A 72,089-nucleotide genomic window follows, 5' to 3' on the forward strand; every position below is an offset into this window, starting at 1 on the left:
TATTTGTGTAAATGTGGCAAAGGCATGTCCTTTGTCTCAGCAAGTTTTGCCAATCACTTGCAAAAAAAACCAAAGCCAGAACAATGTAACATTTTCATGTGTATGAGACTGTTAGACTTGGCATCTTTTGGCATGTTTCCCCTGAGTTTTTGCTTTCTGACCTCCCGGTTTTGACTCTGTTTTTGCTGGCGTAGTGTTTCTGCGCACTTTTCTCATTGCTGGTCAGTGGTAAAGTGCAAGTGCTCCTGTGGTAAATTGTCTTATGGATTGGTGTTTTCTGATTGGATATTTGATTTACTTGTTAGTCCCTAGTAAAGTGTACTGAGTGTGCCAGGGCCTGTGATTCAAATGCCACTAGTGGGCCTGCAACACTGATTGTGCCACCCACGTGAGTAGCCCTGAAAAGTAACTCAGACCCGCCATTGTGGAGTCTGCGCGCAGTTTGTAACTGCCACGTCGACAGCCCCTCACCTTCCCTTCTCTTACATGTCAGCCACCCCTAAGGTAGGCCCATGGTACCCCTGTGGGCCAGGTGCAGCGTCTGTGAAAGGTAGGACATGCCCTGGTGTGCATGGCATGTCCTGATAGCGAATTACGGCTAATTTCGTTTTTCACTATTGCAAGGCTACCTGTTCCCCATCGGACAGAATGGGGAGTATGTTTATAACATCTTACAAACATAAGTGGCCCGAGGAATTAAGAAAATAAAGTTTAGTATGCCTGAACTCAGAATCTAAAGATGCATCTTTAAGTGAAGGTGATTGAAAATACCACTTTTAGAAAGTAGGTATTTTCTTGCTCAGTCATCCTGTGTGCCTCTGTTGAAATGTGGATTGCCTGTCTGGGTTTTTGATGACAGGAGGCTTGGGTTTTGGATGACAGGAGTGGCTTCAGATAGTCTAGTTGGGTCAGGAAAGGGCTGCAATTGGGGAAGGGGGAGGAGATTTCCTTGTAGCTAAAAGGGCCTGGTCTGCCTCTGACCATGCCGTCTCCACCTCCTGTCAGGAATTCACACTAGAGAAGGCAGAACTGCCTAAGAGATCAGAGGATTTTGGGCTATAAAAATTGGGGCCCAGACCCCTGAACTTTAGAACTCTTTTGGACCAAGAAGACTGCCAAGAAGAAGAGCTGGAGAAGCTGTGAGTGGGAACTACCACTTTCCTCTGTGCTTTGCTGTGTTGACCTGCAGTGGCTGCTTTTGTCTTGGGCAGTGAAAGGACTGGACTGAACTTTCTGCAATCTACTTATGTGAGTTTCTCCAAGGGCTTGAGGCAGAGGTTGCCCCCTGTTCAAGAAGTCTCAGGAACAGCAAAGACTTCAAGCTCTTCTGCCCTCAGCACTGGGGACTGTGTGTTTTGTGCTGCAACATAAGAAAAAGCAACTTGACGCCGTCTACAGCGCCGCTGCCGACTCGGTGTTCTGAAGGCACCGCAACGCTGCACCGTGACCCTGGTCTCACCGACGATGCCTGCTGATGCCGCCACTGAGCCGCTGCTCGCACTGCGGCCTGTGGGCACCGCACTCCGCACCGATTCACGATGACGCCTTGGCCTCCCCGACGACACCGCTCCACGGCGAAATCGATGATGCGGCTTGCACCGTGGTTCATGGGCACCGCTCGAAAAGTTACACGACGCACCGCCCTCATCCTGTACCGCAGCCTTGGCCTACCGACGCCGGTGCCATCGACTCCAGTACGTCAGCCGACAACAGCGCTTCAGCAACGACGATGCCACTGCTTGCACTGCGACCTGCCAGCACCGCGACGAGCACCAGATTCACTTCGCACCACGACCCTGGTCTCACCGACAATGCCATCTGACCCCGCCACTGAGCCGCTGCTTGCACGCGACCTGAGGGCACCGCACGACGCACCACTGCACTTCGCACCGCAGCACCCGACACCTGCCGACGCCAGCGCTCCTGACTTCAACAGAGAGGAGTTTGATCTGCAATGCACGTGACTTCGAGGGCCCAGACCACTCCTGCACCAACCTCCGGAACCGACGCCTGCGGACGCCGTGCTTTCGGAAGCTCAATGAGAGGTCACCGACGCCCTGCATTTCTAAAAGGTACTGTTTGCAGGTCTTCCTGACACCGTAGCTGGCCCGCGACACCTCGGTCAGCCAGAACTGTTTGGATTTGTTTGTTCATGAGGCTGTGATAGCCCGGGACGGAGCTATCGACTTCAAGAAACTGTATTTCAAGGTTATTTTGATAACTGAAGATTTCTAAGTACTGTATTGTGGATGTTTATCATTTTTGGTCTTGTCTTAAGTATATAAAAATATTGGATATTTTTCTAAACTGGTGTGGTGTCCATTTGTTGTCCATTTGTAGTGCTTACACTGTATTACTGTTGGTTATGTGCAAATGCTTTACACACTGCCTCTAAGATAAACCTGACTACTTGTGCCAAGCTACCAAGGGGGTGAGCAGGGGCTATTGTAGGAGTGTAACTCCCTTATCCTGAGTGGGGGATTCTGCCTGGATTTGGCACATGCCCTAGCCTAATAAAAATCAAATTTCTAACAGAGACGAAGAGAGAGATGGCTGTACATTGCAAGATGTGTTTTCACAGGAGTGAAGTACGTAGGAAATTAGTTATTTTGTAGGGACAAATCCAACTCACAGTGGGTCTCACTTTTTGACAGGCAGTGTACTTTCCCCGGCGTGGATTTATGCCTGATGTAAATACTGCCAAATGTGAAAGAATGCGAACAGTGGCTTCCGTTGTGACACAACCTTTAGTTTGCTTAGAGCACATAATGTTTGGTTTTCATTCCAATTTTTTTTGTAAATTGTAAAAGTCAAATTATGCAACGCACATATTTGTTTATCCTGCTAATGAATGACTCAAACTAAAGAAATACCAGGCATTACTGAAGAAGAAATATTAGTAATGTATTTTCTGCCTCGGCAATAATAGCATTAACATTTACCAATGGAAATTCCAATTGATGAATTACAAATAGATTCTGCTTGATCGAGTTATGGCCTATGTGGTTTGTACTGTGGCTTAAATATGTTAATGATGTTACTGATTACTGCTTGCACAGCAGACCGCTAGCATTAGCTGTGTCCGTGGGAGAACGGGGCAGCTTTGCCGGCGCACTCCGGGAGCACTGCTCTCTCCAGGAAAGCCAGAAAAGTGTTCAACAAGGTTAACCTGTCTCCCATCGAACACCGGCCTCCCATACTGCTCTGATTCCTGGCTCCAGATGAAAACGGCAAGAAGCAGGGGCCTTTTGAAACAACACCTTTAAGGACAGGTAACTTCATTTCTTTAATAATCTCTCTCCTAATCACATCAACACAAAAGGATGTATACCCACTTCTGTGAAATGGTGCAAGGCACAACGTTTCCTGAAATAGACATACATATACAAATGACTAGAGCCTGTGATTTGCATTTTGGTGGTTCCTGTCTGAGATGGCATGTTGTGAAAATGAACGATGGACTGGTATGCACTCCAGAATAATTACCATAATCTGAGATTAAGTCAGCCGTTTTACCAATCGCTTTTTTATATTCCTTAGTGCAATAAATAGCCCCAACCAAAATGATACCAGTCTATGGTTGCTTGTTTTCCTGTCCAAAAGGGAGTGGGATTAGCAGTTTGGGTTGGACTGTTCCTAATGGAGAATAGCCTAAACTGATTTCCTACGGCTAGTTCCTGTCTGAGGTGGCATGGTGGTAAATACACGAGTGCTCAGTGTACTTACCAGTGGCTGAGATCCATTCTAGAATTCCATACATCAGTGTTTGTCTTCCTAGGTTCGATATGGATTCGGCGCTCACTGTACCACTGGATGCAAGTTGCACCCTACTGTGTACTATTTATTTATTTGTAAAGTTTTATATAGCGCAAATTTGATCCTGGAGGATATCAGAGTGCTTTACAATTTGAGGCAAAGGTAAGATAGAGTGAGAGCGATAGATAGACAAACCGCGATTGGGTCAGATGCAGACCCTTCTCCCTTCCCCAACTAAATCTCACAGTAGTGACAGATGCGTCACTTCTGGAGTGGGGTGGTCATCTGGGAAGAGGTGGCGATCAGAGGACTCTGGTCTCTGGTGAAAATTGGGCACCACATGAACTTTGAGTTTTGTGCAATCTGATTGACACTGAAAGCCTTCTTACCGTCTCTCAAGGGGAGGCTAGTTCAGGTGTTCAAAGACTGCGATAGTGTAATGTGGTGCTGCAACAAACAAGGCTGGAGAGGGATCGTGGATCCTTTGTCAGGGACTGTCCGGGACTATGTGGGGAACACAGTCAGGGACTTGGGCAAGGACTGGGCAGTGGGTAGGAAACTTAAACAGAAAGAGGAGCACAGCGCTGCCCAGGATCATACAGGGAGTCAGAGGAGAAAGAGGGATCCGAAGGGCAAGCCTGTACAAGTGAACAAGATGGGTAAGACTTAGAAAGGAAGGGCACTCACAAAGCAATTTAGCATTCAGAATAACTACACCCAGGACGAATGTGCAAGACATATATATGAAACAACAATAAAAATAAAGGGGGTGTGGGGTAAAGCACTCAGGAGCTCCACATGGTAAGACTGAAGCTCAGTAAGTTTCTTACCCACAATTGCTGTTACAGATACTGACTGCAAATACCCACATGTAGGATATGGATGCAAAGGCAGGGTATGTGGAGCTTATACCTATGGTGATGTTATAAATGTAACTCAAAGACACAGTGAACAAGAAACACCACCTAGGTAGTCAGCTGTGCTCATAGATCCTGGTGATCAAACAGGAACGCGCAAGGCAGTAACAGCAAAGGAGTAGAACTAAACACAAGCACAATAGACAAGGAGCTGGCAAGGAGGAGTGCTTAACAGGAAAGGAAGGAAATGACAGGGCACACTTGGCAGAAAGCGGGTAACACACATACAAGGCAACAGAAGCAAGACAGCAGAATAGAAAGACTGCAAACTAGGAACTGGAACCGAGGAATTGGGAAGAAAGGCAAAGACTGGAAAGGGATATACAGAAGGGGAGGCTACAAGGGTATACTAGAATAGTGCAGGTTAAGGAATCAAGAAAACAAAATAGCATAGAAGGCAGTGCTGGGGCAGGAACAAGAATTAAGCTAAGGCTCGAGTCAAGGTAGCACTGCAGACCGTGCTGGTTCAGGAACAGGGAATTACTAAATCTTCAGGAGTCAAGGTAGCATTGCAGGCAGTGCTGGTTCAGGAACAGGGAATTACCACACTTCAGGAGTCAAGGTAGCACTGCAGGCAGTGCTAGTTCAGGTACAGGGAAAATTACTTTAGCTCAGGAGTCAAGGTAGCACTACAGGAGTGCTAGTTCAAGAAACAGGACATAGCTACAGCTCAGGAGTCAAGAGAGCACTGCAAGCAGTGCAAATCAGGAACAAGAAATAGCTGAAGCCCAGGAACAGGAACAGAGAATAGCTCAGGAACTCAGGAAACAAGAGCACTGCATGCAGTGCTCATTCAGGTACAAGGAATAGCTATAGCTCAGGAACTCAGGAAACAAGGTGGCACTGCAAGCAGTGCTAATTCAGGAACAAGGAAAACAGCAGCAGGTCAGGAACAAGGCATAACTAAAGCTTAGGAAACAAGAATAGCAAAAGCTCAGGAAACACTGGAACAAGGATTGGTCTCACCGGTATACAGCTACAATGACCAAGCTTTGTCTGAAGGGAGCTGGGGCTTAAACGAGCTCACAGTAATCATGTGCATCAGGTGTGAGCAGGCTAGTAGCAGCCAGCCATAGGTGAGCTGAATTCCTCCACCCATCCTTGGCCTGCAGGGGCGGAGACAAAGCAGTGAGCAGGGAATTCTGGGTAATGGAGTGTCAGGCATGAGTAGGCTAGCTTCAAGTATAAGCAGGCTGGCTTTCACAAAACCCGGCATGGATTGGGAATGAATGTCAATTCCTAAATGATGTCCAAATGCATGGAAGTCAGGATATGCATACAGGGGAGTATCTGGAGGCATATTAGAACACTGGAATGCCCCACAATTCGGCCCCCTGGTGGTGGGCACGAGAGCACAGGGAGCGAATTGTGACAGTCAGGAGGCCATGCATCTCTAGACTTGGCTGGAACAACAATGTATATCCCTGGTTGTTCAGCACCTGGCCAGTTCTCTGAATGTCTGTTTGGACAAACTCAGCTGTTGGTACCTAGTGGATCACGAATGGTGTCTCCATCCAGAGGTGGTGCAAGAACTCTTTCAACGGTGGGGAGAGCCTTGGTTAGATCTGTTTGCCTCCGAAGAGAACATTCAATGTCAGCACTTTTGTGCTCTATCTATCTATCTATCTATCTATCTATCTATCTATCTATCTATCTATCTATCTATCTATCGCCCTCACTCTATCTATCTATCTCCCTCACTCTATTTATCTATCTCCCTCACTCTATTTATCTATCGCCCTCACTCTATCACCCTCACTCTATCTATCGCCCTCATTCTATCTATCGCCCTCATTCTATCTGTCTTACCTTTGCCTCAAATTGTAAAGCGCTTTGATATCCTCCGGGATCAAGTTCGCGCTATATAAAACTTTATAAATAAAATAAATAAATGAAATTATCCGGTCCCAAAGGCGAGACCTATTGGCTATGCCAATGCTTGTTTTTTCTGGTTCCAGTACCCCCCCTGGGCCCCCACTCTGCCTATTCCTTACATTGTATTTTACATTTACTGCCGTAGTGTGAGAATGCATTTCATGAAAATGAATATAAAGTAAGGTTGCCAGAAGAAAAATGCCAGCCATGTGTTGTTTAAAGAGCCTGCAAAAACCTCGTCTTGACACTAAATAGGGTTATAAATAAAAAAGTATGTATTCATTTGTAATTTGACTTCTCTTTCTTTGTTACCTTTAATTATTAGTCATGGATCATTCAGGCAGCCCTAGAACACAGTTAAAAGTGCTTTCTAGGGGTGTGGCTCGGTGCTGGCTGCGATGGCGGCGTAGCTCTTGGGCTCTGTCAGGGCCTGCGGCATAACCCACAAAATCCGACACTAATCCGGATCCCCGAGGGAAGGAAAAGTACGGATAAAGTACTCGAACTTGGGGAGCAGAAGAGGGATCGTCTTTCAAGCTCTCACTGCGCACGACAGCCATTATCCCAAACTGGTGCCAGCCTTGACAGCAACGCATTGGCCTCGATGGGGGAAGGCGGAGTCACGTAACACGGCGGCCCATAGCGCGGCCCAAAGGCTGGGGCTCTGCGCTATGTGAGGGCCGCGGCTTACGGCCTACCACCTCAGCTTCCAATCAGGTGAACAACGGCCTCACGAGGACACTACCCGGCCACAGCTACCACAGCGACCAGTGCGGTAGGACCCGGGGGAATCTCCAGAGCCCCCCTCCCCCCGCACGGTACGTGCAAGATCCTGCGTCCCGCAACTCGGAGTAAGGCAGAGGAGCCTGACTGGATGGGCACCCCTGAGTCCACCATAACATGTATATAGCACCAGCAGGAGCTGTGGCCTGCAAATAGACACTTGAAATACAGGCATCGGAATTAAACCGCCGATTCGCTGAATGCGGCGGGTGGGAGCGTGCAGGACTGAAGCTCGACCATTAAGGCCGGAGGAGGTGCGGCCCAGTGTGCTCTTCAGGAGGTATTGTCCCCCCCCAGGAGCTCCCGTATGCTGCACTATCGCCACAATAATGAAACCGTAATGCTTTAATAAGGAGGCAATAGAAACAAACAAACGCACCAAGGAATCCGGCCTGCAACCAGCCATCACAGCTTGGGTTCGACAGCTTCAGACCATTGAATCCGACAACATAATCAGAGGATATAGCGCAAACATATTCTACAGGCTTGAGAGGACGCTGAGGGGAGGAGGTGACACTCGTGAGACCCAGCTGGACTCAGGTGGGAGTGCAGACAGGTTTGGATTTGGGCCCCTCCCCCGTATTCTCCCGTGAGTGGCTGATCACATTGCCAGACCAACGTTTCCGGCAGACTGTGGTATTCCCGCCCTAAGGTAGAATGGAACCCTCTGTACAGACGAACTTCCTAGACGACAATAACCAATGGCCTGAGATACCGAGGCACTCCTTGTTAATAACGCAACGCCGGGCCTAGATATCACACAGCACTATGATGAAACCAAGGGGAAATACGACATCTGTCCAAGTCAACAAAATGGACAATTATGTGGTACCGTGGCAGCTCCAGACTGAAGATGGAGCGCATGATGACGTCGCACCTACAGAAGAGCCATCCCTCAGTTCAATAATGGCAGCGATACAAACAGTCGGAACTAACCTGGAAACGAAAATTGATAAGGTCACGATTGAAATGAACCTTATGCGAGCAGATATGCAGAAAACGTATGAAAGGGTCACAGCCACAGAAGAAAATATAGGAGAGGTGCAGACCGCAACACGTACATTGGAGGAAAGGGTCCAAAAATTAGTCCACAAACATAAAGCAATGGCACTGCACCTGGATGGCCAGGAAGGACGTCGTAACAACATACGGGTGGTAGGGGGGCCTGAAGGGGCGGAGGGGCCCAGCATGGATCTCTTCCTTGAAGACCTTATCCTGCATCACCTCAAGCCCAAGAGACTCTCCCCACTATTCTCTATTGAAAGGGCCCACAGAGCCCCGATCCCGAAGCCAAGGTCTGGTGCGCCGCCTCGTACTATTATAGCACGCATCTTGAATTTTTGCAATCGGGATGCAATCCTCCAAGCAGCTAGAGTCAATGGTGACCTTCCCTATGACATCGCGACAATCCGATTCTTCCCAGACTTCACTCTGAAAGTACAGCGAGAAAGATGCTCCTTTGAAGGAATCAAACGGGCTCTGAGAGACAAAGGGCTTAAGTATATGATGTTCTTTCCAGCCAAATTGAAAGTAATTGACGGAGACAAATCTTGGTTCTTCATGACACCAGAGGAAGCGCAACGTTGGCTCGAGGAAGGCCCACCCAAGTCACAACGCCGTAGGGAAGAGACAAACCGCGAAAACACCGGCCAACGTCCTAAAGACTCTCTGCACTGGCGTGGAGACAGACTGCGCTCACCATCGAGATCCAGAAGCTCCCGCTCTGGCAGCCCGGGCAGCGATACAGCACGCGCTGGAAAATGAAAGACTGCTTGGACTACAATGGTCTGTAACTATTTCTCTCATTGCCCCTTTGTGTAGTGGGGATGGGGATCCCCAGTCCTGTAGCCACAACAGATCCCTCTCTGCCAACTCAAAGTTGCAATGGCTTAATACCTAATGAACAATAGAACTTTATCGAATACTATTATCCTCGATGCAGTTGGGACATTGCTGCGGGCCCGGGAGGGAGAGACAATTGGGCGCTAACACCGCACGACCCCACGTTCAATGTTTTCTGTTTTGGGGATCCTAGGCACTCTGCTATTGGGGTGGTGGGTAGTTCTGAACCTACTAGGCAGGGATGCAGGGAGGGGGAACGTGTTCTTCAGGGGTAGAGGAGGGAGGGTATTGTTAATTCCAAATATTGTCATAGTGATGGATTTCGCACTTGCCCCCCGTACGAACGAGAAATGTGATATTATGTTCATGATATTGCTCTGACTGAGCGGAGGTGGCGGAGTGCCGAATCCAGTTGTGAATAACATTTATCTGCAATATGGAAATGTTTTAAATGTTAATGATCTAATGGTTACCGAACTGCAACTATTGACACACAGTCACTATGAAAATAGGTTCACAATGACCTTCGCTATGCGACATGTCACAACCACTTACATCTCCAATGACCTTGACTGATCCAATGACACAACGCACCACAAGGCCAACGCTGTCATTCCTCTCCTGGAATGTCAATGGGCTGAGGGACAAAATAAAACGTGGGCTGGTGCTACAATATCTGAAATGCAAATCCCCGGCAGTTATACTGCTTCAGGAGACACACTTGATGGGTTCCATTTGTAAGACCCTTGACCGGTGGGAGTTTCAATTGGCAGTATATACAGAGTTCACCACAGGATCCCGGGGGGGTGGGGATTTTGGTACAAAAATGATTCCCCCTCATTATCCACCGCACTTTTAAAGATGACCAAGGCCGCTTCGCTGCACTCTCGCAATGGGAGGGTCGTAGGCTCAACTTAGTGTCTGTCTATGTGCCGCCAGCTCTGCACTTCCCTGCCTTTCAAGATGTGGGCAAATTCCTCCTAAGATTACCAGACGGGGACTTAATACTAGGGGGCGACTTCAACATGACCATAAATGATACACTGGACCGTACTCCTATCTGCCCACAACATAGTTTCAGTTCACCTCGGGACGATTTTTTGGAAGCACACGGCCTATTGGACATATGGAGGTTCCAAAACCACTTGAGAGACAATATGCCTTCCACTATGGAGCTCATAATATCTTCTCCCGCATAGACTACATATTCACGGCCTTTGAAAATCTAGGAAGGATAGGGGTAGCCACACACTTACCCAGAGGAATCTCTGATCACTCTCCGGTAAGAGCAGAGTTCCGGGTGCACTGCACTATACAAAGTCGTATGTACCCCATATATCCAGGATTCCTCCTTAATTCGAAGATCAGGAAAAGTTTAGCCACTGCGACCACACAATATTTATGAGAAAACAAAGCATCAGTCTCCTCCCCAATAACGCTACGGGAAGCATATAAACCAGTGCTACAAGGACAGGCTATACCTCTTATTGAAGGGCATAAAAAGGAAAAGAAAAATGCAATAGAGACCTTAGAGCAGGAAGTACAGTAATTAGAATTCCAACATGCCGCTGGACCCACGGATGAGACGGCACATACATTGCACCTGAAAAGGCAGGAATTCCTTTGGACTGACGCCAAGTCTCGTCTACAAGCAGTCCAATACCGGATCGATGAATCTGGAGGCAATGCAGGCAAACTTCTTGCCTGGTTAGACAAGAGGGAACAGGCGCATAGATGGATAGCACAGATTAGGAAAGACGATGGAGAAGTCACATCAGACCCACAACACATAGTGACTGCACTAGCACAACACTACGAACGAGTTCATACAGCCACAAATAATACCACTGTACAGGAAGCACTTGCATTCCTTAAAGATATCCGTATGCCACGGCTCATGCCTCAAGAAACCAAGAGTCTAGAAGCAAATATCACGGTAGACGAACTCAAGACAGCCATCTCAAAAATACAATCGGGCAAGGCCACTGGTCTAAATGGCACCCCAACAGAACTATATAAACACACAGCGGACAAGATAGCCCCGTATTTGTTAAAAATGTTTGAAGCGAGTCATGACATAGGGACACTCCCTACAGACCAACGTCTGGCAACTATTGTGGCCATCCATAAGCCGGGCAAACTGGTAGAGGAATGCACATCATATTGTATGATCTCCTTAATTAATGCGGAAGGAAAAATCTTAGCCAAAACGTTGGCGCTTAAGCTAACACCCCATCTCGGCAAACTGGTCCACCCGGATCAATCGGGCTTTATGCCTGGCAGAAACACAGCCCTGAATCTCAGGCGCCTCCATGGTGTACTGGGCCGAAAACACACAATACAAGAAGATGCCACTGTCCTCTCCCTGGATGCGAAAATGGCCTTTGACTCAGTGGAATGGGCCTTCTTATTTGCTGTCCTTCAACATTTAGGGTTTGGACCGAAGTTCTGTTCCTGGATACATTTACTCTACACTGACCCTGTAGCACATGTGGTTTCCAATGGACACATATTGTGGGAGATCACCCTGGGTAGGGGGACAAGACAGGGCTGCCCATTGTCATCCTTATTGTTCGCACTGGTCCTGGAACCACTGGTGGCGTGGATAAGATGGGATCCCATGGTCCAAGGTCTAAAATGGACAGAGGAATTGGAAGATCGTATCTCACTCTACGCTGACGATTTTCTACTGTATATCACCTCACCCACGCGATCCCTCCTTGCATTACTTAATATCTGCACAGTCTTTGGTTCAGTATACGGGTATGCCATTAACTGGGATAAGTCCATGCTATACATATTACACGGACCGCCCCCGTGTCTTCCAAAAGACTACAAGGTACAGATAGTCACAGATAGCTTTAAGTACCTTGGCATACATGTACCATCAGACCAGGACACATTTATAGCACTTAACCTACAAGCCCCTCTGCAAAAGCTGAAGCGTGACATTAAGCATTGGAAAGCACTACCACTCACCCTACTGGGTATAGCGGCTCTTTTCAAAATGATGGCCCTGCCCAGATTTCTATATGCCCTACACAATATGCCATATCCAGTCCCTGATTCATACTTTAGAGCAGTGAATTCGGAGGTCGCTGCTCTCCTATGGGATAGCAAACCAACAAGAGTGGCAGCAAATAAACTGGTATGGCGGGATAGCCCTGCCTGATATCAAAGCGTACTACTGGGCTTCACAATTCACAGTCATCAATCAATGGCTTCACGTACCAGACACAGACCCTGCTTACCAACTGGACAAAATGACCCTCTGGAAAGGGGGTGTTAATAGGGTGCTCTATAACAATCGGAAAGCCTGTGACCTCAAAGGCCCAGCGGCACATACAATCCGCATATGGCACACGGTACATAGACACTTGGGCTGTTCAGACAGACTGATACAACACACTCCACTGTGGGACACAGGCAAATTAGGAACACTGGGTAAAAGCAAGGGATTTAAAAAATGGGATCTGATTGGCATCTCCTGGCTAGGGGACCTCTGGCACAATGGAGAGGTCGTCAGTTTCGCCTATCTGCAAGAGCATTACACAATGGCTTAGAGCAAACAGTTCTGATATATTCAAATCAAACATGCGATAGATGCTGCCCTTCCAATGGCAGAGACGCTCCCGGAATCGTCCCCTTTAGAGGACCGACTGCTTACCGACTACCTGCACAAAAAAGCGACCTCACTAACATATAAGAAAATCATTAACAACCAGACAGATCCACTTGACCGGCTCAGGGAGTTCTGGCAGTCAGTGGTGGTAGGCATGGATGACCCCGACTGGCGAGAGGCGATAGCATCGCCTAATGAGGTGGCAATTTCCTCTAGACTGCGAACTGTGACTGGTGCAGTTTAAAATACTGCGCAGGACCTACTATACACGGGTAGTACTACACAAGATTGGAAGAACTTCTGACCCATGCTGCTTGCGCCTCTGTGGCGACATAGGTACCCTTTATCACACCTTATGGGACTGCACAAAACTTGCACCGTACTGGGAGGCAGCGAGAAACATGTCCCGCTTGAGCCTAAATGCTGCCTTCTCAACATCTGGGGACTGCCAATGGGCGACGACAGTCATGATAATAGTAAACCGGAACATAGCGCAAAAGTGGGGAGTATGGAACATACCGACATTACTGTATTGGTTTAAAGAAATGGATATGGACATGGTAGCGGAGAAAGACACATTTATTAACAGAAATGCCCCAAAAAATAGGGAAGAGTGTGGGTAAAATGGAACATATATAGGGGAAACATATGTACACCTCCGGAGGAGGATAGCGACTCGGACGAGGACATGCAATATTATTGAAGTCATATGTGTGCCAATGTAGAAATGTATATCGATTGACTGTAAGGGAGTAACATCATGAATGTAAAATGATATATGCAGAGTATTGTTGTTGCAATAAAAATATTTTTTTTAAAGTGCTTCCTATTTATATTTGCTGTTCGAAGTATGCACAGAGAAATGCTGAAAATACGGCTTTAGGTGTAACGTCTGGGACATCAAAATATTAAGCTGGCAACCCTAATCATAAGACTGGAAGTTTGTTGCAGGATCAGCACATTATTTATTTCCTCACCCTCAATCCCTGATTAATGCCATATTAGCAGGACTTTAAGTGGATCAGGTCCTGCCAGTGCTCAGCACTGGTCCCTATCGACTCTCCATTTTCACCCTCCCACTCAGACTGGAAAAACAAATCTCAACTCTGAAGCAGTACACTGTTTTGATGTAACTTTTATTTTTTTCAGTTCTGTTTTGCTAAACTTGAAGTGCTTTAAATGAGCACCAACAAGGACATCTTCATTTATTTTTTGGCAGGCACGGACGATTAAGTGATTTGCCCAGAAACACAGGATGTTGAGCCAACGCTGAGACTCAAACCTGCTTCCTCAGCTCCAAAGTTGGCAGCTCTAGCCATTACGCCACAACCTCTTGCACAAGAACTAAAGTATTTTCAATATTCTATACAACATAGCCATAGTTGTGTGTATGCATGTAGTATATTTATCTTATGCAACTAACATCCTGTGACAAAGCCAATAATCCTGGCTTGTTGTAGGTGTAATGTTGCTTATGTGGAGGCAATAACAGAAGCAGCAAAATACCAGTCGAGCGGCACATTAGGCTGAGCTCAGATGTTTAGTATAAATGTTTTAAACCACTCCCTTAATTATATCGCTCCTTTGAGAGACCCCCTGTAGGAAGCTGGCTCTGTATATACCAAAATGAGGTATAGTGTGGAACGTAACCAGTGGACCCCCAAAGGTAGATAGAGGTAAAAGTAGATAGCACCTTCCTCTCTATTTGTGGTAGTGTGGGCGAGCATTAAGCCTTTATCAGAGGATAGAGTTAAGCATTCATTGTACACAATCACCCAAGAAATGATGTCACACACTCAAAGACTGAACTCAGGCCGATTTGTTTGTATAAAAATATTGTTTAGTTATTTTATTTCTAAAACCAAGCCAAACCTGTTGAAGGTAAGTGAAATAATACTTTACAAAAACTTATGCAGGGATTTACAGGTAAATGCATGTTCAAATGCAGTTGGTTGAGTTACAGGTAGGTAAGCAGTTAAAAATTACTTTTCAGTTACTTTACAGATTAATGTGCACGTTACTTTTTAGATTATTTTTTGTTACTTTTGCTAATCAGTGTGATATGCCTAGATATCACACTGAGACATTTCCTAGACAAAAGGTAAGTAATTCCGTTTTTACACATATGCAGTTTTTAAATGTTTCATACAAACCAACTCCACAATTAGAAGAATTTTCAAGGAAAAGCAGTCAATGCAATCCTATGGGAGGAAATGAAGTTATCGGTTTGCAGGTAAGTACTGGTTTGGGGGAGTTGGTATTCTGGGGTTAGAACCAGGGTTACCCCAGGGTTGTGGATGCACTCTCAGAACACCCTCAGCGGCACTGGGGCGGTCGTGTGTAGAGTGCTGAAGCCCAATGTTATCCAATGGGGGATAGGGGTCCTCCGGTTGGTGACTGCTCACAAGCAGGCCACAAGTTTGTGGGAGCAAAGCTCCTGGTGTTAGACTCAGGGCAAAGGGGGGTCCAAGTTAGCATACAAGGTGCACCCACATCGGGACTGGGGCGGTCGGGTGCAGGGTGCTGTTTTGGCATCCGGTGCCCTGTTGGTTTCAATGGGGATTGCTGTTTTTTTTTTCTGCAGGCTCGCTTCAGGAAGACTTCCGGGAGGAACCAACAGCTGGGCAGTTAAGTTGGAGGGCTCGGGGACGTAGGTGCACCTTGGGTTCTCTTCTCCAGGGCGCAGGGCGGCTGGATGCATGGGTGTCTTTTGAGGTCAGATTTCACCATAACGGGCCACTCGTGGTTGGGGGGGGTCTCCGTGCAGAGGCTGCAAGCGACATCGTGGAGTCCTGGATGGGTCAATCCACAATGGACTCTTACTCTGGTGCGCTGGGGGACCTCACTGCAATCGGTGGGCATCGGGTGCAGTGGTGGTTCCAGGGGTCGGGTTTCTTAGTCCTCAGCAGGCTCAGCTGCTGTTCATAGGCAGTCCGGTCTTTGTTGAAGGCAGTCAGTCCTCCCAAGGGTTCTGGAGGTCACTGGCTGCAGGACAAGGCGACTTTTGCTGCAGGCTCTCTGGACACTGAAGATGGGCCGGTAGGGCTGGGACCAAGTCAGTTGTTCTCTGTTGTCTCCGCTGCTGGGAGTCTTCTTTTGTCCTTCTTCTTTTTAGGTTGTGGGAATCTGTCTACTTGGTTCAGGGCTGCCCCCTAAATACTGAATTTAGAGGACATTTTAGGGGTCTCGAGGTCAGTAGCCAATATGTTCACCCCACGTGGGGGAGTGGGCACAATCCCTATTCCTTATTGGAGAGTGCCTGCCATCTGCAAGATGGTGAGCACTGAAGAGTGGGCTTCACCTTGCCTCCCCCACCTGAGGGGTGGGATTGGCAGAGGTGGGCACACCTTCTAGGCTATGCTAATTTCTTCTGCCTGTCTTCCCGCCGAAAAGGAGAGGAGACAGAAACGGGGCCTGCTCCTGGTAGCAGGAGAGTCTGGAGGTCGCATTACAAAGGTAGTAAGGTCTTTGAAGCTCCCCTGCCACAGATGGCTCTTCCTGGCCTGGGGGAGGTGTGATCACCTCCGCCCAGGAAAAGCTTTGTTTCTGGGCTCAGGGAGCGAAGGCTCCCACCCCAGGCGTCTAGAAACATGTCTTGTGGTGGCCGACTGGTGTGTACCAGTCAGGGAACCCACCAGAGGCTGGGCGTTTTTTAGGGGCCATCTCTAAGTTGCCCTCTGGGTGCATTGTATAATAAATCCCACACTGGTATCAGTGTGGGTTTATTATGCTGAGAGGTTTGCTACCAAACTTCACAGAATTCAGTAATGACATTACTGTGCTGTGGAGCTCGTAATGACAAACTTCCAGAACATATACTCTTATGGCTTTACTGCATTTACAATGTCTAAAAATGGTCGTAGACACGGTAGGGGTACAGTGCTCATGCAACTGTACCTTCACCAGTGGTATTGTGCACTCAACTAGAGGGGTGTCTTACCTATACCATAGTTAATGGATGCACTCCTTTGACACGGTGCGTGATGGGTTAAATGAATAGGATGCCACCGGTGCACAATTGTCATGTCTTTCCAATGAATTAACTGTTTGTGACTTGTATTATATGTTGACTAAATGATCCCTCACGTTGTAATCCCATAGATCGGCCCTATTAACACTCTTACTTTGTCATACGGTCATTAACCTTTTATATCAAGGCTCCACCTAAGCCCATCACTACATTTCTTCAATCAGTCTTTTTGGTCTTTTGCTCACTCTTCTTGGACAAGTCCCTTCCTTTTCTTTCTGTGATCCCTCTTCTTGTTCTTCAATCTTGTCCGTTCTTCTTCCTTTATTATCCATTGCTCCATTTCTCTGCTGTGAACCGATTTTCTCTGCTGCAGTGTCCTCTCCATCTTCATCCATGGTCTTCAGTCCTTTGAAGTGAGAACTGTTTCTTGTTATTCGGTAGGGACCCGACTCCGCCTTCATCATTAGCCCCTTGACATTTGTTATTGTTAGTGGGTCCTTTGAGAACGGACTGTCAGACTTTCTCCGTTGTTGCTAACGCACCACTACTGAGTCCCCTTGCTTGAGGTGCGACGGAGTGACATGTCACCTGGCGTCTGCATACGCCTTTATCTTCTCCTTTGCCTTCTGGTCCGTGACAGCAAGGCTGCTGTGCTCTGGTGTAAAGTAAAAATTCCCTTGGAACCAATTTCACTGGCAATCACCCTTAATATCATCCATTCAATGTTTCATCCACACCAGTGCCAGAATAAGAGACCCCCACAGTTACCAGTATAAACACACTGCAATTGAAACTTACAATTTTTAAGAAAATATAAAAAAATTATTTTAATCAAACAGTGTTAAAAACATGACAATGAAAATCACATTCATAATGCCACAATATTTGCAAATTCATAAAAACATATTACAGAAAAAGAGACATAATTAGGTGAATCATTTTGAAAACATCCCAAATTATTACTTCGTTAGGATCTATTGACAGTCAGGCTAGTATCAGAAATACTTACGTGTTTCGGTGTGCTCCCTGATATGCACCACCTTTTTTCAAGACAAGGATAGTTGGTTGTCTCTTTTTTTCCTCACAGCATTAAAAAATTCAGAATTATCTAAATAAAAAACATAAAAATACAAATACATAGCAGTGCATTGTCCTCACAAAACATCATTAGAACCTTATAGTAGAGTTAACAGCAAATTCAACTGGAATCATCTATTGCTATTCTTATTAGCCATATTTTTCCTAATACAAAAGAAATATGCCTAATAAGAATAGCAATAGACAGATTCTATCTAGCAATAGATTATACCAGTTGAATTCGCTGTTAATTCACAGGTCTAGGCAAAACACTCTTTTGTGCGATAGGTCCGTTAAAATTGCGAGTGGGTTAGCAAGATGCTGATAAAAGAAACCAATTGGCACTATTTTAACAGGACTAGTTTTAACCATTCCTACACTTGCTTTACGCAGTATTTCCTGGACAACCATAGGATTACGGAGGTTAGCCACAATAACATTGCCATTGTACCCTTTTCCTCCCCCTCCAATACCCCCACACGTCTTGCCAACAATATTTATTTATTTATTTATTTAAAGGCTTGTATAGCGCTAGACTCGACTCCCGAAGAAGTATCTCTGCGCTTGGTTCACCCAACAGGTTTGGAAGGAGTAGTGCTTCTCATGAGTGCGCTGGAGAAGGAGAGGGATATTTAGAACAGGAATGTCTTCAGCTGTTACCTAAAAATTAAATAATTGGTGCAACATCTCAGGTCAAATGGTAGTTTGTTCCAGAGACTGGGGCCAAGATACGAAAGGGCTCTGCCTCCTAGTCTAGCCTTTCTAATGGGCGGAACCTGTAGCAAAAATTGATTGCTAGAACGGAGAGTGCGAACTGGTTTGTAGGGGATGAACTTTTCAGCCAAATACAAGGGGCCTGAACCAAAAATGCTTTTATGGATGACACAACAAATTTTTAATGTTATCCGTTGTCGGATTGGCAACCAGTGAAGTTTTTCTAAAAGAGGACGGGAGGGAGTTCTAGGCGGAGCATTGAGAACCAACCTTGCCGCGGTGTTCTGAGCCACCTGTAGCCTACTCAGCAGGTTGTCGGTCGCTGATATGAGGAGTCCATTACAGTAATCGAGGCAGCTAAGTACTAGGGCCTGGACAAGGGTTTTTCTGGAGGTGTCAGGCAGAAAAGAAAACACGCGTCTCAGAAGTCCAATCACCCGAAAGCATGAACCAGTAGTTTGGTTGACGTGTTCCTTTAGAGACAGTCCTAGGTCCAGCCGGACCCCTAGGTTCTTCACTTTCTGCTTAGGACTGGGGACAGGGGCCAGGTCTAATGGCCACCAATCTGGCGACCACAGTAGTTGGGCCTCGCCGAATTGCATGACCTCGGTCTTCCCTACATTGCATTGCAGGAAATTTGAGGCCATCCAACGGGAAACCGCCCTCATGCCCTCCGCGAAGGACTGCTTGACTGCAGGAGTTAGAGTCTGAAAAGGGAATAACAGCTGAGTGTCATCAGCGTACGACACTGGGATAAATCCATAGGTTCTCATAAGGTCAGCTAGGGGGGCCACATATATGTTGAAAAGAGTGTGGCTTAAGCACGAGCCCTGTGGCACCCCCTTGGTGATCATCATGGGCATAGAACGAAAGGAACCCAAGCTGACACTTTGTGAGCGATCTGATAGAAAACTCTTCAACCAGGACAGAGCCAACCCCCCGACCCCAACCTCCTGCACACGACTGAGCAAGATTTCATGCGATATCGTGTCGAATGCTGCGGACAGGTCCAACAGCACCAGAATCATAGAGCTCCCTTTATCCTGTGACATTTTGATGGTATCGGTCACAGAGAGGAGTGCCGATTCTGTGCTATAGTTGGGCCTGAATCCAGATTGAGAGTGATCTAAGCCTCCTGACCGCTCGATGAAATTCGACAGTTGGGTATTGATATGCTTCTCCATCATCTTGCTCAGGTAGGGTAATAGAGCTATTGGGCGGAGGTTGGAAAGGTCTGTCCATGGGAGAGCCGAGTTCTTATGGATTGGATTTACTAGAGCTTTCTTCCATTCCTGTGGTACCTGACCCTCATTGAGAGAGAGATTCATCAGGGTCTTAATCATGGGACAGAGTAGGTTGCCCAGAGAAGTAACAATTTTGGCAGGCATCAAGTCAAGGGGAGATTTCAGAATGCCAAGAGGAAACGGTTTCAACCTTCTCCATCACCTAGTGCTGCAATTATAAAATGTCACACTTTTACATGTAAGCCAGACTTTATTGCCTTAATCATGCTGCTTCATTTACACTGTCTTTCTCCTGCTCCTTGACATTGGGCTCATTTATGTGTAATGTTGTTGGCACAGAGCTAGGATGCACAATTTTCATGGTGGCACTGTGTATACTTTACGTTTACTTATGTGTAATATTGTACGATACCTGAAAATATGCAATAAACATATTCAAACAAAGAAATCAAGTCAAGGGGAGATCCTGTTTTGATTTGACCCATCAGAATATGGATATCACTCTGACTGACTTCTGGAAAGGCAGTGATCATTGCAGTGTCAGGAGTCGGAGGGTGGGGGAGTGTTATGGGGGAGCTGACCTTAAAATTTGTAGCCTTGATGATTTTGTCATATATCATCTCTATTTTATTTTTAAAAAAGATAGAGATGTCGTCACACAGTGATTGAGAGGAACTGTCCGCACTTTCACAAGCCACAGGTTAAATAAAGGCTTCTAGAATCCGATAAAGTGCCTTGGAAGAATTACCAGCTTCCGTCAACTGCGAGGCGAGATGAGTTTTTCGAGCCAATCTAATATTTTTATGATATACTGACAGGGCATCAAAATGACATTTTTTAGTTTCCTCAGAGTGCGTTTTTCTCCAGGCTGTTTCAAGTTTTCTGCAAGCCTGTTTCTCCGATCTTAATTGGTCAGTGTACCACGCCTCCTGGCAAGAGGCGGGACGCTGCATGCACAATTTTAAGGGGGCCAGGAAGTCGACCACAATTGAGATAGCAGAATTAAACTTAGATAGGGCTGTCTCAATATTATCGGAAGCTGTGATGAGGGGCTCAACTAGAACCTTCTGAAGTTCATCCAATGTCACTTTATGCCATTGTCTGCGCCAAAATGAAGGAGGGGGGCGTATATTAGGTTTATCCAAACCTAAAAGGGAAAACTCAATTATGGAATGGTCTGTCCCGTTCACCTGAATCGAGGGTCGGCATATAATCTTAGAGCAATTAGAAAAGATCATGTCCAGTGTATGACCTGCTAAGTGTGTTGGGCCATTGTTTTGCTTTATGAGTCCCAATAACGAGAGGTCCGATAGTAGAGATGAAGTCTCAGGGTTATTGGGAAGATCACCATGTATGTTGAAGTCTCCAAGAAGGAGGAAATCATCTCCAGCTTTAAAGTACGGGGCCAGAAGTCCGATCAGGGAGAGTGCAAAGCCGGTACTCGGCCCTGGGGGGTGATAGACCAAGGCCCCCTTCCAGTGGGCTTTGGATGAAGTATTGCTCCTGAAGATCATAATTTCCATTGAGGGTTTACTTTGTTGTTCCAATATGGAAACATTCAGCCCCTCTTTATAAACAATAGCAATCCCGCCACCGGTTTTGACCGGACGGTCCAGCCTTAATATTTTATATCCTGCAGGGATGCCCAGGGTGATGGCAGGAACTGTATGAGGTTTTAGCCAGGTTTCGGTCAGAAAACATATTTCGGGCTGTACAGTAGAAATTAGATACCAAGTTTCAGTATGATGTTTTACTAAAGATCGGGTGTTACAGAGAATGCTCTTCCAGCCTGTCGGCAGATGTATTTCCCCTCTATGGCATCCAATGGAGATGGAAAACTGGGAAGCCTGAAATCGGCAATATATGCATGCAAAAGGACCTTCTAGGCATGGCCAAGAGTACCGGGCACAGCACGGAAGAGGCACTGCTTGAAGGGCCAATAATTCCTGAGCAGAGTAACTAATACGGTTTACTACAGTAGAATCTGTACTGTCCGGGGCAGAGTCCATGGCCCCTGGCCCCGTCCAGTCGCGGACAGGCGCAGACGGGCTACTCTTTGGCGTATCTTTGGCGTATCTTTGGCGTATCTTCGGCACTACCCTGCACGCGAACACTGCACGCTCGAGGTCAGGCGAGGGATAAATAGCCCTGAGAATCCTACGACTAGAGCGCTAACCGCTCCAGTGGTAGGGCGCAAGTGCCTGGCTCTCCCTGACCAGCCCTCCGCGCAACGGTACTGGCTACCGCGTCGGACCGGGGCGGGCAGGACTGATAACTGAGCCCAGGCTTCCTGTGGTTAAGCGGTGAGTGCCAAGCCCCCCTTACAATTCCCCAAAAAGGCACAGATAGCGTTAAAAGTAAAAGCAATCACGTTGCAGTCAAAAGATGAATCAGTTTTCAATTTTCAATTTTTAAAATAAACAATTGTTAAAATCGTAGCGTAAGCAATGGGGGCACTGACTTCTACCTGTGGCAAACAGACAAAGCAGTTCGAGGAAGACACTGCCACCGTCTTCCCTACCGCAGCGCGCCCTCGGTCAGACTCCACCTAAATAGCCCTGAGAATCCTACGACTAGAGCGCTAACCGCTCCAGTGGTAGATATAAACCTGGCACCTTTAGGTTGCAATGTACAACCACACCCAGGAAGACATTTACAACTTTGCCCACATGTTCAATTGTTCCACCTCTATATGTATTGTATGACTAGATAAACCTTTTTGTATTATATGACTAGATACATTTTCTTTAAAATTTACTTCCAACCTCAGGACTATGCTTTTATTGCCTGTATACTTTGTGACCATGTGTATTGTCTTCTCAGTTAATTGACTTTATCTGCTTTACACTCAATAGGTATAGGTTAATTGAGATCCATTTGACAAGAAGCATCTACATGGTTTTATGTATGTCCCCTATACAGTAAGCACTAACTTGTCCCTTGCACCCTTCTTACAATCCTGTGGACGAACAATTTCACAATAACACTCCCCGCTCCGTTCTCATCAATTACTCACTAAGCATTTTCTATGTTAGACGAGGTTCCGTGACAATCTAGCCATGCCCGCCTCGCGGCTCAAGGCATTGGCGCTAGTATCTTACTCCCCGATCCCTAGCGAGGATTTGACATTGGTCCCTGATTGGCTGCCAGACGGCGAGCCCCCTGGTAGTATCTTGCTGCTGCACCGCGAGGCAGCTCAGACTCTGCCTAGCAGCCGGAGATGACAGATATACGCGCGTTTCCCAAGAGATGAGGTGAGCTTTCGCCCGCAATTCTTTCCACTACACTAGATTTAACTCAGGCGCTTCCCTCCGCAGAACAATATCGGCGAAGGTACGCACAGGGCTTTTACCGTTACCCCTATCAATTTAGCAGCGTGATCACTCAGATGTGTGTATTCAATGCGCTATACTAACTCTTCCCTCTCAGGCAGCGCGGGTGTGGACGCCGGTGATTTGGGGTCATTTGTCACCCACACACACCGCGCGGTTGCAGCCTCATTGAACTTTAATTAGGCGCTTCCATTGAGCCGACCACCACCGGCAAAGGCGCGCTTTGGGCCACCACCCGTTTTAAAACAATAGCGCCACCACTTAGATGCGTGCGGACATCACTCTGTCCACCCTAATAATGTCAGGTGATCGCACCGAGGCTGTACACACGTGGCCAGGACCTGTTTGAATGATTACCATTCGCCCTATGTAGTCACCGGCTCCAGGCCATATTTCATAGACTATCCTTCCACTAGGCACGATACTCACCAGACCTCCGTATACTATGTAACCCCGGCCTATCTATTGGGCCCCAATTGATTACTAATTATTTTGTGCCTTATCTGAGTAGACTGTGTCTTAGCAAACCAAGCGTTACGACAGCTGCTTTACCGACCAGACCCTAATAAGAACCTCATTTTAATCCTCAGTTACAACCAGAGAGTGTGACGCTTGACGCACCCTCCTGGCTACCGTCTGAATACAATTTACCAGTGGAACACAAGATGCAAGAGACTTGAAAGCCTCTTCGACCCAGTAAGTTCTTCACCCCCATTGACAACCTCTGTGATTTCATGTTTTTAGGGGAGGTTCGCCCTCCAACTCAGTTTTTAATTGATCCTTTTGATCATTCACAGGTATTTCTCCACACATGAACCTACGATGGTACCAATCTAAGAGCCACTGGATGGCCTTACGTAAAGTATGCATTCTTTTCCTAGCCCAGCTCCATTGCATTAATGAATCAAATCACTAGTTTGAGATATTTATTTTAATTACATTATCCATAGGCGCTCCTGCTCCTTTTGTCCTGATGAAGACCCCAGCATGAGGTTTCCATTAACCCTTATACCAGGGGTCGAAACGTAGACGACCAGACCACGCCATTTCTCTAAACATAGGAGTAAACTACGGAATAATACGGATCCTATGTTTAAGAACTTCATGGAACTTACGATCTAAATTAGACTGTAAAGGCTGCACTTGATTTTACTGTGATTGTAACAGGATCACAACACCTTTACCCAGTCCTCATCTTTTTCCATCACACCCATTCCTTCTAACTACCTCCTTTCCTGTTCACTTTGAGCGCATTGTTTTGAATCGTAATGTGAATATTATGGTATGTTACTTTACAATTTTCAAGCTATCCTTATGAAGAATCGCAAATGATATTTGCCTCTCATTCGTGTGCACAAGATTAATTGACTTATGAAATCAATGGATTTGCTTGTGTATATGACTTTGTAACTCAATGTTTTTGGGTACCTATTGAATGATACTAAATATCCAGTTACTTTTGTATGAAAATAAAATACACACTGGATCTATGAACTATGATGATCTAAGTTATGTTGTGCTTATGTTTGACATTTGATGCCTAGTAAACTAATAGACTCTGACCATCCTCACACGTACGCTCCAGTGGTAGGGCGGAAGTGCCTGGCTCTCCCTGACCCGCCTTCCGTGCAACGGTACTGGCTACCGCGTCGGACCGGGGCGGGCAGGAGTGATGACTGAGCCCAGGCTTCCTGTGGTTAAGCGGTGAGTGCCAAGCCCCCCTTACAATTCCCCAAAAAGGCACAGATAGCGTTTGAAAGTAAAAGCAATCACGTTGCAGTCAAAAGATGAATCCGTTTTCAATTTTCAATTTTTAAAATAAACAATTGTTAAAATCGTAGCGTAAGCAATGGGGGCACTGACTTCTACCTGTGGCTAACAGACAAAGCGGTTCGAGCAAGACACTGCCGCCGTCTTCCCTACCCCTCTCTTTAGATATGTCACAATTACCAGGAACATTGCTGTTCAGCCAATGTATAGATTTGTTCATTAGGCCCCTGGTGGATTCCGTACTGCCAGCTGGGAGCCGGGGGGGGGTGGGGGGCATTAGCCAGGACAACAACGCAGTGAGCAGATGCAGGGGAAAGATCGATCACAGGTAGGGGAACCTGGCTAGAATCACGTTACCGGTTGCTTGACAGATAGTTTATCCTTTGTATGATACACTTCGATGCTCTGGACGACTTTGTTAGAGAGTGAGCCAGTGATCGATGTAGAGACCGTAGGGGCCAATGGCTTCACTATTTTGGCTTCAATTTGTACTAGTCGATCAATAATGGAACGCAATTTAGAGTCAAGTGGGTCACCTAGGCACCTACTCGGTTGGTTCCAGGTATTTTTATCTGCATCAGACATTAGCCCTGGTGTTTTGTCATTGCAGGACCTATTACAGGGTACCATTTTGCCCTTTGCAGCAGGATTTCTGATTTTCGTGGATTTAACGGCTTTCCTCCTGCACTTGACTTTTGGGCCACACTCTAAATCAGATACACAATGTTAGTCACCACCCGCCATACCAATAGAGCTATGCGGTGAACAACACTTACAACGCAACTTTTACATCGCAGAGCCTTTACAACGCAACCATTACAACGCAAACTATTACAACGCATTGCTCTGGGGGGCGCTCTAGGATAGGGAATAGGTTAATTTACTATCCAATAACCTTCCCTAGTGTCCACGGGGACTGGAGTTGGAATAGTAAATTAAACTATTCACTATCCAGCACCCCAAAGCACTATGCGTTGTAATGGACTGCGTTGTAATACTTACGTTGTAAAGGCATGCGATGTAAATGCATGCGTTGTAATGTCATACATCCGAGCTATGCTCAATTCCCCTCCCTGATGCCAGTGACCCAACCCCTGAAAATGCTGCAGTGACATTGGGCGTTTGTCTCTCTCCCCGGGGCAAACACAACCAGTTGTGCCAGCAGGTGTACTTGATGAAATGGATACAGTCAGCGGGGGCAACCCAGAAGGGCTTTGATTGTTGGACTGGAGCGAGGGCACAGTTAGAACATGTTCCTCTATAGTGAGTGAGAGGCGTCGCTCCACCAGTCGTATTTCATTAGAGACCGTATCCACAGCCTGGGTTAAATAGATATCAATAGTGGAACAGGTACGGGATGGAGGTAGACCACTAGGCACACTGGAAGTTCCCTTCCTATTTCACATACTCTGGAGCTACGATGGAACAAATCAGTATAGAAATGAAAAGACGAAGAGACAGCAGAGATCCATGGTATAAAATGGTGATATGCTAGGCTCAGTATGCCTCACATACTTTCCTGTAGCCCATAGCAGTGTTTTCTGTGGCAGAGGAATCGGTTTGTAAGGATGACATTTTGCTTATGGATGTGGTTGAGAGTATCGTGTCTGTGGCTGAAATGCTACATTAATAAGTGTGTGTGTGTCTGAAACAGCACTGCGCATTCTTTGAATGAATGCAGTGCCTCACGTTTTGTACCATTATTTGTTTAGTGAGCATATGTCACTTAAAGCACGCATAGCACGTTTGAATGTGACTAGTTCATAGTTGGTGAGCACGGCAACTGTGTAGTTCTATGTAGGTGTGAGCGTGTATTCGTGCAAATTGCATATTTATCTGACTAGATATTAGCATGGTGCAAGGAATTATCCATGTTTCTCAGTTGAACTGACGTGGTCATGAATGCAGTATATATCTGTGGTTTAGTTTTAAAGATTTCAATTGAACTGGACATGCTACAGCATTGGTGTTTTCATTTAAGCTGACCCGGTTTGCTTTAGTTGTTAACATATGAGACACATATGCCTACCGGATGGCTGCTGTCGACATGTGATTTGTGTATTCCTTTGGCTCCTCTTTGGTGTAGTCAGGTGCCCTATATTTGTTTGTGTCCAAGTATTAAAACAGTTGAATAGGGTTTACGTGACCACAAAGAAAGATCTTTGGGCCTCACACGAGTTAAGTTATAGAGTGATCAGTAAAACACAATGTACCTCCCCTGGACCACAACTTAACCAATGTCCCTATTGCTTCCTAATTTGCGCGTAGACTACATCTTTCAGAGTACTGCTTGCAGAATTTGGCTTAGCACTCCTGGATCTGTCAGTACAACCAGTGCTTTAAATGGGCCGGTCCTGTCCGGTACGGAGTACCAGCACATTTTTTATTTTGAGAGGGAAAGTACCGTGCTTCTCAAGAGTGACATATTACTTTTAATTAGAGAGTACTGGCACTTCTCAGAAACAAGCAGAAACTCTGGTACAGAGTACCTGCACTTCTATTTTTCCATTTCAAGCACTGAGTACAACCCTATGATGTGCAACCGTCCAAGCTGCCAGGGCGTGCTGAATCTGAACAAAGTAAAATGGTGCACGCGTAAGAACTGCTCCACCTTATTCATGCTCTTAGCACCGACCAACATGGCATGGTGTGACTGGTTCAGTAATAGAGTTGTGCTACTTTCAGAGTTGAAGTGCATTGGCTTAAAGGCAGGGCCGGCTTTAGCTCTGGTGGCGCCCTGTGCGACAATGTGTGTTGACAACCCCCCAATGACCACCTCTGCCACGGATTTCCTCACCACCGCCCTTTAACAGTGCCCCTCAAGTCTCCAGAACCACTGTCTCTCGGAATCATTTAGTTTTAAAGCACCACTCATACCAATGTTAGGTGTCAGAGCACTTTGCATCACACGCATATTGCACAGAGACAATCATAGATGTGTAAATCAGTGTATAGGTAATGTTACATCAGACAGAACTACAAGGTGCAGTGTAGGAGTGACATGTCATTGATACTGGTAGGCAAGATAGTTTAAGAGTCCTTATTCTGGAAAAGCACAAATTCAGAATTTCAAATGTAACACCATTGTTAGGGGTTCTCTTTAATAACAAGAATTATTTTCCACCCAAGTGAACCCTTTTGGCAAAATTAGGATAATGAAAGACAGGGCAAAAAAACATATAGCACTAACATATACCTTGCAGTTTACACACAGCTCATTGATGGCAGTTAATAGCTCAATGTTCTATATTAAGGTTTTGACTTATAAACCACAAGTAACAAAAGGAGCTCTCTTATAGAAGCAGTAACTCACTGACCTATTTACATTACATGCACTTTGTTATCTGCATGGTACACGTTGTTAAAAGCAGGCATTTTAACCCTCTGCATAACCTTTTAATGAGTCTAAACTTCCACTAGACAAACCTCCAGGAACACGATAAATCACCGGAGTTAACTTGACCTTTTCTTAATTGATGCCTACAAAAATTGCTGGAGGCTAGGAACGCGCCAGCAGGTTGGTGCTTTTAAAATGAGAATATTACTTGTAAAAATGACCCCCCACCCCAAGTCAGCACCCAGTGCGGTGGCACCGATCGCTCCGCCCTAGAGCCGGCCCTGCTTAAAGGTCAGAGTCTTAATGCTAGTAGAACCGTTTTGTGCTGCAGGTCAGGTCTGAGGTGAACTGTACAATTAAATCTTTTTGGGCCAATCTGCTAGACTTTTGTGTATGGAATGTTTTTTCTTGAAGATGATATATTATCACCCTTCTTATAAAATGGCGATTCACTCCTCTCTGTGTAATCTGTAGCCACTTTGCGTAATGGCATAATACTTGGTTCTCCCTGGTCTTGTTTAACTTGATTAACCTGTTTCCATTTAATTTGTTTACAATTAAAGTATTGGAATATTTATTGTGTGTTATATCAGTGTCTTTGGTCTTTCAGCAAATGTAAGTCAAAGTATTGCTATAAAATGCACTATTGAACAACATTTTTTCAATTTTTTGTCTGAAGCATCAACCCTGCATTTGAAACTTTCTGGGTAAAAACAAGCTCCCTAACTCTATGCAAATCAGATCAGGTATTACACCTGTAGACTTCAGTAAGAGTCTATGCAGGCAGCAGGCAGTGCAGTTGGTTGAAGAAGATCATGCCAGTAGTAGAAAAGGGTGGGGCCCCCTGAGAGCAAGTTTAGTCGCCTGCACTTTTTTTTTTAATAAAAGCAGAGTGTGAGGGGGCACCAACTGAGATTCCCACACAGGGCATCACCAACCCCAACACCGGCCATGTTGCCACAGGTAGAGGAGTGTCACAGACAGCACGCTGCTCTCTTCGCACATATATTTCTAAGAATCCTTGTTTACACAACCAGCTGCCAAAGTTCAGAACTCGCTAGCTGCCGTGATAACACGGAGACATGTGACCCTTTCAGACATGCAAAATTGTGCACGCATGCACATGCGCAATGTTCCTATACGGAAACATAAATATGTCATTTTTTAACTCCTATTCTTACACACAAAGGGCAGCATATCTGCTTCCGCTGGGATCAGCTGGAGGTCCTGAGGCAGGATGGGGCTAATGCATCTGAGAAGCGCTGCAAGCTCAGAGCCCAAAGTGAATTGGACCAGTAAACAGCTGCAGTCAGCTTTTAGAAATGTTTTTAAAAAAAGTAACTTCAGGCAGACTAGACGAGTAGGGCAGGTAAGCGGGTGGCGTAAGTAGGGCAAAGGGTTCAGAGCACACCACATCCAAAGCAGAACAAATTCTAGGCACTGTTGCCACCCAAATGCACTTTAAAGTACAGTTGTGTACCTCACCTGGTACATAGTCCCTATCGCCGCTCTCAGCCACACCAATTTCAATGAAAAAATAAGAAGGCATGCGTGACTGACACACGATGACCGGCCAGGCAACACTACATACTTTCATCACCAGTCGTTCATCAAAGGCACTGAAGCACAGAGTCCCGGTGCCAAAAACTAAGTGGCGGAGGGCCGAACAAGTAAAGTGCAATGCCACCTCACATGCCACCAAGGGGACAGGATGGAATTGGCACTGGGGCTGTCAGTGATGCATATTTTCCGAGTGCATGTGCTTATGGCGCCCCCACATCCTGACGTCCGGTGCGGTGGCACCGCCCGCACCGCCCAAAAGCCGGCACTGTTTGGGGCCCAAAAGCAAAATTCATGAAGCCCTCAAATACTCGGTTCGGTGCCGGGAGCTTCATTGCAGAAACGTGATCCAAAACTCTGCACTGTACCAGTGACACCTGGCAGACGCGTCAGAGAATGAAGGCTAGTCACAAGTTTTCTTTTTTTTTTTTACTTTAACCTACCAAGGAGGCAATGGTATGACCAAATATGCACTTTACCAGGTCCTGGAGCCTTTATGAGCGTGGAGAGCCAAGCGAGTGGGGAGGACAAACGCTGGGTAATAAAAAAGAAAATAATCTTCCTTTTTTCCCCTCCACTCTGCGAAATTTGCAGAAGCCGGGGGTCTTGGGGGGCAGCCGAGCGTAGGGAGGTCTGCCCATCCCCCCCTCCACGTTTGGGGAATGGGAGTGGTGCAGTCCTCTGCTCCGCCCCTTTTGGGCTTGTTGGGCTGTTTGGGCTATTTTATAGCCTAAGGGATATTTAGTTCACCATTTTGGGTTTCCAGCCGCCATTTTGTAGTATTCCCGGTGGCTGGTCATTGACTGTTAAGAATTTTTCATTTTCTAATTTAGTTAAGGGAAGGTCCTCTCCTTTTTTACTTTCCCTTTTATGTCCCGGCTCCCTCTCGTTGGCCGTGCTTGTCCGCTATGTTTAGGGTCCCTTAGAGCGGCACGGCATTTGCCGGGTGTCAGTGAAGACGGGGAACTCCGCAGGGAGGAGAGCCTAGGCACTGCGACAGCTTGCAGGTAACCTTGTCGGTACTTGACCGCAGGTGAGTATCAGGTGGCTCCCGTCTCTGGAGAGCGAGCCTGATGGGGGTATGTTGGCGCAGGCCCCTCATTAGTAGAGTATGGCTGCGTTTTCGGCCTCTGGGTATGGGGGCAGGAGAGATGATTTCCCGTTCGCGGGTAGAAGGGGTGCAGCCTGAGTATGGTTCCCAAGAGGCACATCTCTAGCCGAAATTTTGTGCGGGGGCTTCCACAATTTTTTGGGGGGGGAGGAGGGATTATTCAGCCATCATTCTTCAGAGTTTTTAGTCAGGTTTTTTTTAGAGGGGCTGAAAAGCACCAAGGCCTCATTTCAAGTTATGATCTTCTTAGGACCAGGGCAGAATTTGGGGGCAGCTTTGCGTGGTCCTGGGCAGCTCCTCGGCCAGGGCTGACACACGCGAGAGAGGGGGGGCTGGACCGCCTTAGAGCCCAACGGGCGTTTAACGCTTTATTTCCCCCCCCCCCTTCGTTTTGCGATCGAACCTTGGTGAGCTACAGCAAGCGGAGGCAGTGGGGGATGATGGTTCTCTGCCCCCCCTTTTCTTTAACGTCTTGGCTGGCAGAGCTGCGGCCACAGTGATGGGTCAGCATGTCACGATTATCTCCTTATTCTGAGCAATGCTTCATATCATGTAAAGGGGTCAGCTCATTATCTTTTTCTCAGAGTGGAGCGACTTTTCCTCTCCCACTTCTGGAGGGTAAGTCAGCTAGGTACAGGCCCCGGGTACATTCAGATGGTAGATTAGGATACAGGCAGGGACCATCACACCAGACCATATATTTGCGGCGGGATCACTTTTTCAGCTTTCCCGACACAGGAGAGCACTGTACCCCGTGGTGAAGAGAAGGTTGGGCCCAGTACGGCCAGGCTGGAGCATCGGGGGACCACAAGATCACTGCTCCTCGTAGGTCCCGTACGGCTTTGGCAGTGCACCAGGTCAAGGGGGACAGTACTCCCCCTGGCGGAAATCGACTGGAGGGTTATGGACCACAAGATCATTGCCCCACGTAGGCCTCGTACGGCTTCGGCGGTGCACCTGGACCATAAGATCACTGCCTCACGTAGGCCCCGTACGGCTTCAGCGGAGCACCTGGACCACAAGATCACTGCCCCATGTAGGCCCCGTACGGCTTCGGCGGTGCACCTGGACCACAAGATCACTGCCCCACGTAGGCCCCGTACGGCTTCGGTGGTGCACCTGGACCACAAGATCACTGCCCCACGTAGGCCCCGTACGGCTTCGGCGGTGCACCTGGACCACAAGATCACTGCCCCACGTAGGCCCCGTACGGCTTCAGTGGTGCACTGGGCCAAGGGGGACAGTACTTCCCCTGGCGGAAATTGACACAAAAAAAGCACTTTTAGGATATGGTATGGCTGGAAGGTTACAGTACGGTTTTCAATGTAGGCGCAAGGGTATGTTGATAAAGGTGGAGGGCTTTTGGAGGGAGCTATGGCACAAATGGTAAGTGGTGTGCTGTTTTAGGTCACGGGTTCAAAAGTTAGGAGTCCGGTTCCTGTTGATGCTGTCAAAGTATGATGAGGATGTGCAGTTGAGCACAAGGGTAGGCGGAAATGCTGCCCGCATGGGGGCAGACACATGGAATATCACGATCTGGACTATGAGGGAGTATTTATTGGAGGATAATTTGGAGGCACTGGGTGGGGATCTCACAAATTTGTTCATGACATTTTCCAGGATCTTTCATCGGGCAAGCGGACAGAAAGGTCAGTGGCATCAGGACAGCCATGGAGAGCCCGACAGGAGGTGAACAAAAGGGGACAAAGGGTGGGCTCTAGCATGGACACCGGTTCTAGCACCAGGTAAAAGTGCAGCAGCATAATTTGGGTGTCGGGAGTAATTGATGAATGAGCTCTGGCATGAGAGTTCAAGGTGGTGTTAAGGCACGAAGGAAGGAATGTGCTGCACTGGGGACCATAGGTTTACACTACGGGACGGGCCCGTGGCTGTGGTTATACGGCGTAAGCTGGCAATCAAAGAGAAAAGCTAATACTGGTGGTGCTGGCAGGAGTCTTCATACCGGAAGGGCACCAGGGATTTTGTAGGTAGTTAGGCAGGTCTACAGGCCCGGGGGGTACAATTTCTATTAACAATATTATGGTAGACGGCGGCAGGGATATAGCAACACTGGCAGGCGTATGGGAACTGCTTCTAATACACCTAGTATTTTGGATCTTTAAATACTTTGGATTGTGGAGGTATAGCACCACAAAATTACGTTAATGGCCAAGGGAAACGTCTCATGCTTGGTCGGGGTATTCCCAAGAATGTAAGGGTCAATAGTTGCTTTCCATCCAAGCAGGGGGTGTCTCGCATGAAAGGTGCACTGGAGGAAGGGGCCAGTTGCGGCTACATTTTTTCAACTGGAATGTCATGGTCGACGGGGCATTTTGAGGTAACATGCCACTGAGGAAAAGTGATCATTGTGGGGTGGCCAGTCTCTGCTGGACGCCTGGATATCTTGGGGCGTTCAGGTGAGTCTTAGGGCTAACTTTTGACATCAGAGCCATTACGATGGATTCAGTGCCTAGTGAGGTTTGTTTACATAGTGATACGGCCGCCATGATTGGGATCAGGGGGGTGTTGGGTACATGGGAGCGCAAGAGCAGATAGCGGGACACGTTTTAGAACGGTCATATGAGGACATTGAGTTCTAACCTGTGGCCACGGAGGTCTGGTTATGATAAAGCAAAACACAATAGGCGATCATAGGCGATTTGGGGATTTGGGGCACCAGAGCAGACAGCTGGACCCAGGTTGGGGGCTGTCAAATACAGCTGGACCCAGGTTGGGGGCTGTCAAATTACAGCTGGACCCAGGTTGGGGGCTGTCAGATACAGCTGGACCCAGGTTGGGGGCTGTTAAATACAGCTGGACCCAGGTTGGGGGCTGTCAAATACAGCTGGACATAGGTTGGGGTTTGTCAAATACAGGCCGGTGAGATGGAGCCTGAGGCAGCAGAGTTGACCTTTGCAGTACATTGGCAACTTTGTGGATACATGGCCCAGAACGGATTTAGCACTGGTTCCAAGGGCTGCCAGAGGTTGCTGGACAGGCTTGAGGAGCTCAGAGTGCACTTGTGGGGTACCATTGGCAACACAGCAGACAGTTGGTCACTACGGCAGTAGCACATGCTGGAGGAGTTTGTGTTGATATTTGGGGTACCCTTGGCAACATATAAATCAAGTGACCCAGAACAGCAGGAGCATCAACAATGATACTGTGGCCACGGAGGCATGGCTGATTGATGGCGATTAAAGCTGACAAGCCTGTTACTCGGTGCCAGGGGAGGCTTGACAGTTATGGGAGGCATGGGTGAACCTGGGGAATAGTTGACAGCATGATAGTCAGCCAGATCAGCACGGCACAGTCATTCCTGGGGTGTGACATTGAGGTCGGTGATCAGGGAGGTCCTGAGTTCAGGTAGGGATTAGAGAGGATATGCCCGGTTCCACGGACTGCGGAGGAGGCTAGGCAGTGTTGGGAGCTCAGGGGCACGCGTGATAGAGCGCGCAGGTCACCCGGCCAACAATTTCACCATATACGTATCGGGCCCATAGCCGACAATTTTATTATATACGTTAATCAGGTGACCTTACACTCTACTACCAGTAACCCTGGGTCCTTCCTATTTTTCTCTACAGTACCCGACTTACCATTCCACCGTTACGGGTACCTAATGACCACAATGGATCAGGGAGCTAGCTGTGGAGAAAGATGCAAAACAAAATACCAACATATACTCTTTTATACTCTTATTAAATGACCACAGACTACTGGGAAGTTTTAAAGATTTTATCTAAAGTTCAGATTCAGAAAGCATAAAGTTTACAAAAGGCAATCAATAATCAAGATAACGAAAAGCACATATCCATAAAGAAAGTAAATCAGGGCAACCATATATGCGTCTAAGGGAAGATTAAGAACATAATACCTAGTGAGCAGATTTTCAGGTATGGAACTTAAGAATGAATAACTATAAGTGGATCGGATTTAGGCACCAACTAGCATTTCACTACTGGGAAATACCTCAAAAGTTAGGGGAAAGTTTGGAAATCCTATACCTCTATAGGAAGGGGAAAAATGGAACACGCTATAATTCTAGGAGTATCAATTCAGTTAGCAGAGAGAGAGAACATTATAAACCACATCTAGATTTCATAGAAATGTGCTTAAAGGAAGGGTAACATAGGAACATGCTAGTATACCACAATAACGTATGAGCTTTTCAATTCAATAGCTTTGCGAAAAGCATGGAAAATCAACATATGCATAAGGTATGTCTTTATTAAAGCAAAAGACAGAAAAATAGAAGGTGCAGTATGGAGTTTCAGCACTATATATTTACCTAGAATGGTGTGAAGACAAACCCTGGCCACGGATCAGTCAAGGACAGGAAAAACCCCAAGGAAGGATAGTCATCAATGGGACAGCAGGTGCAGAATGGACACCCCAGGACAGGACAGGAAACCCAGATTTGGATCAGGACAGGACCACCAAGGCACGACCAGCACCCGCAGATTGGAAGCAACGCCTGCGCTCCACCCTCTCTGCAGCTATCGGCCAGAACCCCGATTGGGTTATCGAACTCCCCAGCAAAGTGCTCCGCCAGCACTTAGGGTTTCTTTAGCAAAACCCCGTGAGTCTATGGAAATTTCGGACAGAGTGCTCCGCAGCCCTTTGTGTCAAGTCACCTATTGAGTGCGTTGGGTCAGTGACAGGTCAGCTATTCGGACAAGTCGGACAAATTCTCTAGCTAAACCTAGGCTAGTTATACTGTTTTCGGATCAGTGTACCACCCCCCCAATGTTGCAAGTGTCAGAATCCCCAATTTCGATTGGTCCTCAAGTAGGATAGGTCAACACACCAATCACATTTGACTTCTACTAGCCGGGTTTTACATATTCTGGGACCGCCTATCGATTTTGGGGTTCCCATGAGATATTCTACAGAATACAATGAAACTAATACAAATGTATCTTTTGCGGTACAGCTCAGCTCCATCCTGCTGGGTCGCAGGTCACTTTCTCAGGAGCATCTTGACTGTGGCTGCCAGCTGGCTGTGTTCCACTGTTCAAGGTTGTCTTCCCTCTGCCAGGGTGACATGCGCAGTAGGGATTTTCAAGATGGGGTTTTCTTCCCTCCCAGGCCCATGAGTTGCGAAACATGAAAAATAAGCGAAAACAAATTAGAATAAAAAAAAAAAATGAATACACTGTATACCATGAATAGCTACTCTATACCCCTTTACTTAAAATATACTATGGCGTGAGAGATTAATGCATCCAGACAATAACATAAAACATTAGCGCAAGCTTCACCATGTGAGAACACGGACAGCCATCTTAAAAGCAAGTGCGCAAGCGCAACGTTTCCCACCAGAACTGCAAGTACGTCACGTCACGTGAGTGTGACTAACGCATGCGCAGAACGAAACCCCGCCAAGCAGCGGCCATTTTAGATACAAACGTTATTGAGTTAGTAAACACATACGCAAGCGTCACTAGGACACCCCAAATGTCTGAATAAAGGGAAATTAGTAAGACAAACAGGTTGAATTACATTGTTATAAGTTATTTCGAGGTTCATGAATCCAAGCAAGTCGCGTAATATGCGAATCCTTGCTCCATCACGCGCAGAGCACTTTTGCAACAAGGAAAGCAGCTGGACTTAGTATGGGCTGCCACTCATGGGCATTGTATTTCATATTGTGGCAAAGGGGGTACTTAGAATGGGATAGATTTACCGAGCATTTTTTCCATGAGCTGTCAGAAGGCGCGGGACAGTTTTTTGGGGGCAGCTAGGGCCTGGCTTGGGGGCCCATAACAAATAGGGTGGACAGTGTGTCCCGGTACGGCGCTGAATTTGTTTCTGGGTTAGTATGCGCAGATCGATTTCTAGGGTAGGTTATCAGCGTGTCATGTGACGGGGAGGGGCTCGGACATCTTTTATGCTTTCTCCAGCTCACAGTGGGTGAGTTCCGTAAGAGGTACACGGTTACAAGGCTTGCGAGGCTGCCCTGCAAGAGAGTCGAAAGACCAGAGTGAGGTTTGTAGATCGGTACAGTTTCTTTGGCATCCGTTTCAAAAGGGTTAGTGGTTTGTGCATGGGACAGCAGAGTGGTCCGCAGTCCAGGGTAGGTTTTGGTCAGGGATACTTCAAATTTGCCAGACAAGTGGGTTTCAGGTTTTTGGGGATTGGGGTGGGGGTTTTAGGAGTGGGGACCCCCCCAATTTTTCACTCCGGAGACTGTGGCTTAGGTGCAGAGCTTATTCCTTAAGCTACACGGGTGTGGCTCTGGAGAACCCTATAGTTGTGTTTTTTTCCCGCTCCTCTGGGAGGTTTTGGGGGGCTTACCCTTGGGGAGGAAGTGGTATGTTTAAAGTAGAAAGCTTAGGGGTAGCCTCCCGTAGACAGCATACATACAGATTTTTACACTTCTACCAAAAATCGGAGAAGTCTTGGCAGGGTTGCAGGGCATAGGTATTTAATTTTTATGTTTGCTCTGGGACGTGTAGCTATTCCTTGTGAGTAACGTGGCACCGGGCTGGGGCTTGTTAGGTCACAATCGGGGGCAAACGGGCGAATTGGTCCATTGTTCCATGTTGCTGTGGAGCTGCAGTCACACAAGGTCTTGGAGTCTGGCCCTGTGGTCGGGGCATGGCGGACCTGGGGTCTTTGGGTGAAGGGCATGTACTGCTGTTAGCAATGTGTACTGGTCGGGGGAGTGGTTTTTAAGATATTTCATTTTCTGAAATATTATGGTTGTTTTTCAGGTTTGGTTACAGTTGGAGGCTCCGGGGTGTCTGTTTCGATACTGGAGGAGTCATTGTTTACATGGGAAGACCAGCAAGAAAGAGAAGCAAGCTTGGTGTTTCTTGGACCCGCTCCATATTGTTTGCACATGGGATCGTATAGGAGAAGGGGGCTTGAGGGATGGGTAGCTGATACCCTCTTAAAGATAGGCTGTTGGGGGCGAGGGGGTAGGGGTTAGGAATTTACGTACAGGTGAGTTACGCCAATGGTCGAGCGACAGCTAGGGGGGTTGAGTGCTGGCCATGTGGGGCGGGGTATGGGGTCTTTACACATGGAGGCAATAGGAAGTCATGTAAGGGGTCTATGGTGCCCGGATTTCTTTTCTTAAAGCCCATGCGGCTGGCATTATCTATGACTGGTAGGTAATTTTTAGGGGTTTTTAGGGGTTTCCTTTTTCTCATGGATCGGATGGTGTCAGGTGCAGGTTACCTTTGTGGAGGCCCTGTCAGGTTCCCAGGTTTTTGGGGGGCAGAAAAAGGGGTAGTTCACCCCCCCTTTTCTCGGTGGCGGTTGTCAGTCAAGTTGGCATGTTTTAGCCAAATGTATTCGTTATTGACAGAGGCAATCCAGGCTGAGAGGGAACGGGTAGACAGGTACATGAGGTAGAAGCTTTAAGGTGCTTTAGGAAGTTAGGTTAATGACAGGTTAATAGTCGTAAAGGTTAAGGTTGAAAGGGCAAAGGTAAAAGGGTAAAGTTCAAAGGTCAAAGTTCAAATGCAAAGGTTAAATGGTCACACCAAGGGTAAACAGGTAAAGTTCAAAGTTCAAAAGTCAAAAGCTAAAAGGTCACAGTAGGTGGTACTGATTTGCAGGTTTTAAATGTTGTGCGGGGAAACATTAGGGGTGGGGGTAGCATAATATAGGTAACTGTTTAAAGAGACAAGGGAACCCAAAGGTAATACACTAGGGACCTTGGGCGTTTGATTGTTACTAAAGACAGGGGTCCCTAGAACATGAGAAATCAGGGTGAGAATCAACATACGCTGGATAGCCAATATGTTCTTTGTCCAGCCGGACAGGAATTTATTTTTCAAATGTAAACAATAACAATAAATCAGGAGTAATGTCAAGGGGGCACAGCCTGTGACCCACAGAGAGCAAGACAAAGAACATATTGGCTATCCAGCGTATGCTGATTCTCACCCTGATTTCTCATGTTCTAGGGACCCCTGTCTTTAGTAATATAGGTAACAGCTTGTATAGTGAGGTTGTAGTTTTTTAGGGCATTAGGCAAAGGGCCTTTTAATTGTGATGTGCACCTTTTTCAATAAAAGCGGCCTTTTATACACTATTTCGGTGTCAGTGGTCTGTGCTGGGCCCCATATTCCCCAATCCAACTAGTGACACAGCGTAGTCACTGGGACGGATCGTGGCTGGCGGGGGGCAAGAGGGGAATGTAATATTTTTTTTAAACACTTACTTGGGTGGCTGGGCCAGATGGCAGACTCCTAGGACGTGCTTTCCGATTGCTCCGAGCCCCCGCCAACAAAAGCACTGAAAAGAGCAGGCCAGCTCGTTCCCATGGCCTCCGGTAGTGAGTGTGAGCTGCGGTGGGCCGGGAGCACAAGTGAAAGCTTGTGGAAAAGGTGCAGATTTCTGCAGCGCCCTGTGGGTCAAGCGGAGTGGCCTGCCGGGGAGCGCGACTGCAGCCTGTGGGGATCAATGTCGCCCCAGAGCTGAGGACGGGCCTGTCTGCAGAGGCTGGCGGTGCGCCCCAGTGGGGCCTTCTGGGCAGACCCCGTTTCATGGTGGGGACGTCCCCCATCTCTGGCTTGCCCAAAGAAATTATGAGGTCCGCAACGGAGAGCACTGGGCCTCTCCCAGTGTCTGGAGCTCTCGGCAAGGAATGCGGAGCAGTGGAGCTCCGGGTTGGGCTTGCAGCCCGTGGACCCTGAGGAATCGAGGACAGGCCCCATTTTGCATCTGCGGACTGCCGAGTGGGGCGGTGGCCCCTACTGCGGAGCTCCAGACGGGGCCTTCTGTGCATGCTGACGGCCGGTTGGGGGAGCTGAGGCCTTGAGAAGTGGTTCCTCCCCCCTCCCACCTCGGGTCCATACCCACAGCAAGGAATAATAGTGTCCAGCTAGCAGTGGAGGGGGAGAAACCTGGCAAGGGGGTCAGAAGTATAGGCCTCTGCAGAGAGCGGGCCCCTGTGTCACAGAAGGAATCACTGGCCTGCCTGCACTGATATAGCACGTACGAGGGAGGCGGAGAGGGCGGCTGCGGAGGACACACTCTGCTTCCTGGGGCACACAAAGAGAATAACACGGAGGGCATAGGCTCTGCAAGGCCCGGGGCATACCTGGCGGCTCTCGCTCTCTGGGACTGGTTGGAGGGTCTCAAAGGTCACAGCTGGAGTGCCCACGGCCTGGGGCCCTCCTTCCAATGTCCTTCTCTACCAACTGCAGTTAGATCACTGCTACAGAGGGGAATATGATATGAGTGAGTCAGTGGCGGAGGATAAAACTCTACAGGCCCTTAGCTGACAGTGGCCAAGAAGCGGTGGTCCGAATTAAATACCCGTGTGGAGTGCCTGGATCACATCGGCTACAGGTCAGGCACTTACTAGCTGGGAACTAACAACACTGGTGTGTGCTGAGGCTGACCAAGGGGTGTCCTCCCCCAGAGATCCTGTAGACTAAGATCAAGGAGGTGGTGCGGTGGTAATATGCAGGTGTTAAGATAAAAGGGCCTGTCTGCAACACAGGGTGTAAGCGTGTGGGCTGACCAGCGGTAATTACCTTGATAAATCACGACAACATGAAGGGAAGCAGAACAAAGAAAGTGCGCTCCCTTAAAGAAATGTTTGCCAAGTCAGGAAGCTCCAGTGAGGAAGACAAAAGCACAAGTATGGGGATGGACGCTAGGTTGGACACTGAAGATGGGGAGGCCCAGTAACCAAGATATTGCTGCTGAATGAACTATGTCCTTGATTTAATTGGTGAGAATTAACTTTACACCTTATTACTGTAATTATTGTTTTAATTGATCTTACACATGTATTATGTTCTAAATGTATGAGTTAATGAATGTATTTATGTGTGTCTTTTATGGCCGTTGGCCGAAATAAATAAATAAATAAATAAATAAATAAGTAACCAAGATATTCCTGGAAACGTTATTCTCCTCCTTGCGCACGGACCTCCAGGCAATGAAGACGGAAATCGCAACAGAAATACGGGAGGTGCGACGCAGCGTAGACAATGAGGGCGACAGAGTGGCTGAGCAAGAGGACAGGGAATCCAGCTGGGAGGAAGTGGTCACCTTCTGCAACAGGAAGTCCTTAGGCTCAAAGAGCAACAGCTCGAGCTCCTAGCGCACAATGAGGATTTGGAGAATCGATCCAGGAGAAATAATATTAGAATCAGCGGTGTGCCATCCAAATTGGAAGGGTTCACCCTGAGGGACTATGTCGCGGACCTCTTCCGACATGGTCTGGGCCACACAGAAGACTCCACCTTGCAGATGGACCGGGTCCATAGAGTGGGGCCTGACAGATCAGGAAAGGGACCCCCGGCCGATATACTGGTATGTGTGCATGGTTTCCAAACTAAAGAGGACATACTTAGAAAAGCCAGAGATTTGCATCCAGTCCAGTTTAAAGGTCACTCCTCGACTTTCTTCCAGGATCTCTCCAGGATTCATTTACAAAAATGTAAAGACTTCCGTCCTGATACAGAACAGTTAAGGAAAGCCAACATTGCCTACGCATGGGGTCATCCCTTTCACATAATTTTCCGGTATGAAGGAACACTTCACCAGATTAGATCCCTCAAATAGGCCTGCCCCCATTTACACATTACTGTACAGGAGAGCAATGAAGAGCAGCCTTCCTCTCCCAAGTGGCAGCGACCAACGCAGCAGAAGGTGACAAGCAACCGCCGCCAAGCAAGACCCGACCCGGCCACCATATGCAAAGAAAGGCAAGCAGTGCTGCAGGTCCTCTCTGCGGAATCTACCCTTTCAGAGGCGTCCCCGGAAGCTTGTTTCCTTCCCAGTACAAGAATTGGCTTGGTAGTTTGGTTTGCCCTGTTCCCATCATGCACTGGGACAGGAACAGACTAATTTGCATATATCCAAGTTCTGAGCTGGGATGGTGCAGTGAGCTAAAAAACGGTGATGGATCAAGCCCTGATCTTTGGACTGGGTAAGAGTGGTCTGCTTAATTCAGGCACTCTGTTCATCACCACCCCCTTTTCTGAATTGAGGGCAGCATTGTCTCAGGGGTGTGGGGAGGAGTCGGGGTGAACCCAGCAGTGGCGTCGGAGGGGCTGGAGGCCTGAAGATACTAGAGATGATTCGCCTTCCACTCGCCCTATGGACATCTCCTTGTGGTGGCAGGAGACTCTTTGCTAGAAAGGACATCCTATGGGGGCCACTTCTCGCCCTGACTCACTGGATTTGACGGACATTGGTCACTTGTTGTTTCATCTGTTGTATCCTTTATTTTTGCCATGGGTTTCTTTCTGTCTTCTCTCACTTCTTTTTCCTCCGCACCAATTGGGGACGTATTTAGGTAACAGGCACACCAGGGACGACAGGGGAAAGATCCTACTCACTACCCCTCTGGAAAGACAAAGACCTAGCAATTTAGCGGTTGTAGGGCGCCCCGAAGATACATTACACATATCATTCGTATAGTGAGCCTTAATGTGCAAGGCCTTAACAGCCCAGTAAAGCGCAAAGCGATACTATCTTTTTTAGAACACTCGGGGGGTATGTCTGTCTTGTACAAGAGACTCATCTATTAGCTAGGGACACCCATTGCATGCTATCACCTAGGTTCCCCAGACAATATTGGACTTCAGACACAACTAAGAAGAATTGGGTAGCTATTTTACTTGCCCAGAAATTCCAATGAAGGTCATCAGCACAGTAGCGGTTCTTAGAGGCAGGGCGCTGGGGATTAGGCTTAAGTGGAGTCATATGCAGTTTATGGTGGCATCTATTTATGCACTGATGAACACCAAGGGCGCTTCCTGATCAACTACCTTAAAAAGTTTCTAGCCACTCCTGATCGAGCAGTAGTGAAAGGGCCAGGGGGAGACCTGAATCTTGTAATGAATACAGACTTAGACTGTTCTGTGCAGCGTACTACATAAGCTGGGGCTCTTTCACAGACCGGGCTTCATTGACTTGCGAAAAGCTCACTTAACGACATATGGAGACAGACGCACCCTTCCACTAGGGATTACACGTTCTATTCAGTTGCCCATAAATCCTATGCCCACATAGATCATTTTCTAATTACAGATGCCCTAAAAGGATGTGTAGCTGATGCAAAAATCGCACCACGCTCCCTTTCTGATCACGCCCCGATCACGTTATTGCAGAACCTTGGTGCCTGCCAACCGTGTGCATCCTGTTGGCGACTTAGCGACACCATGTTCCAATTAGACCAGACAGTAAAAGCAATTCATACGGCGATTACAGAGTATCTCACCATCAACGAACATGAGGAGGTACGCCGCAACTCTATATGGGAAGCTTTAAAACTGGTAATACATGGCAAACTAATAGTGATCTCAGCGGGTGAAAAAAGGCTTCGTAAAGAGCAGAGGAATCAGATTGAGGCGGCGGTAGCAGAATTAGAATCAATGCACAAAATTCACGGGTACTCCTCGCATCTGGAAGGAAATGGAAAAGAAACATCTACTCTTGCGCCGCCTAGACCTAGATAGAGTAGAATATGCCTTATTGCGCCTTCGGCATAAATTCTTAGTCAGTGGTGATCGCTCAAGCTGTATGTTAGCCCACAGATTGCGTCAGGAGTTCTCCGGAATGGTGCCGGACATTAAGACTCCTTCAGGGACAATAGTACACTCAGATTTAGAGATTGCTGAATCCTTCCGAGCCTTCTACAGCAGGCTATATGCAGGGGAAGACTCTCCCTCCGGAGACATAAGATTCATATCTCTGCAACGTTTAGCTAACCAGGCTACCTTCTGACATTGCCTCTTAAATTGATCGGCCCATCCAAATAGATGAGGTGGTGGCAGCAATAGCCCGCCTTATATTTTCTAAGTCACAGGGCCCAGATGGCTTTACCCCACTATTCTACACAAACTTCTCTCAGATTTTAGCTCCTTTGCTGACAAGACCTTTTAACTCATTCACTGATACGGGTTGTTTGCCTGATTCCCTCTCTGAAGCTTCTTTCTCGGTCATTCTAAAACACTCTAAAGACCCCTTAGATTGTGCCTCTTATCGCCCTATCTCATTATTCAACGTAAATGCAAAAATATTCGTGAGCATACTGGCTGTTCGCATTAGTCCATACATGGCAGGTCTAATTAACCCGGATCAAGCTGGGTTCATGCCATCGAGGCAATGCGGGGAAACACTTAACGACTCATACACCTCACAGATCTCATCCATCGCTCTCAAGAGGAAACACTCTTACTCTCTGTTGACGCAGAAAAGTCCTTCGACAGGGTCCACTGGCCCTTTCTATTTGCAACGCTCCGCTGATTCGGCCTTGGTGAGAGGTTTCTCGGCTTGACGGGATGCATCTATAATACTCCCAGGGCCTCTATCAGAGTCAATGGTCACTCTTCCGGGCCTTTCCCCATATACAGATGAACAAGGCAAGGTTGCCCCCTGCCCCTGTCGCTATTTGCCCTATATATGGAGCCGATGGCACAAAGAATCAGAGACAATCCATTGATTGCGGGGATTTACCTGGGGGCAGATACGCATACTATATGCTTGTATGCAGACGACGTGGTCCTATCCTTGACGAATCCCGCGTCTTCACTCTTGGCCCTAGTGGATACATTCAGTTGTTGGGGTGTCTGGCTTCAAGGTAAACCTTGCTAATCCTAAATCTCTCAACTGCTCCTGATACGGTGGCGGCCTTGACTTCTCAATTCCCATTTACCTAGGCCGGTGACCATGGGTTAAATCCATTGTTCTTTTGCTCACCACGAGACCCCAGTTTAGACCCAGCCATATGCAAATCAGGCTTGACCCTGTGCCTCATAGGAACAGTCCAGATCGAACTGCAAAGCCAGAACCTCCCTGGACCAGAAACAAGCATCCTGGGACCGGTTTCTGGGTACTACCCTTCATCAGCCAGGCTAGCTTGAATCCAGTGGCACAGTGAGCAAGGGACACACGGCTGGGTGTGGCATGTTGAGGAAAAGAGCGATGGATGTAACCCAGATCTCTTGACTGGGGGTGAATGTATGATTTATTCAGCATTCCTAACATCATTTGGGGGTTCTTAGCTGTATGGTCCATGGGTTCTAGTTCGCGAAAATATACGTTCTACACCTTACTGGGCAGATATGTGCTCCCTTTTACCAGTTGCTGAGGGAGCAGACCAAACCTCCCGGCCAATTAAATAATACTCTGTTTGTCATTGGCTGCCATTTATCAGGCATGTAAAAGCTGCATGCTGGTCAGACCAGAAATGCTTATGTTCTGGTACGAGCGGTTCCTCGAGCCTGATTGTGCCATTATGATGTTAGAGAATGCTGAGTTGGACCTACCTGTGGCGGCTGGCTACCGGCCGTTGACTTGTGTGTAAGTTGCTCTGCTGCTGGGTGCATTGATTAATAAATACTATACTATACATGAGCACCAGTTGCATTACAAAAGCACACGTTCATTTTTTTTTTAAAGCGCTTCAATACATTAGGGTCGAGTTTGCGCTATCTAAAACTACAGAAAACAAGCATTGGCATAGCCAATAGGTCTCGCCTTTAGGACCTTATAAGTGTTTAGCCATGCAACAGTTAATGTTGTTGCACCAAGGATATTGTGCTGTATAACTAAATACTTATAAGGTCCCAAAGGTGCGACCTATTGACTATGCCAATGCTTGTTAATTAAGTATCCTGGCTGGGAGCTATCTGGAGCCTCACACCTAGCTGCAAATGCAATGGAGGGGCTTCAAAGGCTCACAGCTTGTCATTAGTTCTCAGGTGCTTGAAAGAGGCATGCTTTTGACTTTGTTCAGTCCTGTATATAAGACATATGCATGCAATGTAAGAATGTCAGATGGGTTGGTCTGTCCCAGTATTTACACACATAACAACTTAACCGCTTCGCCGCGGCAGACATTCCTCCGCGGTGCGGGCGAATCTGACGCATGCGCAGATCGGAGTGCCCCCAGCCGTCCTCCGCACACGCCCACTGTGACGTCCGACGCATGGAAGTGGTTAAATATCAGTTTTTTTCTATTTCTTTTACAGCCCTGCTCATCTCAATCTAGGGTGTCGGAGCACTTTACATCACACCTACACATTATACATTAACAGGATGAGTTACTAAGACAGCGAGGTTTACTTACTGTGAGGTCATGGGTTGTGATGCCACATGCCAAGTCATGCTCTGTGATGTTATGCACTGTGATGTCACGCGCTATGATGTCACTGGCATACTGCGTAACTTGGTTAGTCCCGCCACTTCTTTTTTTTTTTGGGACTTGTGTTCTGCCTGCACTATGCTGGGACTTTCGGTTTGATTGGCTAAATAATTCAAAGTCAAATAGGTAGCTTATGAGGCCTCGTCTTGAAACCCATTAGAACCCAAGTGAAATGATCTTAAAATGCTGAATAATTAACCTATTCCCAGCAGGAATGCAGACAGAAATAAAAGATATCAAGAGTGATCTTGAAAAATGTGCACTGACTGAAAATCTGTGGAAAAAAAGGGTTGCAGATTTTGTCTACAAAACACCACCCAGTGTCCCCTGCCTGCACCTGGTATCGTTGGACTTGCATTTCCTTTGCTGGAATTACTTCTGACTATTTCATATTGCCTGCGTTTAGCCTGCTGCTCGCCGCTTTAGCTGCATTTGCATATTTGTCATTTGTCAAATTCATATTGCCTGCGTTTAGCCTGCTGCTCGCCGCTTTAGCTGCATTTGCATATTTGTCATTGAAAGTGTACTTTGTACTCGGTTTGCGCGTCTGTGCTCCCCCCTCCGCCTCCATTTTGTTTATTTGTTGTTATCGTCCTCGTGGACCCGCCCCGCCTCCCAGCTGAGACGCCCTCCCACTGAATAGAACAGCGCTCTCCTCCCTAAAGGCGCCGTGACTCGCTCCTCTCACTCGAGCAGAGTGGTCGCTCCCAGTGTCCCCTGCCTGCACCTGGTATCGTTGGACTTGCATTTCCTTTGCTGGAATTACTTCTGACTATTTCATATTGCCTGCGTTTAGCCTGCTGCTCGCCGCTTTAGCTGCATTTGCATATTTGTCATTTGTCAAATTCATATTGCCTGCGTTTAGCCTGCTGCTCGCCGCTTTAGCTGCATTTGCATATTTGTCATTGAAAGTGTACTTTGTACTCGGTTTGCGCGTCTGTGCTCCCCCCTCCGCCTCCATTTTGTTTATTTGTTGTTATCGTCCTCGTGGACCCGCCCCGCCTCCCAGCTGAGACGCCCTCGCCCCTCCCCCTCCACCATCCATATATGCCCACTGCATCAACGCGCAGCGTTTACGCGCAGCGACCGCGCCCAATCCGCGCCGAAGGTGCGCCAAAGGTAAGCCCGTCTACGCCCGTCCGCGCCTGGACCGCGCCCAGCGCCAGACCCCCTGCCCCTCGCGCTCCCCAGCCCTCCTGCATTACCTATGATGCAGCCACCCTCCTAGCCCTTAACCCCGATCGCTCCCCCACCTGCGTCCAAGCCGCTCCTGGACACACCCATGGACCTTTCTCCTGCTACTCCTGCAAATTCAGCGGCACCGACAACATCTCCACTACGATCACACCACAGACTCTCGACCCCAACCACCTACAGTGCATCCTTCTCAACACCCGTTCGGTCCACAGACACGCCATTGACCTATGGAACCTACTAGACACCATCTCTCCAGACGTCGCCTTCCTAACAGAAACTTGGATGAACGCTTCCTCCGCCCCAGACATCACCATTGCCATCCCTGAAGACTATAAGATCACACGCAAGGACCGCGCCAACCACACAGGAGGAGGAATCGCCATCGTCCATAAGAAATCAATCCGCATCTCTACCAGCTCTGACGCCAACCTCGCTAACTCCGAACACCTTCACTTCCAGATCCACATCGATCCCAAGACCACACTCAGAGGCACCCTCCTCTACAGACCACCAGGACCCCGCGCAAAATTCAGTGAAGACATCACGGACTTCATCACCCCACACGCGCTCCCCTCCAAAGACTACATCCTTCTGGGAGACCTCAACTTTCACCTCGAAAAGATCAACGACCGCAACACCGCCACCCTCTTAGACAACCTCGCCAACCTCGGACTTAAACAACTGGTCACTTCCCCCACCCACATCGCAGGTCACACACTCGACCCCATCTTCACCTCCAGCAATCATGTCTCCTTCAGCCACACTACGGACCTCCTCTGGACTGACCACAGCTGCGTTCACTTCACCTACAACAAGCCGAAACCCACCAACCACCTCCAACCAACTCTGCAAAGAAACTGGAACAAAATCACCTCGGACCAGATCTCCGCCTCGCTCCTTCTAAACGCCCCAGCCCACTCTTCTAACGCAAACGAAGCCGCCGCCAACTTCACCCTATGGTTATCCAACACCGCCGACACCGTAGCACCACTGAAAAAACGTCAAAGCAAACCTAGCAGCAAAAAGGCCTCATGGTTCAACGATGATCTTAAGAAGTCCAAGAAACTCTGCCGCTCCCTTGAAAAGGCCTGGAAAAAAGACCCAACCACTAGCACCAAGGACGCCTTCAAAAACGCCACCCGCACTCACCACCAACTAATCCGAAAGGCCAAGAAAACAGCATTCAAGGATCGACTTGACAACAACGCCCACAACAGCAAGGAACTTTTCAACATCATCAAGGAATTCATCACCCCCTCCCAAGCCCTCTGCGACTCCCTAGCCTCATTCTTCCACAACAAGATTGCAGACATACACAACAGCTTCGACAACCAAACCGGAAACCAACCCACCCTACCACTTGCTGAACATTCTCCCCCCGTGAACACCCTTAACGACTGGAACCCAATCTCCACTGAGGACACAATCTGCCTGATGAATTCCATCCACTCAGGATCCCCCTCAGACCCATGTCCTCACCACATCTTCAACAAAGCAGACTCCGTCATAGCACCGCACCTCCGAGATGTCATCAACTGCTCCTTCAACTCCGCCACCTTCCCGGAAGACTGGAAACACGCTGAACTCACCGCCCTTCTGAAAAAACCCACAGCGGACCCCACCGAACTAAAAAATTACCGCCCCATCTCGCTCCTTCCATTTCCGGCCAAAGTCATCGAGAAAGCTGTCAACAACCAGCTCGCCGCCTTCCTCGAAGTCAACAAATCCCTCGACTCCTCACAATCCGGCTTCCGAGCAAAACACAGCACTGAGACCGCCCTCATCGCAGCAACAGACGACATTCGAACTCTACTGGACAATGGAGACACAGTCGCCCTCATCCTCCTCGACCTCTCTGCAGCATTCGACACAGTCTGCCACAGCACCCTTTTACAACGCCTCAATAACATCGGAATCCAAGGAAAAGCACTTGAATGGATCACCTCGTTCCTCTCCGGAAGAACCCAGAGAGTCCGCCTTCCACCATTCAAGTCCGAGGCCACTGAAGTCATCTGTGGCGTACCACAAGGATCCTCACTCAGCCCCACCCTCTTCAACGTTTACATGAGCCCCCTCGCGGCCATCGCCCGCCAACACAACCTCAACATCATCTCTTACGCGGATGACACTCAACTAATCCTTTCTCTCACCAATGACCCTAGCACCGCCAAAACTAACCTACACGAAGGAATGAAAGAAGTTGCCGAATGGATGAAACAAAGCCGTCTGAAACTGAACTCAGACAAAACAGAAGTCCTCATCCTAGGTACATCCCCCTCTGCATGGGACGACTCCTGGTGGCCGGAAGCTCTCGGAAAAGCACCCATCCCGACAGACCACGCACGTAACCTAGGCATCATCCTGGACTCTTCACTCTCAATGAACAGACAAGTCAGCGCCGTATCCTCTTCCTGCTTCAACATTCTTCGCATGCTCAGAAAAACATTTCGCTGGATCCCCACCGAGACAAGGAAAACAGTCACCCATGCTCTGGTCACGAGCCGACTGGACTACGGAAACACCCTCTACGCAGGCACTACCGCTAAACTCCAGAAGAAACTCCAACGAAGCCAAAACGCCTCAGCCAGGATCATATTAGACATCCCACGCAACGAACACATCTCTGGTCACCTTAAAGACCTCCATTGGCTACCCGTCAATAAGAGGATCACTTTCCGACTGCTAACCCACGCACACAAATCACTCTACGACATCGGACCAGAATGCCTCAACTCACGACTGTCCTTCTACACCCCCTCCCGCCAACTACGATCTTCCAGCCAAGCCCTCGCCACGGTACCTCGCATCAACAAGACCACCATGGGAGGCAGATCCTTCTCATACCTGGCTGCTAAAACATGGAACTCACTCCCCGCTTACCTTCGCCTTACCCAGAACCACCTAGCATTCAGAAAGCAACTTAAAACGTGGATATTTGACAAGTAATCCTCCTCCCCTCCTAAGCGCCTTGAGACCCTCTGGGTATGTAGTGCGCTATATAAATTCTATGACTTGACTTGACTTGACTATGCTATAACATCACTTTCTACGTGGTGTTGAGTCTTGCAAATCTTGTTTGCGAGAGAAAAACAGCTCCTGATTAATGATCTGCCTCTGAGATTTGTAGGTGTGCAATGTTTAGGGGCAACACCATGGAACACGCCGAGCGAAGAAAAAATATGCGCAGACCCCCACAGGTGTAGAGGAGCTGGTGCTGTCTGAGGCAGACCCGGTTCTAGCGGATGGGCCGGGTGGGCCAGGCACACACAAACATAGGCCTTGGCTCTGGCAGTGACAGCACATGTCTCATACTTCCACCTGCACTGCCTGCGGAGGCCCACTGTTTCCTGCCCTAAAGGGTTGCAAATTAGAAATGAGCTGGGTCTTTTTGTTGAAAATGAGAAATTGAAAGAAAATTGGACATTAATCGCGAACCGTTGTAGTCGCGATTGGATGTTACTTATAACCGAAACAGCTCAGTAAATCATTATAATAGAAAGAGAGGAAATTGAAACTCTTGAAAAACAACTTAGTGAAAGTACTGCTCTAGATTATGCCAAGCGTAAATTAGATGAGAGCCAAGAGGACATCAGTGGGTACCAAGATTATATGATTAACAAAAAATCTAATAAATTAAGAGAGGATATAGCCAATTTTAAAACGGAATTGGTTTATCCTTATTTACAAAAAGACTACCATGAAAAACCAGCCCAATCCGAATACAACGCTAGAAATTATCAACAGAATAGAAATAGATACTTCAAAAAGAATGTTACATTCTCTGATACTTTGTATAATAGTACAGATTCAGAAGGAGTCTAGAGAAGAAATAGCAGGGAACAGTAGAGACTACCCAGTTTTTTTAGGCCAGCAACAGAGGAGACAACCCCGAGCCTTCAGAACACGGGGGAGGGGCCGTCTTGGCAATCAACAGAAGGAAGGAACTATGAGGAGACCCTATATAAGAACGCGCAGTCACAAGGACTGGGAATAGAGGCTGTTAACCTTAAAGCCCCTATTATTAACCTATCAGATAAAATACTAACGGAAGAGGAAATCTTAGTTTTAGAGAAAGGTCTGGGTTTTTCTCCCAGTACTCAGCGGTGTAGGATCTCTATAGAAAGGACATTCGAGACCTATTTAGAACAATTAGGATAAAAAGATTTTTTTAAGACAAATAGACTAGATTATCTCATAATAAATCAGGACTCAAACCTCCATCCACCTGGACACCTAGTAACGGTATGGTTGGACAGGAGGTTGATACTTTTGAGAAAGTGGTAACCAGTGGCTTAGAGAAACTATTAGATGCCAAGATATGGACCGAGAACAATTTAGCACAAAAAGAGAGAGAAGCCCTAAAGAACTTATCGAGCTGTGATGAAATTATAATTAAGCCGGGCGACAAGGGAGGGAGCATAGTGGTCCTGAACACACATGACTATGATAAGAGGATGCAGGGACTTTTAGATAACAGATTACATTACAAAAAATCATGTGTTGAGGATTGGAATAAACTTAAACAGAAAGTCAGGAATTTAGTAAATCTAGCAAAAGAGGATGACATTATTTGTGAGGACAAGTTCAGGTTCCTGGTAAATGAACACCCCAAGGTACCAGCCCTATACGGGTTACCTAAGGTACATAAGAACATGGAGGATCCCCCATGCGTCCCATTGTTTCAGGAATAGACTCCATAACAGAACCCCTGAGCAAGTATGTGGATCATTTCATCCGCCCACTAGTAGAAAAGTTACCATCGTATATTAAAGATACGACAGATATGATATCCAAAGTTGAGGGGATTGATTTTAATAGGAATTGTCAGTGGTTGGTATGTTTGGATATAGAATTGCTGTATACAAACATACCCCAGCAGGACACAGTTACCATGATGATGGATATCTTGAGCAATGAAGAGGGGGATCTCTCGGATACGTTCATCATAGAGTGCATAGAAATTATTCTTAAAAACATTATTTTTCTCTTCAATAGGGACTTCTACTGTCAAACAAAGGGCACCAGTATGGGAGCAACATGTGCTCCCAGCCTGACTTGCTTATATGTGGGCAAATTTGAGGAGCGCCACATGTAGAATGAAATGAGTCCCTTCTTTGAAAATTTAAAGCAGTGGTCTAGATTCATAGACGACGTGTTTTTTATTTGAGAGGGAGAAGAAGAAGATCTGAATAGTTTCCTGGCATGGTTAAATTGCGGCGATTCGAATTTAAAATTTACAGCCAATAAAAGTCAGGAAGCTGTAGACTTTTTGGATATTAAAATCAGGGCAAAGGAGAAGTTATGTGTGGAATTATTTGTTAAACAATCTGACAGAAATACACTACTTCACCACACTAGCTATCGCCCAAAAAGCCAAAAAAGATGGGATTCCATTTAGTCAGTTTTTAAGAATTAGACGCAATTGTAGTGACAGGAAAACTTTTGAGATCCATGCAGAAACTCTGAAACATAAATTGAGACAGCGAGGTTATCCTAAAAGACTCATAAAGGAAACCTTTAAACGGGCCAAGTATTTTAACCGAGATAGCCTATTTGAACCTAGAGATAAGACAATAAATACAACACAGGGAATAGTCATGGTGTCCAATTTTAATGGTATGAACCATAAATTAAAAAATCTGATAAATAAGAATTGGTCGATACTGAATAAGACCGGTACCACACCATTGCAGAAACCTACTTATGCGTAAAGACGCAATAAGACCATTCAAATCCATTTGGTGCAAACTTACAGAGAGCCCAAAAGTCATCAGATGAGTATTAAGATTGCAAGTGCAATCAGAGGGAATCTGCCTTGTGGCACCTGCACTCACTGTAAAAATATCTTGAAATCAGACAAATTTGAGATCAATGGTATCTCATATTGGATGAATGAACATGTAAATTGCAGAACCTCAAATGTAGTCTATCTGATAGTCTGTCCTTATCAGAAGGGCTATGTCGGTGAGACGGGACGCGAAATGCGTCTGCGCCTCACAGAACATCGGTCAGCCTTGAAAAATCAGAAAAGGAATGCACCACTTGTTGAGCATTGGATTGCAAAGAATCACAAAGAGGAGGACCTTAAGTGGTTTATTCTGGAAAAAATAAAAATATCTATCTGTGGGGGTGACATGGATAAAAAACGTAAACAAAGAGAACAATTTTTTATGTCGAAATTTAAAACTTACCATCAGGGACGCAACAGCCGGGAAGAGTGGGAAAGAATGATTAGATAGATAAAATACTTGAAATGTGGGACAGTCTGTTGACAATGTTTTTGGTTTCAATCTGCCAAATTAATGTTGTTTTACCACTCTTATCTGGAATGTTAAATGCTAGTTGTTGACATTGAACGTATATTGCATTCACAATGGTGAGAGCATAATACTGTAAAGACTAATGTATTGAGTTGAACAAATGTTACCATATTACATGTTTTCTGTTAACAACAAATGCCTTCTCTGTCAATAACTTATGAGGATTTAAGATACAGGGAAATAGTGGCATTATCCAAGGTACATAAGATGAATATAAGAGAGCGAAAAAGGCTTAAAGTTAACTATGTACAAAGGAGGGGCATATTACCTCAAGACGATAATCTGTTCGCTCGTCATGAATTGTGGGGGAATAGTACGTTCTTAGTCAGGGATATCGCCCCTTGACTCGTGCCTTGCACAATTACATGCACTATTAGCATATATGACTCAGAGAACAAACAGGGAAGATCGATAATATAATGAACATCAGTATAGCAGGGTAACGGGACGGGATATAGACACTACGGCAATCCAGGAATGGTGGGCAACGGATGTACCATCACACTCCTCTCTCCCATCGTTGCAGGACACTTGGGGAAATAAATACGAGTATTGGTGGACACAACAACCAATGAAAAAGGAGGAGTGTTCCTTTTACGGGGCCGGCTTCCAAGAAGAAAGCACAACCCCACGTGACGCTCTCATGTGCAGAATGGACGGCTTTGAAGAAGGAGACACGCCCCCCCGGTGACGCACAGATATGGGGATTGGACAAAAAGCAGGAAGAGGAAAGATCAGGGTGTTCCGACACCACGGAGAAGAGAGGAGAGCGAGCGGAGAGTGTGAGAGAAGGAGAACCGAGTCCGGAGAGCAGTAGACGGGGGAAGCTGTGCCGGGAGGCCAACATCACTGCGCATCGCCCAGCCACACTCGGGGAGGAGGAGTGTGGCTCAGCCAGGTACGTCAGTGTATGGCGGGCTGGCTGGGGAGGCGGGGAGACACCGTGTAAATAGTGTGCATAACCTGAACCACCTTTCTCCCCTTTCTTCACCCTTCCCTCCCTCTACCTCCTTTCCCGACCTGGAACCCTTCACTTGTAGTCTACCGTACAGGGTTGTATAAGACACGTGCACCGGTGTCCTCACTCCCCCCCCCCCCCCTCCCCCCTCCCCCCCGGCTTCCCTGGGAGAACGTTGAGCCAGAATGTATTTCTAAGGCTGTGCTCTTTTGTTCTGCATGTGGCGTTGGGAAGCGACGAGGGAAGAAGAAGGGGTCACGAGGAAGACCGGACTGAGACGGACTAGTCCCCTAAGAGCCCGATCCCTACCCTCCATGTTGGATCCTGCCGCAAGAGAGAGACTAACACATAGAAAGAAAAAGACCTTTATAAAAATAAAACCATACTAACCCCGCAGCAGCCTCCGTGCCTCTCCTTCTGAACCGCCACAATCAGGTACTCTAAATATCATCGAGCATTAAGTTTAACTCGAGTGGCATGAAACATAAATCTGGAATAATGTAGTAATGGTGAAAATAGGATTAAAATCAGTAGTTTCCACGGACATTGTATAAACTACAAACATGGATGCCAATAATTACGTCCGAGATCTCTAAAAGATCGCAAGACTCGAGGAAAGCACTATAATCACGAAACCGAAATGGCCATGTTCGTCGAACTACAACACTAAACTACAAATATGGCGCCTAATTAGAGAGTGACCTAATCAAGAGGTTAATAGACGCCAATTATACAATTAGGACACGGGGGCCAGAGTATATATATGCCCGACATACCTAACGTCTCCGTATACCACAGGAGACTGCAGAAACTACCGGGAGACCCGCATAAACGTACTCGCAGGTAAGAAGGAGCGAGACGGTCATTGGACTAGGAGGTGAATATCGGGTTTTAGCTTAAGGGATTGAACTCGATTGAAGGGTGACCAGTTAGCGGAGTAGAAGGATAATATTGGGCTGTAGGCAAAAGGATTGAAGGACGAGGCACTGCATAATGGTGTATTCATTAAGAGCCCGAAATATTTGAAACCGAGACGATTTAATAATCTATGTCTAAGATGGGGGAGATTTGTTCTACGCTCGGAGCGGGAGATCTTTGTCGTATGAATACTTTTTCACTTAAATAGAAGTAGTATGCTAACGGCTAAGGATCAGAAACCCAGCAATGACTATCGCGTCCATATTAAGGGCGTGATATATGGCTATACATTTAGTTAAAGTAGCAGGCTGTGAACAGGGGCGGTAGGCTCTTTAGGCACTCACAAATAGAGGGTCAAACGTAATACATGCCCTGAAAATACTTTTTTCACAGGTGCCGAAAATGCCACACACCTTTTTGAAGGGGTGGCTTTATATCGATTGAGGTTAATTGATCAAAAACCCGTCGATTACCGTATGCGCACCAGTCAAATAATAATAAGAAAAGAAGTGTTTTAAAGAAAAAGAAAAAAAGGGGAAGATAAAGCACCCTTGCGCACGAAGTAAGTGCTGTCACAAAGAAATTAAGGTGACTAATATCATAAACGTAGGGAGATAAACAAACTAATACTAAGCTCCTGTTTATTAATATCACAGAAACAAAGGGGGTATCAGAAAACGAACTCCTTGGAAGAGGATCAAAAGTTATTGAGAAGATCCACCACTCCAAGGGTGGGAAGCCAAATACAGGCACTTAATGTAAGAATCCTAATGACCATCGTACTATATATATGTAATTAAAAGGTAGATAATATAGTTAAAGTAGTTTGCACAACACGTAGACATTCATGATACTAGTTGTATGTATTTATTTTTAGATTGAAGATGTGATGTTTTTAACTGTTCTGTCCTGAAGAAGGTGTTTACACAAATCAAAAAAGGCACCGAAACGCGTCGACAAAAGGACTTACTTTTTATTGTATTTTTATTGTACCAGTGTATTATGTGAATATTGCTTATTGTTGTTAGGTACTTGCAGTGTTCTATCCGAATGAAATGTTTAATATGATAATTTTCTGTATTGAAAGGAATACTATAAATTGAGGTGATTTTAATGTAATTGAATGTATAGAGTTTTTCTAGAGCTTGATTATAAGTTTTTTAAAATAAAATCAAGAGAAGAATATGAACCTACGTATTTTGAGATAATATGTGATTAGGTCACTGTAATTTTCGATGGTCATGAATACATATTAGTGGGATTTATCATAACTCAATTGAGAAACACAGAAAGGAATTATTTTTGTTTACTACTTGTATTACCCAGTCCTTTCTGGTTTATCTGGGGAACTCTCTCTTTTTTGGAGGTCCTGCCTGCTAGCGCCTTCAACAGCCTTGCATGTCAGCCTGTGTTGCCACCGATGGCCGCTGCGCTGCTTCAGTCTGTTGCTGCGGCCGCTTCTGGCTCCTCCTGGTAGAGCGTTGCTCTTGTGTTATGTGCCTGGCATTCTGATTGGCCCCCCTGCACTGCTCCGGGACCGGGCGAGCGCGTGACCCCGGCACACCTGGGTCCTGTACTAAGTACCTTGTTTCCAGGTAAGTGGCCCTTGCTTGCCCTGCGGCTGCCTTATTGCATGCCTCATCACCTCAGGCCCACCTCCTACGATACCCCATTGGTCCTCTCCTACCTGTGGCCCTTCACCAGGTCAGTGCCACCACCCTGCCGGCAGCCCTAAGCTCTGCTACTTGAAGCCTCAAAGTGGCCTTGCTGCTCCCTCCATCACTGCACTGTGCCCCCCCCTTGTGGATTGTATGGAGGGTCCTTGGCTCCACAGCAAGTACCTGCCTCCTCACTCTGACATTGCTTTGCAGCCCTCTAAGCCCAGGCTGCCTTCTAGTGCATTGCAACCCTCCACGCGCATACACCTGGTATGGGTGGCCTGCCCTCCAGCTGCCGTTTCTGCCACCATGCCAGGCCCCCTTTAGTGGACATCTCTACCATACTCTTTTTCTACCAACCCAAGGGCCTCCATTCCTGCTTTGGACCCCGTCATAGTCACAGGATCCCCGCCCTCTGAGGCTGCGCGATGGAAGGCGTGGGTGGAATGATTGAAGAACTATTTTGAGGTTGTCGAGATGTCTGCAGACTGCAAACGCGCCATGCTCCTTCAACTCATCTGCTCATTTATCACTGGCCGCACTCAATCAGTTAGACTGGGTTCCTTCACTCCCCCTACTATATCTACCATCTGTGGGGTACCTCAGGGCTCATCTTTATCACCCCTGCTTTTTAATCTGTATCTACGTCCCCTTTTATACTCCCTCAGGAATGCGAAAGTCACCATCCTCAACTATGCAGATGATTTGCAGCTCATCTTCCCTTTGAACACCAAGGACTCAGTGGTAGAATTTCAAAACACCATGTCCCACATTATGAGTCGGATGAGCTGCAATCATCTGAAACTTAATCCAGGCAAGACCGAATTGGTCTTGCCTGGACAGAGTGCACTTAGTTGGAACCCTAGCTTCTGGCCTTCTAGCATGGGTGCCCCTCCATCTAAGTCATCCTCGGTTAAGAGCCTGGGAATTTTCATTAGTGAGGATCTCTCTCTAAAAAAACAGGTAGGAGCAGTCGTGTCATCCAGCTTTTTCCAGCTGAAGAAAATTAAGAAAATTGCCTGTTTTTTCTCCCCGGCTGCTCTTACACAGATCGTCATTTCCCTGGTTCTTTCCAGACTAGATTTCTCTAACAGCCTTTATTTTGCCCTTCAAATTGGAGAGCTTAAACGCCTCCAGCTCGTTCAGAACCAGGCAGCCAGACTCCTCCTGAATCTCTTCAAGAGGCATTCTGTTAGACTTGGCTTGAAGCAGCTACACTGGTTGCCTGTTGAGCAACGCGTTGCTTTTAAAGCAGGATGCATCTTATTTAAGTCTCTACATGACTCTGGCCCCCTATTCATTAGAGATCTATTCAAAAGATACAGCCCTTCCCGGAATCTCCGGTCCATCCATAAATCCCTTTTGATCGTCCCTCCCTATAAGAGGAAACGTCTCGGAGGCAGCTGCTTTGACCACCTTGCAGCTGCCTTCTGGAACTCTCTCCCCCTTGATCTCAAACTGAATGATAACATCCTCAGTTTTAGACACTCTCTGAAAACCTGGCTCTTCTCGCAGGCGCATTACTGAGTTGTCTCACTTCTACCGGGATTGTTCTGTTACGCTCCTTCCTACAGCGCCATGAAGCCCTTGGGCGTACGAGCGCTTAATAAATTTATTTTAACATTAACATTAACATTAACATTAACTTGGATGTGCTGACATCAACAAAATCTCGAAGATGCTCATTGAGGCTAGTCCCTCGCGCAACTACACCACCCTGAAGAACGCTATCACAGCGCGCTTCGAGCCATATGCCAACCGATGAGTGGTTCCTTCTCCACCAGGCTCGGCAACACACAAATGAGTTGGCCGTTGTGTTCCATAGCCATCTAAAGGAATTGGCATGTACAGTCTTCCTAATGAAGACGAAGTGTGCACCCAGTTTATTCAGGGGTTTTGCCTCTTACAAACTTTGAGAGCGGATCCTACAAGAGCCCAACATGTGCATTAGAGATATCCTGACGCTGGGGCGCTCCAATGAGCTCTCCAAACCTGCGCTGCCCATAGGGACCCCAACCACTCTGCTCCCATTAAAGAGGAACCCGTCATTGCTGTCAGAAAGGAGATGCGAGCGCCGAAGTCAGAGTCTACCAAGCCGAAGACAGACTTTACCAAACCTAAATTGACAGCCCGAGCATGGTTGGTGTGGTGGACCATACCCTTACTCTGCTGCCTCTCCGCCCAAGAGAAGTCCTGCAGTGTGCGGCCAGCCAAACCACTTCTCCAAAGAGTGCAGTTCGTCCCAGAAACAACAGCCCAACCCCCACCACGGAAAATGGTCAGCTGTGTGGAACCACACCCAGATGAACAGACAGACAGGGGAGCCCAATCTCGGAGGTGGAAAGGGGCGGACCACAAGCCCCAGAGTATTCTGCGGCGGCCGCCGCTGCCAGTCCTTAGTGTTTAAACCGGGATCTAGGGACCCTATGTTGAAATGTCCTGCTAAAACATGCAAACTAGGGGCTAGACGTAAAATCTCCATCCCGGGGTTGCCCATATCTAAAAAGTCAACCAAGAAGGCTATAACTGAGCGTGGGAAAGACCCATCTACTCCCGTAATGGAGAATCTTGTAGCTACCGGGAGAGACACCCCAGGAGACAGTTTTTTAGCGTCTTTTAAAAACCTGGAAATTAAGATCACTACAGCACTAAATGCGTTTGATACAGAGGCGTAGCTAGAGCTTGTGGCGCCCGGGGCTATCCCTCAGATTGCAGCATCATGGAGTCTGCAATCAATGCATTAACAGTGCAGAACCGCCCATACCAAACTGGAAATATGCGGCTGCCCGAGGCCACGCAGTGGCCGTCAGGAGGGCGGCCCCATAGACACTGAGGGCTTCCCCCCGCCCCTCTCTAGCCTCTCTCCTCCCTCGGGCAGGCGGAGCCCGAGGGGAGCTAGGAGGAGCTGGGTGGTCACGTCCGGTGCGGCAGGCAGGGCGAGGGGTACTTAAGGCCCCCTCGCCATTTTCTCTGCCTCTTTGCCGCACCGGACGTGTCGCAGTGTCCTCGTGGGGGGACACACATTTTTCCTCCCGGGTCTCCTTTGTTGTGCCGCGTCGTGCCGTTGTCGAGCTGTGTCGGTGATGGTACGGTGAGTCCAGTTTACTGGGGCGTCCCGGTGTCAATCAGTGGCTCACGGCGAAGGCGTTTAGGCTTGGGTACTTGCCCCCGCTGGACACGCCTCGTATCCTGGGTCTGGCGTCTTGTCTTAATGGGTCCCGGGGCATGGCTGTGTGGGGATAGCAAACTGTTTAGTGTGGCCTGCCCCGAGCATAGAGCTGCGCGGTTTTGTCTGGCCCGGTCGAAGTGATATGCAATTGGCAGGGAGCTGTTTGAATTTACGGAACTCCTCCACCGCTTAGGCTACGGAGGGGGAGTTGGTGGGCTAATGGAGGAGGCGTTCGTCCACGGACTAGAAGGTCCAAGGTATGAGATCAGAGGTGGTCGGGAAATGTGCACAATCCATTTCAGTTGCATTTCACGGCCACGGGTGGCGATTGCAAAGGAGGTAACCCAACGGTTAGGTTAGACGATTTCTAAATCTGGGGGGCCGGTTCGAGTCTCGGCAAAGAGACTCATCATCGTATGATTCTGGTCATGTCACTTAACTCCTCCCCTGTGCCCAACAAAACAAATGTGATCCGATGCATTCGGGTCTAGTTGGTGCTATGTATAACTCCGGCAAGAATTTTTTGCAGGGCAAAAGCGATTTTGAATGATCGGCGCAGTGTTGGTGTGCGCTTCTGAGCGTGTCGGAGCTCCAACTGGGGTCCACGTGGACCTATTGTGTGTTGACCTTGTGCTGCCCCTGGAGTGCTCGGCTGTGGGGGAAGGGCTGCTCCCGCGCGGGAGGCGGGGGCTACGAGCTCTGCTATGTTGAATTGTGAGCTTTCCTGCTTTAGGAACTCTTTTGGAAGATCAAACTTAAGTGTTTCTCCTTCAAGCATAGTCGGGAGAGAGCGGTTAAAGTTGCCCCCTCATCTCTCTGCACATCGTTTTTGTCATATAAATACTGTGTTGTCAAAGTATTGATGCATTGAAATGTTTACCTAGAATACTTGTTGGTTTAGTTCCACCCCCACTCCTAGCTCCGTATGTGGGCAGAAACCCCCCCCATCCGAGAGTGGTTGCAAAGGTATAATCGGTTCCTTTACAAGGTTGAGAAAGGGCCATTCTTGCCTGTGAGGTGGAAGACATCCGAGTGAACCTGCATTCCTTATTGCTCGCTGACTTTGATGAGGCTTCGAAGGCACCAGCGGTCCGGTGATTTCCACGGGCCGGCCGTGCTGGGTTGACCCCCTTTATTGTGGCCGGCGTGCCGTACTGATGCCTAGAACAGATTTCGGTGGAGTGCTAGATTGGTTTACGTGTGGTCTGGTCGATCAAATTTTGTAGGAAATGGCCACCGCTTCGTGTGTGGGGGAAATTAATTACTGGTCAGGGCACCTAGGTAATGGCGTCTGTGTGTGGCCAATTTACGTGGGCAAGGTGTGGGTCATTGTTTGGTGCACATGGGTAATGGCGTCTGCGGGTGGCCATTTACAAGGTCGGCATGTTTCTTACGGGCTGGCGCACGTGGGCACTGGCGCCGTGTGCGGCCATTTGCTTGGACAGCAAGTTTCACATTGTATGGCGCATGTATTTAATGGCGTCCGTGTGCGGCCATTTTCTTGGGCAGCATGTTCACTTGGTCCGGCGCACGTGGGTTTTGGCGTCCTAACGCGGGCTTTCCAATTTTGTGGGCTTGTCCTCCACGCCGAAGTCTCTCGGAGCAGCCTATAGCAGCGTAATTTTAAGATGTATGCCTGCTGCATAATGGGGGGCCGCCTTGATGGACTGTTCAGACTGAGTTTGGTGCACGGACCTGCCTTTTGGCCACTCAACACAGACCTCATCGGGAGCGGAGATAGACGCTCTCGCTAGCTAGCCGCACACCGCCTGTGGGTACGGGAATTTCTGGCTTCGAGCCGCTTTCATCGGGCCCCCCCCCCTTTTTTCGGTCATTATTTTCCTCTGGCAGCGCTTGTGTTTGAAGCGCCTTTCGACCTCATGTTGGTGTGGATGTGGTGTAGTGGCACGCGCGCCGATTTTCATGCTGATTACTTCGGTCGGGGCTCGTGTTGTCACACCCCCGGTCTTTGGCTGCTATGTCTGCCCGCTCCAAGGTTCGCGCCTCACGTCCTGGGGGCAGACATTGTCTTCGCATTTCAGGGTGACCGCTCGTACACAGCAGGTAGCGCAGAGGTTTTGGGATTTGAGGGGCAGTGCGCGCGAGCCTGTGCAGAACTGTATAAGGGGGTTCACTCCTATGGCTCGCCCTTCCAGGGCAACCTTGCGGGCTTCTCTTTCAGATACCCCGTGGGGGGGGGCTTCACTGTGAAGTAACGGCGTACTTATAGTACGGTATAGATGTTCCTGTTCCCCCCCCCTCCTTGACCGGCGCTGCACCCCGAGGTGAGCCGGTGAATAGGCTTATACTGGGCTGAGTCTTTACCCGTACCGCGGCCCGTCTATCGTGCTGTGGAGACAGCCTGCCGTCGTTTTGCCGGTTATGCCACGTTCTCGACACCCCGGGTTGAGCCCAATTTGGGACAGGGGTTTTCGGTCCGAGTACCAGGGGGGGGAGTGTAGGTGGCACATTGCATGGCGGGCAGGCTTTGATTGCGGGAGGGAAGATGGCCCGCTCTGGGGCCGGGCGGACTTTATCCCGCTTGGGGAAGGTCAGCCTACGTTGCGGCGCAGTTTACTTACTATTACCCCACCCCCCCATTTGCATGTCCCATTACAGTTAGGCTGGGTACCGCTACTGTTGAAGGGAGTATAAGGCAAAATTGGAAATTACAGTACCCACACACGGGAGGCGGGAATGCAGCATAAGAGAGGTGCATTGCTGCATTCCATAAAGAGGCACACGGGCTGGGTTTTAGCTCACACATGCATTCTCCCCCCGGGGGCTGCACCCTTCACCTAAATAGGAGGTGATCCGTGTGGCAAGGTTTTTCGATTAGGCTCTCTGCTATTTCGCTACGGTTAGGTGCTCCGTCGGCTGGAAGCACAGACATTGCTTTCTATGGTGGTGCCTCCGGTTAACATCACTATCCACCCCTCAGCCGTATTTTTAGTTTTATGTCTACCTGCATATAGCGCGGACTTTAGCCGAAGGTGTCAGAGAGCACTTTAAAATAAGTACAGTAACGTCACAGGAGGAGTAATTTACTATTGAACAAATTGCAAGCTGTGTCACAAGTGAAGGGTGGCGTCTGTATGTTACACAAGAGTACCAAGCACAGGCGCGATCATTACCCTAGGATAATAGAGCGCTGCATAGGAGAACCAGTTCATTAAGACAAGCCATATTACGGCTTCCCTCTTGCTGCCAGGCAGGAGCTGCAGCCACGTTTATTTAATTGTGCTTTATATAGCGCAAACATTGCCCGTAGGGGTCAAAAGCGCATCTCATAGAACCAGTTGCATTCAGTGACTTTGGTCTACACAATTCCAGAATAGATAGAAACAGCCAGACTTGCTTAGGAACAGGAGGCGAGTGGTAGCGTTTCTACTTACACAAACTATGCCCTGCTATTGTGATTTGTGTCAACTTACATAGCTAACACTAGTTGCAGGTAGATATGTGACACACAGGGGCAAATGTGTCATGGTATAGCTAACTTGCCATTACAAGTGGATATGGGTCTTATGGGTAAGTTACATATGCTCCTATGTACATGTAGAGGCATAAATGCATCACATGTCAGAAGTTTCCACTAGAACTAATTTCGCAAGCTGTGGTGGACGCAGGCACTAGGTTTTCTAGATAACAGTTGAAATGTCGTCTAGTTGCATGACACTTCCACACCATTGACCATAGGGCTGTAGGTAGGCATGTTTTGCCTCACCCTACCCTTACGAGTAGGTACTTTGCACATTCCAGTTTTCGTACCTGGCAAGCTGTTTTGGCCTTGGTGGCGTAGGGGGCATTGCTGGCCCCACCGCATTGTTCAGAATTTGTATTGGCATCAAAATGGGCAGGGCGCTGGGTTACTGCCTGAACTCACCATTCAATATTGCGCAGCGCAGGGTTGCGGCTGAGTGATCTTTTAGCAGCACACTGCCACTCATTAAGCCATTAGTCTGGATTTATAGGTATGCTACTTGAGCAGCAATTCTGTCGGGGTGTCCTCTGTGCGTCTAATGCTAGCAGAATGGTTATTTGGGAGCACTATTGAACACCTTCTTATAGCATACGTTAAGTTACATGGAACATAGTGACATGCACGGTCAAATATTACAAGCAGGAGGTATAAGTGCTTTTCAGAAGGAGATAGTGACAGGTGGGCAGGTTCTAGAGTCAAAGTACTAGCAGTGGTCGCACTGGTGCAAGTCCAGGAAGCTTACAGTGTAAGAGACAGCAAACTTGTTCCCAAGTTTAACAGGCTCCTGGCTATTCTATCTCAGGCATGTGTATGTAGGGCATGGTATAGCTTATGCGCTGCATATTCAGATGCCTGACAGCCTTCTCTAGATTCAGGCATGCCCATGCCACACTCGCCGGTGGAGGGCTACCTATTTTGCGGCTGCAAGCGATCCGGGGCATGGTTGGTTGCACACTTAGGGTCACTTGGGCAGCAGGTCCTGGAAGCCTCTAACTAGGGCAAGATAAGCAATGACCGCCCGGCAGTTCTTGGGGCATGTCCTTTTGACATGTACTAAAGGCTAGTACGTGTATACAGTTGGCTATTTTCCTTAGCATAGGGTTCTAGCGGGCTATGTGTTGCAGCCTTGTTAGGGCTTGGAGGAGTGCTATGCCACGATGTACTGCCTGTCGATTTGTGTTCAAGCTTGGCATGGCTAGGCTCTGCTATTGTCTTCCCCGTCATGTTGCTGGGGGTGTTTTATGCCGGGGCACAAATACACCATTCATGAGTAGAAGCCAACCTGTGCCATTCTAGGGGGTAGGGGCCCTTCCTTTTCCCCGCCTAGCGTTGCGGGGTTCCAACTTGTCTCTCGATACTTTTAACCTCACTAGGTGACAGTGCCTGCCCGAACTTATTTAAGTCCGGCGGGGCCTGCCACTGCTATTCCAGCGTTCGGGGAACCTGTTAGGTATGGAGTACTGACCGGTAATCGAGCCTCTGGACAATCAGGCCTGGCCTTGGTAGCGTGGGGGCATCTACGGCACCTTTCCCGCTTCTGTGTTACAGATTGGTTTATGAAGGTGTGCGGTGCTCCTAATGGATGTTTTTCTCTACAATACAGGACCAAAGTTGGAGAACTGCCCTACCCTTGGGGGGGGGGCCAACGTGAACCACCATCCGGTGTAATTAAGCTCATTGGGGGCATCCTGCCAGGCTGTGGGTCTGCCTTTGGTTCCCCCCAGGTGTCATTAGGTCCATGGGGTGGGGTAAACAGGTTACACCCCTGGGAGTATTACTGTGTAGTCAGCTGGGCCTGGAGTTCAGAGATAGCTCCTGTACTATATTCCTATGTGTGCCCTTATAGAACTTTGCATGTGTCGGGCCTTGTACTGCTCGACTGGGCATTATTGCATCTGCTGTCGGCAAGCAGCGCGGCCTCGGGCCAAGCATGCTGACTCTGGCAGCCTCACTATGGTAACGGAGGGTGAGGTGCCCTTGCCCGAGCAGACGGGAGGCCAGCCTGGACCTGTAAATCCCCTGGGACACCACGCGGTCTTCTCCTAGGTGTACACGGATGTTCATTTAATGCTGTTCACTCCTGTGCATTTAGCTACTGGTATTGCTCTTATCAGCCTTCTTGCAGCCTTCACTGCTGTGCGATATTTTCCTGGCCACCAAATTATACATTTAACATACTTGCCGTCAAGGCATTTTTGCCTGTGGCGCTCCTTGGGAAGTGGCCCCCACATTTTTCCCCAGCTCTGCGGGGGATCTGATTGCTCGGTCTGGTAACTTTTCATCCCTTTGATTGTTTCGCTCAGAGGGGGGGGGTGGTTCTGCTCAGTGCGTTTCTTTCAGGAATGGGACACTCGGCGTCACAAACACGTTTACGTGTGGCTGGGCTCCCCTGGCCTGTGTCGGATCAGCCTCGTGTGTAGACTGGAGTATCCTTAGATTCTCTTGGAGCCCCTCGCAAATGTGAACAGTTGGTCTGATGTTCGGTGTCTCCAATTCCTGGAGGCACCCAGTACCAATTTAATCCCCTTTCGTGAGTGGTGGGAAGTCAACTTTAGACATGCTATCTTAGAGGTAGCATGGACTAAGCAGTCTCCAGGCAAAACGCAAGAGGGCATGTGGAACCAGCTGTTGCCATGGCTTTCGCGGACTGACAGATATCTGGGGCTTACTATGCCGTTTACCTTGGAATAAGTGAGGTGCCGGTGCAGGCATTAACGTTAATAGGTAGGCTATGCCGCATACCTCACAGTTATGGTAGAGATGTCAGGGTGTGCACACACTTCTCCGGGGGTCAGAGCATGATCCTTATGGAACTCAGCTGCATAACTTCCTAGCGAGGAGGGATAGCATTAACCCTTCAGTCTTAGGTAATTAAAGTGGGCACTGCGTAGGATCTACATAGTCCTTCTATGTCAGCTTGAGTGGCCTTGGCCGGCTAGAATGTTCATGGTAACAGCTGCGGCCTACTTTTCAGGGGTAGCTTCTCTCCCCCCTGATGGGAGGTACCTTTCTTCTGACCGGCAGGAAGCAGTCCGGTTTTTATGGATGCACTGCTAATTGGGAAAGGTTATTGGATAGACATACGTACAAAGGTGCAGGTAGGAAGGAGGCTAAGTAGTGGGGGGCCCGTCCGGCGTCGGTTGCCGCCGGCCGGGCTGTGGCGGAGTTACAGGGCAATCCGGAAGAAGAGAAGTTTAGCACTGGACCTCAGCGGGCACATAGGGGTGCCAGAGCCTAAGACCTGGGGCCTCATGGAAGGTTCTGGGAACTCGTGTCGGCGCCCCATTTGTCCTTCGGGCGGTTGTGGGCCTGTGCAACCGGGGGTTTGCCTAGTACGCCCCGCAAGGGGCGTGGGTATTATGTTTATCATAAGGGGCAGCACATGGTGGTTCGCCACGGTGCTGCCTGGCTCATCAGGCGGGCAGGTGGCGAGAATGCGGCCTGCCCTTGGATTGCCCGTAAGATAACCCACTATGATTACATAACGTTGTATGTAACAAAAATAAACCTGCAGCATTTTTTCCCCAACCTAACACTGGTGTCTAGTGTGTTATTTGCGGGATGCATGCTATGTGTGGGGTGGGGGGCCCTGTTGCCCTGAAGTGTCTATGCGGCTGCCCAAGGCCACGCAGTGGCCATCAGGAGGGCGGCCCCTTAGACACTGAGGGCTTCCCCCCGCCCCTCTCTAGACTCTCTCCTCCCCCGGGCAGGCGGAGCCCAAGGGGAGCTAGGAGGAGCTGGGTGGTCACGTCCGGTGCGGCAGGCAGGGCGACGGGTACTTAAGGCCCCCTCGCCATTTTCTCTGCCTCTTTGCCGCACCGGACGCGTCGCAGTGTCCTCGTGGGGGGACACACATTTTCCCTCCCGACCTCTCACACTGTGTGTCAGCTTGTGGAGGACAGTTTGAACGTTCTAATGTTCTTATTTTCGTTGCAGGCGGAGTTACAGGGCAATCCGGAAGCAGGGAAGTTCAGCACTGGACCTCAGCGGGCACATAGGGGTGCCAGAGCCTAAGACCTGGGGCCTCATGGGAGGTTCCGGGAACTCGTGTCGGCGCCCCATTTGTCCTTCGGGCAGTGGTGGGCCTGTGCAACCGGGGGTTTGCCTAGTACGCCCCGCAAGGGGCGTGAGTATTATGTTTATCATAAGGGGCAGCACATGGTGGTTCGCCACGGTGCTGCCTGGCTCATCAGGCGGGCAGGTGGCGAGAATGCGGCCTGCCCTTGGATTGCCCGTAAGATAACCCACTATGATTACATAACGTTGTATGTAACAAAAATAAACCTGCAGCATTTTTTCCCCAACCTAACACTGGTGTCTAGTGTGTTATTTGCGGGATGCATGCTATGTGTGGGGTGGGGGGCCCTGTTGCCCTGAAGTGTCTATGCGGCTGCCCAAGGCCACGCAGTGGCCATCAGGAGGGCGGCCCCTTAGACACTGAGGGCTTCCCCCCGCCCCTCTCTAGACTCTCTCCTCCCCCGGGCAGGCGGAGCCCAAGGGGAGCTAGGAGGAGCTGGGTGGTCACGTCCGGTGCGGCAGGCAGGGCGACGGGTACTTAAGGCCCCCTCGCCATTTTCTCTGCCTCTTTGCCGCACCGGACGCGTCGCAGTGTCCTCGTGGGGGGACACACATTTTCCCTCCCGACCTCTCACACTGTGTGTCAGCTTGTGGAGGACAGTTTGAACGTTCTAATGTTCTTATTTTCGTTGCAGGCGGAGTTACAGGGCAATCCGGAAGCAGGGAAGTTCAGCACTGGACCTCAGCGGGCACATAGGGGTGCCAGAGCCTAAGACCTGGGGCCTCATGGGAGGTTCCGGGAACTCGTGTCGGCGCCCCATTTGTCCTTCGGGCAGTGGTGGGCCTGTGCAACCGGGGGTTTGCCTAGTACGCCCCGCAAGGGGCGTGAGTATTATGTTTATCATAAGGGGCAGCACATGGTGGTTCGCCACGGTGCTGCCTGGCTCATCAGGCGGGCAGGTGGCGAGAATGCGGCCTGCCCTTGGATTGCCCGTAAGATAACCCACTAAGATTACGTAACGTTGCATGTAACAAAAATAAACCTGCAGCATTTTTTCCCCAACCTAACACTGGTGTCTAGTGTGTTATTTGCGGGATGCATGCTATGTGTGGGGTGGGGGGCCCTGTTGACCTGAAGTGTCTATACTCTGTCAGTGGTGGGGTTTCCAGCAATACCGTACGTGATAAAGTCTCTCATTCAGCCGCCGTGTGGCTCACACCTCTTGAACTTTGGTGGCAGCTTTGCGAGCTAGACTCAATTTTAGCAGAAGATTCCCGATTTTTTTGTGTTTAAAACTAAAGTATACTATTATTTTACGAGGCAGGCTGAGGCAGCGCTCTGTTTGAATCACATTTAGAACGCACAGGATAAGCACTGATTAAAGTGCATCATGGCCTATTAAACATAGTGTTGATTTTACTCATGGGCTCTGGTGTGCGTCGCTGTCACCCTTCTCTCCCAAATGTAAACTCACAGTCAACTTGCAGTAGAAATATTGACGGGCAGCCGGGGCAGGTGGGGAAGCAGGTGCAAGACGCCAAGTGCGGGTTAGTTGCGCAGTATGGGGGAGCCAGCCCACCGTCTTTACCGCCCCCCAAAAAAGTAGGTAGGGTGTGAGGTCAATTGAAGCATTATTTTTACAGCAGTAGTTTTCAAATTGAAAAAGTTGAATGGATTAATGACCGCAGACTGTGCAAGCAGTTCTGGAAACTAGGCCCAGTCCACAGGAGCAATATTTATCTCACGGGTAGCGTGTGTGACCAGTAAATATTCACTACAGTGCAAACATCTGTGCAACAGCATCTCTGATTCAGCGTGCCCAAAACCAAAATGGGCACAAATGCGGCATATGCCCATAATTCTCTCTCACCTCTTTCAATTTTGCAAGCTGCCTGACTGTGCCTGCAACTTGCAAGTCTAAGTGCCCGCCGGCGCCCCCAGGCCAGAAATGCCTCCTCAACACAACACTATGAGAGCGTAGCGGTGAGCGCATAACGCGTCATCACTGCTACGTTCTGATTGCGAGGCGAGGGCTGACCAAAAATGGCCATTACAGGGCTGTCATTGGTTGCACTCGCGCGCGCCGCAACTGATTGACGGCCCTGCTGGACTGGGCGGCGGCCGCGGTACTAGAGGCCCGTGCAGCGGCGGCCACTTTAACATTTTATTTGGGACACTATGTTTGTTCGAATCGTTCCCCAAAATAAATTGTTAAGGCCGCAACGGGCCTCCAGTGCCGCGCGGCCGCCTCAAAAATGGTGCCGCCTGGGGCGGACCACCCCAGCCCCCCCCCTAGCTACACAGCTGGTTTGATACCCGGATTTCTGTACTTGAGCAAACAGTGAAATCACTGAAGGGGATAGTGGACATTCTACACTCAAGCATAAGCAGTTGGCTCTCCAATTTTCAGAATTATTTTTTCAAATACAGGTCTGAGCACTATCCCTCATGATGTTATTGACAGTTCAAGGGCTGGAGCAACCCTTCAGGCTCAAGCCCAGTCTCAAGTCCTATCTGCAGCCCCATCGCAATCGTCTTTGCGCACCAGTTTTCACAACCAAACCGGTGCACCTATGATAATGGAGGCTAACTTTGGGTGGCAAGTGTCTGGCACGGTTCATCCAACCCATCAGGGAAGCCCTAGTAATCCAGACTTGGCTGTCCCTACTACATCTCAAAAATTCCGGTTGGCATATTGCCGATCTTACATCACTATCCAGCTGCCTCAGGTGGCCTCACCTTACGTCGCTGTGTTGGTGGGCGTGCCCCCTTTGAGGAAGGGCCCAGAGGAAAACTTTGACCAACTCAAAAAGAAGACCGTTTATCGGTAGGCAACGAGGTCAAATGCTTCTTATCCCCTCACACAGATGCTGGCTGAAGAAATTAAAATGGTCCGTAGTTTGGGCTGGATAGGCCAAACTCATAAAACGGCAACGGGAGATTGCATAATAGTGAATTTTAATAATCCTCCTCTGCAGGCGGGTTACATTTTTCACGCCCTAGGACTTAAGGGCTCATCAGTGGATTGTATAACAGCTCTCCCATTGGGCTTTTTCTACCCGCCCAAAAATCCCGACTGTGGGGACACGACGATACGTGAATTTGCCACATGGAAAGCTGCGCTGTGGCCCATTAAACTTTCATGTTTCATTTAACACCATTCCCCTACTTTTGAATAATCGTTTTCTCCCACTGAGCGAGCTCGATGGTCCATATTGACTGGACCTTATTTCCATCATAGATATCCAGACTTAAGTTATTCCTATTGAGGATCCTGTGATTATGACCCAAGACTTTATTAAGGTCATTTGTTGTAATATTGCTGGAGTCCGCTGTAAACTCTCAGATGACGATTGGATGGGCATGTTGAGAACTTTAGTCTTATTTGTTTACAGGAAACATGGGACACTAAGGGTTGCTTGTATCTTGATGGATTTCCCTCCCACACAGTTTTAACTGCACGCTCCTCTAGTGGGCCGGCTAGTTGTGGCCTTACAACCTTAATCAAATTCGAGTATAACTGTAAAGTTGAGGTTATAAACTCCAACTGCACCCTTTTAATATTCCCTAGCAAATGTAGACTGCTCCTCATTCATTAGGTCTCGGCAACGAGAACTATTGTCGCCGAGTAAGCTCGCAAGGGAGTACAGGAGTACAGAGCGGTGCACGAGCCGACCAGGGTCTGTGGACGCGCACACACAAAGGCAGGCAGGCAGACACACACAGACAGACAGACACACGCACACACACGCACACACACACACACACGCACACACACACTCCCTCTCTGCCCACTCCCTCTCTGCCGCCCCCCCTCTACCCCCACTCACCGGGCTCTTTCCCTCCTCAGCGAGACAGGCAGCAGGCAGGCTCGGTGTCTTCTCCGGCGATCTTCAGCTGATGTGCACGCTCACGCTGCGTCTCGTGCGCACCCACCACGCTGTTTCGCGTCTGTTGATCCTCAACTCCTTCTAACCCGGATTCTAAATTACTATTTCTTGGTTCTCTAACTCCACTCTGTTGATTCGTAACAAACTGATATTCAGCACATTTCACAGTCTCGCTTTTGCTTCTCATAAATACAATAAGATTATTTTAAGCAAATGTCTACCCTTCTTTTGGTCCTGTGCCTATTATGCTTCGGACTATAGAGTTTTAGAAAGTGTGGTGGAAGATTCCATGAGTGCAGAGTAGTGAGTGCAGAGTGTGAGTGCAGAGTGTGAGTGCAGAGTGAGTTTGCAGAGTGCAGAGTGAGTGTGCAGAGAGAGTGTGCAGAGAGAGTGTGCAGAGAGAGTGTGCAGAGAGTCTGTGCAGAGTAGTGTGTGCA

This window comes from Lissotriton helveticus, chromosome 3_1 (genome assembly GCF_964261635.1).
Source record: "Lissotriton helveticus chromosome 3_1, aLisHel1.1, whole genome shotgun sequence".
Taxonomy (NCBI): Eukaryota; Metazoa; Chordata; class Amphibia; order Caudata; family Salamandridae; genus Lissotriton; species Lissotriton helveticus.